Below are 72,089 nucleotides of genomic sequence, written 5' to 3' on the forward strand. Positions count from 1 at the left end.
TATTTTCTATTTTAGTAGCATTTCACATAAATTAGTGTGATGTAGTGCCATTGATTCTAAATGACACCCCAATGCTCCTTGCTGACAGATATGCGTTACAAAGCAGTGCAGCATATGGCAATAATGTGAGCTGAGGTGTGGCATGCTACCAATAAGTGGTGCACGCATCATCTTCTGCCAGTGCACCACAACGTTCATCAGTGCGTTGCCGCACACGGCGCAGAAACACATGTCCATCACATGGCTCATTCTGAATGGCACCACATTGCTCCATATTTAATATTTGTTGCTGCACATTTCGGTAAAGCTAATATGAACGCATGTGTTATTAGTATAACAGTGTGAATGGGGATAAAATTCTGCTTAAAAGGTAAATAAAGTGTTTTTTTTTTTTAAGGGCTCATTTGGACCCCACTTGCGGTAAAACAATGAATGGCATTGCCCATTACATGTCTTCTTGCGTTGTGGTGCCATTCATTTTGAATAGCACCCCAACACGCTAAGGTGACGCACATGTAAATAGGCACTCAAAAAATTTAATACCAGATTCAGAAGGCTTTTCATGCTGCTTCTTACCGTAAAGGAACTTTGTAACCTTCCTCTGAAAGACAAGCATTGCTGCGTTGCGATGCCAATCATTTTGAATGTTACCCCAACTCACAAAGGAAATGCACATGTGTTGCAGCATGCCACAACGCAGGGCAATGCACTAAAGTATGTTATGGTTTGTTGCATTACAAATTTGTGGCACATCCAATTTTCTGGAAGATTTGGTGCATTAGCAGCCCATTAATTTCAATAGGCTGCCTTAATGCAATGCATGTTAACAAGCTGCATAACACTTTAATGCACAAATGTAAACAGGCCCTTAATGGCATTGTAATGTTTGCTGGAGATAATCGCCACTTGATGGTTTGATTTAACTGGTTGCCTGCACTTACAGTACTCTCTCTGCCACCTTGCCTCTTTTCCCAGTTGCTCGTGTATTTAAACTTGCAGGTGACATAATGAACAGACTGTCTGAGCTTTTTCAGCAGTCTCTGATACAGTTACCTTGTTCCTTTGTGCCCCTCGTCCAGCCTGTTCCCACACTGATGGCTATTCATTCATGAGAGGCTCTCCGTACTCTTCACAATGAGGTTGTGTGTGAGAGTGCTCCAACTATACACATTTAATGGGAAGTACGGGGCAGCTGTGGAAGAGACACAATATACTTGTAGCCAGTCACCTTACATAGCTGCATTTTGAACTCCAAAGACTAAAGCCGAATTGAACTTGAGGGCTTATTCACACCAGCAGTGTTGCCCAATGCAGTTCTAATTCAAGAACAAGGCCTTGCATCCTATGGCTTCAGTTCACACCAATGTGCTAAAAAAAATAGGAAATGCTGCAGCTCATAGAATTATATAAAAGTAAAAAATGGTAAAAGAGCAAGGACTGCAATGCTTTTCTTTAACAACCTATTGCAGCGCACGGCAGCCTATGTTTACATTAGGGTGACAAGGCGGGCAGTCCCCGGACTGAGGATACTGTCCCAAGAGCCAGTCTGTCCCCGGTTTTGTCCCCAGTTGCAGGGGTGGCGCTAGGTGCAGGGCCGATCCTGGGCGGGTGCTGAGGCAGAGCAGGGGCACCGAAGCCAGTGGCATACCAATGGGGGGGGGCAGACCGCCCTGGTGCCACACACTGGGGGGTGTCAGGTCGGCCACTGTGACAGCTTTAATTTGAATCGCTGGTCGCCCACTGTCACGCAAGTTCTGCCTCCTGGTTTGGCTCCTTTGATAGACAGCACACTTGTCCAATGCTGGGACATGTGCTGTCTATCATAGGTAGGAGCTGACCCAGGAGGCGGGACTTGTGTGACGGCGGGCACCCGGTGATTCAAATTTAAGCTGTCACAGTGGGCGACGCCGAACTGTGTGATGATCAGGCCGGCTCTCCTCTTCCTCTCTTCTCTCTGATTCCCCACAATGGTGAGGCTGTATTGGATGGTCCCTGCTGAGGCTGCATAGATGGGCACTGGTCAGGCTGTATAGATAGCCACTGGTCAGGCTGCATAGATGGGCACTGGTCAGGATTCATTGTTGGGCACTGGTCAGGCTGCATGGATGGGCACTGGTCAGGCTGCATTGCTGGGCACTGTTAAGGCTGCATATAGATGGGTACTGGTCAACTGGTCAGGCTACATTGCTGGGCACTGGTCAGGCTGCATAGATGGGCACTGGTGAGGTTGCATTGCTGTGAACTGGTGAGGTTGCATTGCTGGACACTGGTGAGGCTGCATAGATGGATACTGGTGAGGCTGCATAGATGAGCACTGGTGATGCTGCATTGCTGGGCACTGATCAAGCTGCATTGCTGGGCACTGGCCAGGCTGCATAGATGGGCACTGGTCAGGCTGCATTGCTGGGTACTGGTGAGGCTGCATAGATGGGCACTGGTCAGGCTGCATTGCTGGGCACTGGTCAGACTGCATAGATGGGCACTGGTCAGACTGCATAGATGGGCACTGGTCAGACTGCATAGATGGGCACTGGTCAGACTGCATAGATGGGCACTGGTCAGGCTGCATTGCTGGGCATGGTTGAGGCTGTATTGCTGGGCACTGGTGAGGCTTCATTGCTGGACACTGGTGAGTCTGCATAGATGGGCACGGGTGAGTCTGCATTGCTGGGCACTGGTGAGTAAACCTCACTGGCTGACTTGTGGTTAAGAACTGACGCTGAGTTAATCAAATAATGTGTCCTTAAGTTGTGGATCATTACACTTTTGGATGATTGCCGTCACATTTTGGCCATAGACGTAATGTGGTCCCAGCTGGTATATAGTTGATCATGGTCAGGCTGCATAGATGGGCACTGGTCAGGATTCATTGTTGGGCACTGGTCAGGCTGCATAGATGGGCACTGGTCAGGCTGCATAGATGGGCACTGGTCAGGCTGCATGGATGGGCACTGGTCAGGCTGCATGGATGGGCACTGGTCAGGCTGCATTGCTGGGCACTGGTCAGGCTGCATATAGATGGGTACTGGTCAACTGGTCAGGCTACATTGCTGGGCACTGGTCAGGCTGCATACATGGGCACTGGTGAGGTTGCATTGCTGTGAACTGGTGAGGTTGCATTGCTGGACACTGGTGAGGCTGCATAGATGGATACTGGTGAGGCTGCATAGATGAGCACTGGTGATGCTGCATTGCTGGGCACTGATCAAGCTGCATTGCTGGGCACTGGTCAGGCTGCATAGATGGGCACTGGTCAGGCTGCATAGATGGGCACTGGTCAGGCTGCATTGCTGGGTACTGGTGAGGCTGCATAGATGGGCACTGGTCAGGCTGCATTGCTGGGCACTGGTCAGACTGCATAGATGGGCACTGGTCAGGCTGCATTGCTGGGCATGGTTGAGGCTGTATTGCTGGGCACTGGTGAGGCTTCATTGCTGGACACTGGTGAGTCTGCATAGATGGGCACGGGTGAGTCTGCATAGATGGGCACGGGTGAGTAAACCTCACTGGCTGACTTGTGGTTAAGAACTGACGCTGAGTTAATCAAATAATGTGTCCTTAAGTTGTGGATCATTACACTTTTGGATGATTGCCGTCACATTTTGGCCATAGACGTAATGTGGTCCCAGCTGGTATATAGTTGATCATGGTCAGGCTGCATAGATGGGCACTGGTCAGGATTCATTGTTGGGCACTGGTCAGGCTGCATAGATGGGCACTGGTCAGGCTGCATGGATGGGCACTGGTCAGGCTGCATTGCTGGGCACTGTTAAGGCTGCATATAGATGGGTACTGGTCAACTGGTCAGGCTACATTGCTGGGCACTGGTCAGGCTGCATAGATGGGCACTGGTGAGGTTGCATTGCTGTGAACTGGTGAGGTTGCATTGCTGGACACTGGTGAGGCTGCATAGATGGATACTGGTGAGGCTGCATAGATGAGCACTGGTGATGCTGCATTGCTGGGCACTGATCAAGCTGCATTGCTGGGCACTGATCAGGCTGCATAGATGGGCACTGGTCAGGCTGCATTGCTGGGTACTGGTCAGGCTGCATTGCTGGGTACTGGTCAGGCTGCATAGATGGGCACTGGTCAGGCTGCATTGCTGGGCACTGGTCAGACTGCATAGATGGGCACTGGTCAGGCTGCATAGATGGGCACTGGTCAGGCTGCATAGATGGGCACTGGTCAGGCTGCATTGCTGGGCATGGTTGAGGCTGTATTGCTGGGCACTGGTGAGGCTTCATTGCTGGACACTGGTGAGTCTGCATAGATGGGCACGGGTGAGTCTGCATTGCTGGGCACTGGTGAGTAAACCTCACTGGCTGACTTGTGGTTAAGAACTGACGCTGAGTTAATCAAATAATGTGTCCTTAAGTTGTGGATCATTACACTTTTGGATGATTGCCGTCACATTTTGGCCATAGACATAATGTGGTCCCAGCTGGTATATAGTTGATCATTAGTAAATACCCTTCAATGTGTTAGTCAAAATGACATTTTTAGTAGGGGTACCTCGTCCGGTTGACAAGACGTCTTATGAAGGGTGTATGGGGCAGTGTTCCGTGTCCAAAAATGTAAGCCGTAACACAGCAGATGTACAGCGGTCAGCTGATTGTAGCTTCAGTATACTGATTGGTCATAGATGAGCACTGGTCAGGCTGCATTGCTGGGCACTGGTCAGGCTGCATTGCTGGGCACTGGTCAGGCTGCATTGCTGGGCACTGGTCAGGCTGCATTGCTGGGCACTGGTCAGGCTGCATAGATGGGCACTGGTCAGGCTTCATTGCTGGGCACTGGTGAGGCTACATAGATGAGCACTGGTGAGGCTGCATTTATGGGCACTGTTAAGGTTGCATATAGATGGGCACTGGTCAAGCTGCATTGCTGGGCACTGGTCAAGCTGCATTGCTGGGCACTGGTCAGGCTGCGTAGATGGGCACTGGTGAGGTTGAAATGCTGGGAACTGGTGAGGCTGCATTTCTGGACACTGGTGAGGCTGCATTGCTGGGCACTGGTGAGGCTGCATTGCTGGGCACTGGTGATGCTGCATAGATGGGCACTGGTCAGGCTGCATTGCTGGGCACTGGTCAGGCTTCACCGCTGGGCACTGATCAGGCTACATAGATGAGCACTGGTGAGGCTGCATAGATGGGCACTGGTGAGGCTGCATAGATGGGCACTGGTGAGGCTGCATAGATGGGTACTGTTCAGGCTGTATTGCTGGGCACTGGTCAGGCTGCATTGGTGGGCACTGGTCAGGCTGCATTGGTGGGCACTGGTCAGGCTGCATTGGTAGGCACTGGTCAGGCTGCATTGGTAGGCACTGGTCAGGCTGCATAGATGGGCACTGGTCAGGCTGCATTGCTGGGTACTGGTCAGGCTGCATAGACGGGCACAGGTCAGGCTGCATAGACGGGCACAGGTCAGGCTGCATAGACGGGCACAGGTCAGGCTGCATTGCTGGGCACTGGTGAGGCTGTATAGATGGGCACGGTTGAGGCTGTATTGCTGGGCACTGGTGAGGCTGCATAGATGGGCACTGGTGAGGCTGCATAGATGGGCACTGGTGAGGCTGCATTGCTGGGCACTGGTGAGGCTGCATTGCTGGGCACTGGTGAGGCTGCATTGCTGGGCACTGGTGAGGCTGCATTGCTGGGCACCGGTGAGGTGAGATAGGCACTAGTCAGGCTGCATTGCTGGGCACTGGTCAGACTGCATAGATGGGCACTGGTCAGGCTGCATTGCTGTGCACTGGTCAGGCTGCATAGATGGGCAATGGTAAGGCTGCATAGATAGTCACTGGTCAGGCTGCATAGATGGGCACTGGTCAGGCTGCATTGCTGGGCACTGGTCAGGCTGCATAGATGGACACTGGTGAGGCTGCATAGAGGGGCACTGCTCAGGCTGCACAGATGGGCACTGGTGAGGCTGCATTGCTGGGCACTGGTGAGGCTGAATTGCTGGGCACTGGTGAGGCTACAGTGCTGGGCACTAGTGAGGCTGCATAGATGGGCACTGGTCAAGCTGCATTGCTGGGCACTGCTCAGGCTGCACAGATGGGCACTGGTGAGGCTGCACAGATGGGCACTGGTGAGGCTACATTGCTGGGCACTGGTCAGGCTGCATTGCTGGGCACTGGTCAAGCTGCATTGCTGGGCACTGGTCAGGCTGCATAGATGGGCACTGGTCAGGCTGCATAGATGGGCACTGGTCAGGCTGCATTGCTGGGCACTGGTCAGGCTGCATTGCTGGGCACTGGTCAGGCTGCATAGATGGACACTGGTGAGGCTGGATAGAGCACTAGTGAAGCTGCATAGAGGGGCACTGGTGAGGCTGCATAGAGGGGCACTGCTCAGGCTGCACAGATGGGCACTGGTGAGGCTGCATTGCTGGGCACTGGTGAGGCTACAGTGCTGGGCACTAGTGAGGCTGCATAGATGGGCACTGGTCAAGCTGCATTGCTGGGCACTGCTCAGGCTGCACAGATGGGCACTGGTGAGGCTGCACAGATGGGCACTGGTGAGGCTACATTGCTGGGCACTAGTGAGGCTGCATAGATGGGCACTAGTGAGGCTGCATAGATGGGCACTGGTCAGGCTGCATTGCTGGGCACTGGTCAGGCTGCATAGATGGGCACTGGTCAGGATGCATAGATGGGCACTGGTCAGGATGCATAGATGGGCACTGGTCAGGCTGCATAGATGGGCACTGGTCAGGCTGCATAGATGGCTACTGGTGAGGCTGCATTGATGGGCACTGGTCAAGCTGCATTGATGGGCACCGGTCAAGCTGCATTGATGGGCACCGGTCAAGCTGCATTGATGGGCACCGGTCAAGCTGCATTGATGGGCACCGGTGAGGCTGCATTGATGGGCACCGGTGAGGCTGCATTGATGGGCACCGGTGAGGCTGCATTGATGGGCACTGGTGAGGCTGCATTGCTGGATAATGGTGAGGCTGCATAGATGGCCACTGGTCAGGCCGCATAGATGGGCACTGGCGAGGCTGCATTGATGGGCACTGGTCAAGCTGCATTGCTGGGCACTGGTGAGGCTGCATAGATTGGTAATGCTGAGGCTTCATTGCTGGGCACTAGTCAGGCTTCATTGCTGGGCACTAGTCAGGCTGCATAGATGGGCAATGGTAAGGCTGCATAGATGGGCAATGGTAAGGCTGCATAGATAGTCACTGGTAAGGCTGCATAGATAGTCACTGGTAAGGCTGCATAGATGGGCACTGGTCAGGCTGCATAGATGGGCACTGGTCAGGCTGCATAGATGGGCACTGGTCAGGCTGCATAGATGGACACTGGTGAGGCTGGATAGAGCACTAGTGAAGCTGCATAGAGGGGCACTGCTCAGGCTGCACAGATGGGCACTGGTGAGGCTGCATTGCTGGGCACTGGTGAGGCTGCATTGCTGGGCACTGGTGAGGCTACATTGCTGGGCACTGGTGAGGCTACATTGCTGGGCACTGGTGAGGCTACATTGCTGGGCACTGGTGAGGCTGCATAGATGGGCACTGGTCAAGCTGCATTGCTGGGCACTGGTCAGGCTGCATAGATGGGCACTGGTGAGGCTACATTGCTGGGCACTGGTGAGGCTACATTGCTGGGCACTGGTCAGGCTGCATAGATGGGCACTGGTGAGGCTGCATTGCAGGGCACTGGTCAGGCTTCACTGATGGCTACTGGTGAGGCTGCATAAATGGGCACTGGTCAGGCTGCATAAATGGGCACTGGTCAGGCTGCATTGATGGGCACTGGTGAGGTTGCATTGCTGGACAATGGTGAGGCTGCATAGATGGCCACTGGTCAGGCTACATTGCTGGGCACTGGCCAGGCTGCATAGATGGGTATTGGTAAGGCTGCATTGATGGGCATTGGTCAGGCTGCATTGGTGAGGCTACATTGCTGGGCACTGGTGAGGCTGCATAGATGGGCACTGGTGAGGCTGCATAGATGGGCACTGGTCAGGCTGCACTGCTGGGCACTGGTCAGGCTTCACTGATGGCTACTGGGGAGGTTGCATATATGGGCACTGGTCAGGCTGCATTAATGGGCATTGGTGAGGCCGCATTGCTGAACAATGGTGAGGCAGCATAGATGGCCACTGGTCAGGCTACATTGCTGGGCACTGGTGAGGCTGCATAGATGGGCACTGGTGAGGCTGCACTGATGGGCACTGGTGAGGCTGCACTGATGGGCACTAGTGAGGCTGCATAGATAGGCACTAGTGAGGCTGCATAGATGGGCACTGGTCAGGCTGCATTACTAGGCACTGGTCAGGCTGCATTGCTGGGCACTGGTCAGGCTGCATTGCTGGGCACTGGTCAGGCTGCATTGCTGGGCACTGGTCAGGCTGCATTGCTGGGCACTGGTCAGCCTGCATTGATGGGCACTGGTAAGGCTGTATAGATGGGCACAGCTGAGCCCTGCATTCTTTATGTAACGCACTGCTGAGCCCTGCATTCTTTATGTAGCGCACTCTTGAGCCCTGCATTCTTTATGTAGAGCTCTCCCGAGCCCTGCATTCTTTATGTAGCGCTCTCCTGAGCCCTGCATTCTTTATGTAGCGCACTCTTGAGCCCTGCATTTTTTATGTGGCATAGATGAGTGCTACTGAGCCCTGCATTCTTTATGTATCGCACTCCTGAACTCTGCACTCTGTAAGTAGCGCACTCCTGAACTCTGCACACTTTTTCTATAGCTTATCTTCATAACATTTGGTAATCATATCTCAAAAAATTCTAAGAAGTATTTTTTTTAACCACTTCAATACAGGGCACTTAGACACCTTCCTGCCTAGACCAATTTTCAGCTTTCTGCACTGTCGCAGTTTGAATGACAATTGCGCGGTCATACAACACTGTACCCAAACTAAATTTTTATCATTTTGTTCCCACAAATAAAGCTTTCTTTTGGTGGTATTTGATCACCTCTGCGGTTTTTATTTTTTGGAAAACAGATAAAAAAAGACCGAAAATTTTGAAAAAAAATAAAAATTTTGCTTTTGTTTTTGTTTAAAAATTTTGTAAATAAGTAAGTTTTCTCTTTCACTGATGGGCACTGATAAGGCGGCACTGACGGGCACTGATAAGGTGGCAGCGATGAGGTGACACCAATGAGCGGGCACTGACGATGGGCACTGATATGCGGCACTGATGGGCACTGGTAGGCAGCACTGATGGGTGGCACTGATATGCGGCACTGATGGGCATTGATAGGCGGCACTGATGGGCACTCGTGGGTGGCTCTAGGTGGCACTGGTGGGCACTGATAGGTGACACTGATGGGCACTGAAAGGCTGCAAAGATGGGTTCTTATGGGTGGCACTGATGGGTACTGATAGGCGGCACTGATACATGGCACTGATAGGCATCCCTGGTGGCACTGGCAGTGGTAGGCATTGGAGTGGGCACTGATTGGCAGCTGCCTTTGCACTGATTAGTATTTCCCTGGGGGTCTAGGGGGCATACCTGGTGGTCCAGTGTGGCTGGTTTCCCTGGTAGTCCTGGGCGGCTTCCCTGGTGATCCTGGGTGGCTTACCTAGTGGTCCTGGGTAGGATCCGAGGGGGGGCTGTGCTGATAAACAATCAGCACAGACCCCCCCTGTCAGGAGAGCAGCCGATCGTCTCTCCTCTACTCGCGTCTGTCAGACGCGAGTGAGGAAAAGCCGATCACCGGCTCTTCCTATTTACATCGTGATCAGCCATGACTGGACACGGCTGATCACGTGGTAAAGAGTCTCCGTCAGAGACTCTTTACCTAGATCAGTGTTGCGGGGTGTCAGACTGACACCCCGCAACAACGATCGCCGCGATGCGCGCCCCCAGGGGCGCGCAGCGGCTCAATATGCTGCGGATGTCATATGACGCCCAGTCAGGATATTGAAACCACTTTGCCGCCGTCATTCTGCTATATGGTGGGCGGTAAGTGGTTAATCTCATGGACAAAATGTGAGAAATAACGTACAGTATCTCACAAAAGTGAGTACACCCCTCACATTTTTGTAAATATTTTATTATATCTTTTCATGTAACAACACTGAAGAAATGACACTTTTCTACAATGTAAAGTAGTGAGTGTACAGCTTGTATAACAGTGTAAATTTGCTGTCCCCTCAAAATAACTCAACACACAGCCATTAATGTCTAAACCGCTGGCAACAAAAGTTAGTACACCCCTAAGTGAAAATGTTCAAATTGGGCCCGATTAGCCATTTTCCCTCCCCGGTGTCATGTGACTCATTAGTGTTACAAGGTCTCAGGTGTGAATGTGGATTAGGTGTGTTAAATTTGGTGTTATCGCTCTCACTCTCTCATACCGATCACTGGAAAGTCTACATGGCACCTCACTGCAAAGAACTCTCTAAGGATCTGAAAAAAAGAATTGTTGCTCTACATAAAGATGGCCTAGGCTATAAGAAGATTGGCAAGACCATGAAACTGCAGCAGCTGCAGCACGGTGGCCAAGACCATACAGCGGTTTAACAGGACAGGACACTCTGAACATACCTCGCCATGGTCGACCAAAGAAGTTGAGTGCACGTGCTCAGCGTCATAACTAGAGATTGTCTTTGGGAAATAGACGTATAAGTGCTTCCAGCATTGCTGCAGAGGTTGAAGGGGTGGGGGGTCAGCCTGTCAGTGTTTAGACCATATGCCACACACTGCATCAAATTGGTCTGCATGGCTGTCATCTCAGAAGGAAGCCTCTTCTAAAGATGATGCACAAGAGTGGGTACACCCCTCACATTTTTGTAAATATTTTATTATATATTTTCATGTGACAACACTGAAGAGATTACACTTTGCTACAATGTAAAGTAGTAAGAGGAGTGTTTTTATATCGGTGTGTATTGTACAGTGTATTTAGAGGAGTGTTATATCGGTGTGTGATGTACAGTGTAGACAGAGGAGTGTTACATCGGTGCACGTTGTATGGTGTAGACAGAGGAGTGGTATTGGGGTCGATTTACTAAAACTGGAGAGTGCAAAATCAGATGCAGCACTGCATGGTAGCCAATCAGCTTCCAGGTTTTATTTTGCCAAAGCTGAACAAGCTGAATTTCGAAGCTGATCGGCTACCATGCAGAGCTGCACCTGATTTTGCACTCTCCAGTTTTAGTAAATCAACCCATTTGTGTCTCATTGTGTGTTGTATGGTGTATACAGAGCAGTGTTATTGTGTATCAGGGTGGACTATCATGGTCTCCCCCAGAGGGGGCTCTCATTCGGTTGTCAGAGTTGGGTGAATGCAGTGGGTTGGATGACAGTTGTGGGTTGGATGACAGTTGTGGGGTGGAGACAGTGGGTTGAGCTTTCTGCTGGCTGTCAGTTGTGGGGTGGAGATAGCAGTGGGTTGGCTCTGCTCTGGCTGCAGTGTTCAGGAAGTGAATTGCTAGGATTTTCTCTGCACAGATGAATCGGGAATAAGGAGGCCTTTGTGTATACAGTGTACAGAGAGGGTATGTACTGTCATCTTCATTTCTGTCTTTTCAGCTGCAGAGGAACTGCAAGTTCCAGCAGACCTTGTACATGCTCTAAAATTATCTCATGGTGCAATTGATAGATGTTACCAAAACAGGAATGATCATTCTCACATTGCAAGGCTCCACAAGATCCAACAACCATATTGGGGTTGGTTCTGAGTCTTTACATACAGAACCATAGAAGTGTGATGTCAGAAACAGACCCAATGGTTCATGGAGTCTTCCCCTTTATAAAACCATTACATTTAAATAAGTGAACCTTTGGGGATTTTAAAGGCATTTAAATTGAATACTGTGAACTGTCACAACAAAGCCAAAAATAGCAACAAACCCAATATAAAAGAAAGTTATATAATAATAAAACCACATTATTATTATTAAATAGGCAGGTATTATTAATATTATACAGGACATGTATGTGCACTGATGCCTAGGTTCACACACATGAACAATATGTTATTATAAGATTATAAATTAGAATTCTTGTTTGAGATTTTCTGGTCTTTCAAGCTTCAGCTGCACCGGGTGTAACTCACTGATTACAATGCTGCCTTCAATCTGTGAACACTCACAAAGCAGTAAACAATAGAACATGAGATGGACCAACAAGCATCTGCTCAATGCATCTATTACTATTAGCAATGAATTGTGGGAAAGGCTTGCAGTTTAATCAACGTACAGGATTGCTAGGTGGCTACCAGCTCCTTCTGTGCAAAAACAGAGTATTATGGGAAGAATTTAAAAAAGTAAGTGCGCTTATGACGGAGCAGCTTGTTACACAAATTTCCAGGATGGGAAAGGAGAACACACTGGAGATTTACTAAAACTGGAGCACTCAGAATCTGGTGCAGCTGTACATGGTAGTCAATCAGTTTCTAACTTTGACAATAAAAACTGGAAGCTGATTGGCTACCATGCACAGCTGCACCAGATTTTGCTCTCTCCAGTTTTAGTAAATCTCCCCCATTGCAGTACTAAGTATTTAGGCAAAGGACACACCCCTGCCATGCCCCAAGTTTTGTTGAACATAAAGAATTTAATATGCAAATAATTGACTGCCTTATCCCACAAGTTGACTATTTCACCACCACTTGTCCTTCTTTTTACTGACTGTTCAAAATAATAAATTAAATAATTTAGAGGCTGTTTTATTGAAAAATAACTCTTTTGGCATTGTGTATAGTGGTCAGACCAAAAAAAGAGGGACAACTGAGAATGAAGGAGGGACAAAGGGATATGGTTCCAAAAAAGGGGGAAGTGGGTAGCTATGGGAGTAGCTTCATCATCTTGCTGGACGATGATGTCACAGTAAAATCTTTATGAAATGGGAAAGAATGTAGCCATGATGGATCTGTAACTTAAGCCGACCATGCATGGATCAAAATTCAGCTGGATCAGCAGGGACCGGCCAAATTTCATTCCATGCATGGGCAGGGAGGTTGTACAGAAGTCGATTTGGTAGAACTGCCCCGTCGGATTTTCCCTGCTTGATCAGCACCATTAGCGTTGATGTCAGAATACAGTGCTGCAGTGGGGAGGATTCTTCCCATCCACCTTGAGTGTGTGGATGGAAGAGTTGAGTAATTGTTTTTACTTTCAACCTGCTGGTTGAAAGAAAAAACGAAAAAAAACAAACAAACTTATGTTTGGGCTTCCTTAATCTTTTGATGGCTATTAGCTGAAAATAGGTAACAGTTAAGGGGCATCTGCCTGCAAGTGATATTTTAGTTATAGGTGGAGCCTGGTGGGCTGAATTAGTCCCTGCTGTCTTAGATACACACAGGGTGGGCTCCATTGGAGTCTCCACTGAGCAGGTGGATGGCTGGTCCATGTCTGCTCCGCTTATGCAGATCAGACACAGGCACAGCCCGCTCTCCTGTATGGGTGGTCAGATGTAAATGGACCGCCTGTTCGTTTACACCCGACTTCCATCCGATCCCTATCCATCTGTTTTTAGCAGATCGGTTCGGAAGTAGGCAGGTGTCAACAGACACATGTCCACTGACACCCGCCACTCCATAAAGGAAATTCGAGAGTCCATTTGCGTCCGCCTGAAAAACTGACAGGCGGACCCGATCGGTCTGCCCATGTTAAAGGGGCCTAATAGTGAGATTTCCCTGCTATAATTCCCAGCTCTGTTCCTGTCGACCTTTGTCTTACCCAGCTCCCTCTGTTACATTCTCCAAAATAATAAATAAAAAAATCCAGCGGAGTGATGGTAAAGCTCTGCATAATGGCCACAGCAGGTGTGCAGAGCTGGACATTCAGCACAGTGATGGTGAGAACCCCTCATAATGGGCACAGCAGATGTGCAGACTTGGGAATTCAGCACGGTGATGGTGGGAGCTTCTCAATAGGAAGAGCAGGTGTGAAGATTAGTGAGCTAGGCACAGAGATCTCACCAGTAGAGTCCCCAAGAAATAACATGTGATTTTGGATAGACTGAGCCTTCAAACTTGAGCTGACATGTTTTATTTTGGAGCAGGTGTGTGATGTCCTCCACAAGAAGAGGTGGGTGGAATGTCCTCGGTGGAAACGGTGCAGATCCTCCTGGGATCCAGATGTTACCTTGTTCCCCGCGACCAGCTGGTGGCTCAAAGTGGCTTCTTCCAAGCTCTCTTCCGCTCAGGGATGAGGGAGAGTACCGGTGAGGTGGTGACTTTGCATGGACTTACCCATGAAGGCCTTGAGGGCGTTCTGCGTCACATCACAGGGGGACCAGTGCAGACATGCAGCCCTGCAGAAGAAGTGAAGTGTGGACTCAAGGTATTCACCAGTGAGCATCTATCAGGCCAAGATGAGCCAAGTTTTGTCCAGGAGGCCCTGTCACAAGGTCCGCTGCAGGCATTGGTGGAAGCCGCCTGTTACTTGCAGGTCCAGGGACTTTTGTCTCTTTTGCAGTCCTCGTTGTCAGCGGACAATTGCCTGGACCTACTTGACGTGTCACAGCTCCATGGCCAGTGGGATCTGGCTGCAGCCTGCCTCAGTTACATGGCTGCTCACTACCACTGTATGCTGCAGAGAGCAGACTTTCAGGAGAGCCCCGAACCCCTGAAAGAGCGAGTCCTCCAGGAGCGTCTTAGAGGTGTGCCATCACTGCTGCTGTTGTCACAGCAGAGAGGTGATTCTTGGGTGCTCCTGCGATACCTGGAGCTCGGGAGAGCGTGGCAGATCATGCCCAGTGACGTTCCACAGAGCATGCTGCAGGTGAAGGGCTATGGGGCAACCTCGCTCAACAACTATCTCTTCGTGGCCGGAGGAACCCGTGAGAATGGACAGGAGGTGAGCGCTGTCCACTCCTATAACCCCAGCACTGGATTCTGGAGGGAAGAACCTGCCATGAACCAGAAAAGGTACCCCTCTCTAAATTCTCAAAAGATTGCATTATTACATTTACCCAAAACTGGCATTTTAATTTTCGGTGGGTGTTGCAGGGTCTAATCTCCCACTAATTTCTTATATCTCTCAAAAAATTTGGTTTAATAAATGTGCATTTAAAGCTGGCCATGGATGATAGAAAATCCGCCAGTTCAGCAGGGACCGGTCGAATTCCGATCCATCTGTGGCTGTTCCCACTCGAGAGAAGTCGATCTAATGTTGAAAATTTTTAACACCTGCAGGCAGTCGGCTGCAGTGCTGATCATTAGAGGAGTCCCCACTTTCAGAATACAGTAGCACAGTGGGAAGGATTCCTTCATTCACCTCAAATCCACTGAATCTTCAGCTGATTGAAAAAACGATCCATGTATAGCCAGCCTAAGTTCTTATGGCCTGCTGTAAACAAGGTCATGCCACTTGCTGCTGGACCTTCCATTTACTTTCCGTTAGAGACTGTATCAGAAACGGTGAATCATTCTCATTTAGCTTTGTACTGGCCATGGAGTCAGAGCTGGGAACACCAGTGGGGAGATTTTGCTGCTGGAATCCCTCTGAGGGATCTAAGAGGCCAGTAGATCATTCACACAAGTGGCACATATCTACAGGTGAGAAATGTAGAAGGACCTAAGCTGGGCCATACATAGATCGAAATTTAGTCGGTTCAGCAGGGACTGCCTGAGTTTCAATTCATCTATGGGTAGGCTAGTTGTACCCAAGTCAATCCATCGATCGACTTGAGTACAACCATCCTCTCAGCGATAAGTAAGCGATTACTGCAGGCGACTATGGCCACTGGCAGTAATTGTGTTCTGCCGTCAGGAGAGGTTCCCCATGACACCCCCCCCCCCCCCCCCCCCCCCGCTGGCAGAAAACAATATCACTGCAGGAGGCTTTCCCCCCACATCAACACTGGCGGTGTTAATGGGGGAGTCAATCAATTTAAACACAAAAAAAAAAAAAAAAAAAAAGGATTCATTACTGTTCTGTGAATGAAGTCTCGATTAAAAATAAAGATAAAAAATAACAAACATGTTATACTTGCCTCCTTTTGTTGCAGTGGATTTGCACAAAGCAGTCCGATCCTCCTCTTCTCAGGTTCATCTTCTGTGATCCTGGCCCCTCCCTCTTGTTCAGTGCCCCCACAGCAAGCAGCTAGTTATGGGGGCACCCGAGCTGAGTCACAGCTCCGTGTGTCCATTCAGACACGGAGCCCCAACCCAGCCCCCCCCTCTCCCCTGATTGGCTAGCTGACTTTGATTGACAGCCGCTGGAGCCAATGGCACCGCTGCTGTGTCTCAGCCAATCAGGAGGAGAGTCCAGGATGGCTAAGACACTTGTGGACATCGCTGGAGAGAGATGGGGCTCAGGTAAGTAATTAGGGGGTGCTGGGGAGGCTGCTACACACGGAAGTTTTTTTTTTTTTTTTTATCTTTATGCATAAAATGCATTAAAATAAAAAACCTACTGCTTTTACAACTCCTTTAAGAGTAATTTAGGAATAATTGGCTTCCAGAGTAATCTTATATGCCCCAAACGGCCTTGGCTGAACGCCATTTTAGAGGCTGTTTGTAGGGTATAATGGGGAACCACCCACTTGGGGAACCATTTTTCCATAATTCTCCTGTCAGACCGGTGATTCTGATGATGGTGGCAATTGACTAATAGGATTGCTAACAGCCAGAATACTCACCTGCTCCTACAGCATTGATCTCTCATTGGCCAAATCAGAATGGTGTCACACTGTAGCTGCTCCTTTGCTGTAGAGCAACTTTTTTTTCTACATTTCAAGTAGTGAAGGGTGACTCTGTTGGGAGTGGATAAGTAGTATGTTCAGCATTTGGCAGTTTGCCACCTGACATGTCATGGGTCTTAACCGCTTGGCGACCAGCGCACGACGATGTACGTCGGCACAATGGCACTGCTGTGCAAATGGGCGTACCTGTATGCCTTTTAAGACGCGGCATTGCGGGCGCGCGCGCCCGCCGCATACTACATGAGCGTGCCTGCGGGTCCTGCGGACTCTATGTCCGCCGGGGGCCCGCGATCGTGACACGGAGTGGCAGAACGGGGAGATGCCTATGTAAACAAGGCATTTCCCTGTTCTGCCTAGCAACATGACAGAGATCTACTGCTCCCTGTCATCGGGAGCAGTGATCTCTGTCATATTGTAGTGAGCCCATCCCCCCTACAGTTAGAATTGCTCCCTAGGACACGCCTAACCCCTTGATTGCCCACTAGTGTTAACCCCTTCCCTGCCAGTGTCATTTACACAGTAATCAGTGCATTTTTATAGCACTGATCGCTGTATAAGTGTCACTGGTCCCAAAATAGTGTCAAAAGTGTCCAATCTGTCCGCCGCAATGTTGCAGTCACGATAAAAATTGCAGATCGCTGCAATTACTAATATTAAAAAAAAAATAATAAAAATGTCATAAATCTATCCCCTATTTTGTAGACACTAACTTTTGCGCAAACCGCTTATTTTTACCTTTGCGCAAACCGCTTATTGCGTTTTTTTTTTTTTTTTTTTTTTTTTTTTCCAAAAATATGTAGAATACATACCAGCCTAAACTGAGAAATAAATTTTTTTTTTTTTGTTATATATTTTTTGGGGGATATTTATTAAAGCAAAAAGTAAAATATATGGCTTTTTTTTTTTTTTTTCTTTTTTCCTTGTTTATAGTGCAAAAAAATAAAAACCGCAGGTGATCAAATACCACCAAAAGAAAGCTCTATTTGCGGGGAAAAAAAAGATGTCAATTTTGTTTGGGTGCAACGTCGCAGGACTGCGCAATTGTCAGTTAAAGCGACGCAGTGCCGTACCGCAAAAAGTGCTCTGGTCAGGAAGGGGGTAAATTCTTCCAGGACTGAAGTGGTTAATCTTTATCATAAAAGGTCATGTGATAGGTCATGAGCAATCAGATCTAAAGAGAGAGGAGGAACATGGCCTGACCTTATGGCTTTCAGAACATGTTTGCGTGGGGCTATAGTATCATTGTCGAGGGGGTCAGTCCATGTAAGATGTTCTCTAATGTCTCCAGCTCACACTGAGATCTTAAACAGGCCATAGATGATTTGATCTTCTTTCCACTCACCAAGGGTGGAAGAAAAGAAAATCATTTGGTTCCCCCATTAACACAGTCAGTATTGATGGGGGAACCCCTCCGACAGGTGTTATTGTGTTCTGCCGGCGTGGGGGGGGGGGGCACTGGGAGCCTTCCCGGCCAGCAGAACACAATGATTGCTGCTAGCGGCTATAGTCATTGGCAGTAGTTGTATGAAAAAAAAAAAAATTAGATGGGCTGGTTGTGCCTAAGTTGATCAATTAATCAGCTTGGGTACAAGCAGCCTGCCCATTGATGGATCGAACCTCGGTCGGTCCCTGCTGAACCAGCCACGATTTGATCCATCTATGACTTGCTTTATTCACACTGACATGAAATTTAGGAACCTGCCAAAGGCCACTACAACCTCTCGAGCATCCAGTTACATAGAAGCTTTTAAAATACGTTAGTGACCTGATTAACACATAATCTGTGACTGCAATATTCTGCTGGATCCCGCCCACAGCTCTTCTTTCTGCACAGGCTTTGCACAACACACTGATGTCACTGCTACATTTACAAGGTTATATCTTGCTTTGAAAAGACATTTGCTACAGACAATGTGGATTGATATCCAGTTGTACTCCTTTTGTTGTCACCCGGTCACAGACGACTCTGGTGAAAACTACAATTTGCTATGCCAACATATAATTGTCAGGTATAGTCCATGGTTGTCACTATCAGGAAGCCAGTCTAGAGCAATGATGACCAGCCAACACTGAAGAGAGTGCATGTAGACAGGAAGTGGCTGGAAGAAACGGGAGGAGATCAGCAGCACTGAGATAGAACAGCAGCAGTGAAAACAGCATTTTCTGGGAAAATATGGCAGTAATTTATAACACACGGTGCTTTCAGGGCCATTGGAGGTCCAGCATAAGATTACATAGGGACCTGAGACCTTCTGAACCAGGTGGTAATGTGCCTGTGGAATATCTACACTCTGTTCATAACCCACCAGCTTGATCATTGTTTGATGAAAAGATTTTACAAGATATATGCTACTGTACCCCCAAAATAAGGGGATGCTCAGTATAAAATCTTGAATGAAACGTTTGATCATACCTTTGTGTCCACCATATTATATCTGAAATAGGGTTTGGGGTTTAGCGTTCTGTTGACCATGACAGTCTGCTATAGTTATATAGGCGTGCACACAGGGTGTGTCAGGTGTGCCTGGGCACACCCTAATCACCCCATGTGGTGCAGATTCCCCCTGTTTAGACACCTGATGTTTCATCAAAGCCCCCTAATGAAAAAAAAAATTAATGAAAATAAATACTACTGACATCACTTTCTGCCCTACTGACACTGTCCATTGATCTACTGACACGATCAGTATATATACACATGCATATGTGTTTGAGCTTTGGGGTGCACACCCAAATAGGCTGCGTACACTTATGGATATAGCTGTGATAGTTGTGGAAGTTGTTAGTTTCTTCTATACTGAGGGCCCATTTAAGCTGTTATGTTGCTGCGTTGCGGTGCCATTTTGAATAGCGAGCCACAGCACTGAGACAACGTACATGCATTGTGTACAAATTTTGTGGATTTTGGAATATTTTGGTACGTATGCAGCCAATGGATTCAATGACACACAGCAAAATTGTAAATAGGCCTTACTATCTGAAAACCAGGCAAACTGCTAAATACACAGATGAACTGCACATATTATAGCTGTTAAATTCTGCAAATAAAATGAGAATTTCTGTTCATACAGCCATGAGATTTTACACAGCTCCGACTCTTTTCATAGCCCTTTTGGATAAAGTTCCTTCTTTATCTCACCAGATCCTACACTCCCTCGGCAAACATTGCTCCCCTGTGTTTTTGGCAGTAGACTATCGGGGTCCTTGCATCCAATGCAAGGCAATGGTCCCTGCATTGGTTTTGATGATGTCATGGGCATCTGACCACAAGATTGCAGGGGAGAAAAGGCTGCAGGGCACAGCCTGGCAGCATGAAGGAGCCTGCGGAAGCAGAGAATCGGATCGGTAAAACTGTCTATGGCTACTTTTACACTGGGGCCGGGCCACGTTAGCGGTAAAGCGCCACTCGTTTTAGCAACGCTTTACCGTCATTTTGGTGGCAATTTTTGGCTGCTAGCAGGGTGCCTTTAAACCCTGCTAGCGGCCTAAGAAGGGGTTAAAACCGCCCGTGTTGTGGCGCTTCCGAATCACTTTTTTTTAGGCGTTTTGGAAGCGCTGCCAATGCAGTCCAATGGGCAGGGGCGGTTTGGGAGCGATGTATACAGCGCTGCCAAACCACACCAAAGATGTTGCTTGCACGACTTTTTTTCCCATAACGCAAGTGCACCACCCCAGTGTGAAAGCGCTCTGGCTTTCACACTGGGGAGGCGGTTTTCAGGCGCTTTACAGTCGCTATTTTTAGCGCTAAAATGCCTGAATAATGCCTTCAGTGTGAAAGTAGCCTTGGTGCCGGTTCACACTTGTGTGATCTGCAATATCGCACGCGATTTGCATTGCAGTGTAAATCACATGCAATGTCGGTGCGATTTCAGCCATACAGATAGTATGGCTGATATTGCATTGCATTCAGACCAAACGCACCAGAATTGGATCTCATGGGTGTGAACAGCCATGCGATCAGATTTATGTCCGAACTGTCAGTTCGCAGTGCGATTTGCGAGCTGAAATGGGGGTGTCATTAACAGTGTATTGACACTCCCCACAGTTCACATATGGCAGTGTGAATTGCCGTGCATGTCGGGTGCGATGTGGGAACCCACAGTGTATTCCCAGGGTTCCCACATCGCACAAGTGTGAACTGAGCCATACCCTGGGCATAAACATGTGATTAACCTTTGCACTGCAGAAGCAGCCCCACTGCAGGGGAGGACTTTTATTTTCCCCAGAGTTCAGTTTTAGGCTCCGTTCACATCTCCACGTTCTGAATCGCGGACGGAATTGGTGCGATTCGCAATAGCGGCAAGCCCGTGCGTTTCCCCATGTGTTGCACCCCAAATGGGAGTATATGAGCTTCTTTTGGGTGATGGGCATCCAGCGATTCTATTTGCGTATTTTTACTGCGATTTTCGCCCCTATACACCAAGATGTGAATGGAGCCTTAATGATTACAGAGCTGCATTAATTTGTGTCTTTTATATCTGCCTGGAATTATTCTGTAACATTACTTTGCTAACATTTTCCATTTAGCTGTAGCCACCTTTAAATTGTATCCATTCAGGGCTTTTTTTTTCTAGCTGTGGGAGTGAAGGGGTTAAACAGTGGCCCCCAGCTCCTGTATGGATAGGAAGCGTTTCTGGATCTGTCCTGCTCACCTTATTTGGTGCTCTTTAGGGAAGATGGCAATTTAAAGGATCCCTCCCTTCTCCCCCCCACTTAAAGAGGCGGGGTCTGGAGGATGGGAGTGTTCCAAACATTTCTATCCCGGGGCTTCCTTGGGATAATTCCTCATGCCCATACAAGGTTGTCCAGGGATTCCTGTAAAGAAAACAATCTAGTAGTTGACAATGACTCGTTCGTTCCTTCTTGCCAAATCCTATCAGGGTTTTAAATCTCATTTTGTGGGAAATAATGCAGCTTTGTACTTTTTTTTTTTTTTTTGCAACACTTGAGTTCATTCATTCTGCCTCCATTCCCATGTATTTTACAATTTTTTTTTTTTTTTCCCCTAATATCAGAAAAAAGCACAGGGAACGAAAACTATTTTATTTTCATTTTGCTGGGTGTCACATATGTGATGCTTATGGACTGTGAGACTGCGCAGTGCTGCCTTTTAGAAGCTGCTTCACTCTCCATAGAGATACATCAAAACACATTTAATGAATTTCAAATGTGTTTTGATGTATCTCTATGGAGAAGTACAGCCAAAGCTCATTTGGCTGTACTTCTCCCGTGAATCACAGGAGTGCACTTTTGTGATCCGTTTTCAGCAGACAGCGGGCTGAAGCCTGCTGTCGGCTGACGTTAGAGAGCCAGTCCAGGCTCGGCAAAGATCACATGGTCGGGATCCGCCCACATGCCTAAATCGGGAACCCAGCTCAGCCTCACAGTGAGTTGCTGAGACCCTGAGCCGGTCGCTCCCTCTCCCTCCACAGACCAGCACTCAAGTGAGCGTGGGGGGAGCAGAGAGACAGTGACAGTCACCAGCTCTCTGCTTACGGAGCTCTGAGACCCGAGCCATTGGCGGTGTTTGATCACTCGGTTCTCATTGTTAGAGCCGGCGGGGGGACCAATGCTGCATCCACCTAGGTATGATTTAAAAAAAAAAAAAAAAAAAAGCCATTCCCATACTTCTATTTTATCTGTTATATTATCTATTTATCTATTTTCATTACATACCTTTATTTTAGACCCAGTGACCTCATGTGTGCTTTTCTATGCAATGTAGGCAGATCATGGCTAGTGGGTAGAGCTAGCAGAATGCTATACATTACAGCTTCCTGAAAACATTATAACACCCTGCCTCAGTTTGCCTCTTAAAGTGATTTTTATTTTTTTTTAATTTTAAATCAAGAAACATGTTATACCCACCTGCTCTGTGTAATGGTTTTGCACAGAACAGCCTGGATCTTCCTCCTTCTCTGGTCCACCACCAGCACCTCTGGGTCTTGGGGGGCCCCCCCCCCATGCTGAGCACCCATCATAGCGAGCCACTTGCTATGGAGACACTCGTGTGGGCTCCCTCCCGAGCCGGATCTGTGTGTCCATAGGCAGCAGGACCTGTGTGTTCTTTAGAGAGCAGCTTGGCCCTGCCCCCACTCTCTCCTTTCTGGCTGTGATTGACAGCAGCCTATGAGGAGGAAGAGAGCCTCTGCTCTCATGCACATCACTGGCTCAAGATCTGGATACTAGCTCATGATGAAATTCTTACCTTAGAACGATGCCCTGCAGTGCCGCCTGCACTCTGCTCCCACGGCCAACATCTTTCACCGGAGGTACTTCAAGGTTCGCAGACTCTGGCGCTGTGATTGGCTGGAGACGCGATGACGTCACTCCCGTGCACTGAAAAAAAAAATGGTACGAGTGGGCAGTTTCTGCAGTGCGCATGCGCCAATGATGTCGGCAGCAGTGCATATAGTGAATATCTCCTAAATTGTGCAAGTTTAGGAGATATTTACAGTACTTTACAGGTAAGCCTTATTATAGGCTTACCTGGACATACAAGTGGTGTAACAGGCTTTACAACCACTTTAATGCAGATAAAGTAAAAAACCTTCAGCCTCAAGTACCACTTTTATGCCACGTACACATGAGCGGATTTTCCGGCAGAAAAATTTTGGATGGTTTTTCCGACGGGATTCCACTCCAGTTTGCTTTGCATACACACCGTCACACAAAAGTTTGCTGAACTTTCAACCGTCAAGAACGCGGTGACGTACAACACTACGACAAGCCGAGAAAATGAAGTTCAATGCTTCCGAGCACGCGTAGGAATTTTGCGCGTCGGAATTGCTACAGACGATCGGAATTTCCGATGGGAACTTTTCCCAACCAAAAAATTGAGAACATGCTCTCAATCTTTTACTGGCTGGAATTCGGCCAGCAAAAGTCCAACGGAGCATACACATGGTCGCATTTTCCGACCAAAAGCTCTCATCGGTCTTTTGCTGGCTGAATTTCCAATCGTGTGTTTACGCAGCATAAGAGTCATCAGCTCTAATGCAAGCAGTGGGGTGGCTCTTGGAAGGAGTTGTGCATCTAGTAAAATGTCTTGATGGGTGGATGTCAGTCTGGAGGAGTGGGCATTTATAGGCAGCCTGTATTTGCATACAGATCACCCTTGGGCTGGCCATACGCAGAGCGCATTTCTTTCCTGCAATCACGGGTTGCAGGAAAGAAATTTGCTTGATTCCCCCATCAACACACAGTGTTGACAGTGGAATCTCTCCAGCCGAGCCATTGTGTACCAGCCTCTCTAGCGATAATCACATGTAAAATCTGATCAACTTGGATACATTCAGCCTGCCCATATATGGTTCGAATCTCGGCTGTTTCCTGCTGAAGATTCGAACAGTCTATGGCCGGCTTAGGTATGTGTTAGTAGGTAGTATGTGATGCTGAGCCTCCATGATTAAAAGGAACCGAAATCCAATGATTAAAAGAGGTAGGCCAGGGACAGTCAGGCTGGGGAGGAAAGCGCTAGATGCTGGATGTCTTCTCCTACAGCCAGGACATAAGGTGGGCTTTGTTGTCACTTCTAATGCACATTGTAAGAAGCTTACAGTGTGTATCAGAGTAAGCACTTTCACTACAGGAGAGAAGCCTGTACAACAGTATTAGACTAAAGCGGTGATCAGCAACCAGTAGATCGCAGACAGGTGACTGGTAGATCGCGGTTTGAGTTTGCTGACCCGCCATGCCAGAACATCAAATGGAGTGCAATCTAGAGGGACTACTTGTAAAGTTGGAGATGTAGTAGGGCGCAAGAGCCGCATAAGCCGATGCCTCCTCTGTAGTGATGGCTCCTGTCCCATGTGGGGTGATGCCAACTGCACCCCACCTCTTATGCCAGCTAGCGGTCTCCAGAGTGGTTCCAGCAGCAGACAAGAAGAGATCTGCAGGTCAGTGTGAAGCAATACACTGAGCATAATAGTATAAGGCTGCTTTCAAACTGATGTGCTTCGGCTTAACCACACTGCGGGTGCAGTGCAGTGTACCAGCAGCTTTCATGCGGGTTTGGTGCACTTAGCCAAAAACTTCTATTATATCCTGCGGGTTTGGTGAACTTTCTGAATGCAGGAGTTTTGTTGCATTTTCTGAAAGCATTTAGGAGTTTTGGTGCACTTTCAGAAAAGTGCATCACACCTGAAGGATATTATAGAAGTCTATGGCAAAGCGCAGCTAACCCAAGAAGGTTGCAAATGCACTGCACCCACGGTGCAGGTAAACCGCAGAACATCAGTGTGAAAACAGCCTTATAGAGCACTCGAAACAGTGAGGGTTCATTTACATTTGCACTTTGGGGGGGGGGGGGGGGGGGAGAGACTCCTTTAGTTAAGATGGTTTTTACCACCCCCCCTGCCCCAACTGCACTCCCTTTGGCTGTAGTGGCCAGGGGTGTACACATGCTGCAGCAAGAGTTATACGTCCTGCCATGGTTGGTGGGTATACAAAATTAGGATTGGAGGGCTTGGTGTGTATATATATATGGCAGTAATGGTCTGTCAAATCCAAATGAAATCGTGAACACTTAGTGCGTAAAGCACGGTAAAACCCCTCATGGATTTTTTGACAGGCAGACCAAAATTTTGGTAAAAAAATATATATTTTATTATAACATTATAAAATAGTACAAAACACTGAACATCATATAGTATTCAATTATGAATAGAAGATCATAATAAATACCCAAAATAACACATTCTGTATGTCTGCCACATACTGCCCATGGATACTGGTGGGCTAACTGTCGTACATACTGGCATAGACACCTTACACGTTTCAGACTAATTCTAGTTCTTCTTCAGAGGTTTTATGTCAAACGGGTAGTAGTAGTTCTACAATATAAATATATCACATTAGTACTGTAGTAACACAAAAATGCATACAGAGCAAAGAAAAGTGCATTCATGTATCTATATATGGCATAAACACATATGTCATACTTCCAAAATTATAAAAAACATATTGCATATAACCAATAAATAAGTGATCAGTTGTTTCCCAGAGAGCAGCGCACCAGATGGAACCACGAGAAACACAAGGAAATGAGCCCAAGACTGTACATACAGGGACCCCAGGTAACAGAGCAAAAGTTCCCACCATGTAATGCCAAACAGCCAGTTGGTAATCGGTCATTGGAGACTTTATTATGATGCTCATCTGTATAGATAAGCAGATTTAAAGAATTGTTAATATGATGTATAGGTATGCAGAGACTCGGAGATATTTAGATTGTAATATAGTCATAAGCAAGGTACTTAGAGATTAAATCTGGCTAATATCCAGTTACATATCCCGTCATTGAAATAAAAAAAGTCTATTACCTAAAAGAATGTAACCTTTAAATTTACCCTTCAGGCTGAAATATTGTGACCATTCACTTAAGCAATTCGTCGGTGTAGAGCAATCTCTCTGATATTCATTACTTTTTGGTTATTCGTTATTTTTAATTTCCCTTCCCAACATTATTTCCATACTCCTAGTTTATACTGTAAGAAGCATAGTCAAGTGATGACCTTCCAGTCCTACAGCTTGAACCCAACCGGGGTAAGCTGGACTAGGCCACCAAGGTTTATATCAGTGCTATACTTTATGCCTTCTCAGTTTTTGTATTACAAATGTTGTATAATATATGTAGCAACTTCAATTGATTTGTATTTGTTTGATAAAATAAATAAAAATTATTGTTAAAAAAGAAATAAAAAAAGTCTGCCTCATAGTTCAGCATACCTTAGTCTCTACAGTCAGCTCCAGTGCAACCTACTCCCAGTTGTGTGCTGCAGGAATGACCACACAGGAAGGAGCAGATATACCCAGCTGGAGGGCTTGATGATTCAATTCCTAATTGAATAATAAGTGACAACTGATAAGGCTAGCTGGAAAAGCTGGTGTCCAAATCTGGGCATCTAGCATCCATCATGGATCCTTCAACGTCAGGGCGTGCGGTGCGGCCACGCCCCCCAAAATATAGAGGGGCAGGGAAGAGCCTCATCCTGCGTCATCACACCACTCAAGCAGGAAGGGAAATTGCATTGGACCCCGCAAATTCCTAAGGCCATAAAGGAAGTCCATCCACGCCCCAAATAGGGGGGGAAGTGTCAGTGCATGCACAGTCCAGGGACATGGAATCATCCATTACTTGTAGACATTGCACAGCATATGCAATGGGTTGACCCCTAGTGGTGGTAATAGATATGACATCTGCACACTGCCAAATTGGCATTGAACATAGGACAGCAAACTATATATCCCATAGAAGGGCCAATCTCACCAGTACAAACAGCTTATAACACCAAAAAGAAAGTGATAAATGAAAAAATATTCCATAAATTGGCAATAGCCACAGTTCCCACAGGGGAAAGTACCCATAATCTTATATTTTTTTTTATCTCTCTCTGCTTGGTACTCACTATGCACAAATTTATCCCGTAAAGATGAGGCCCCTTTTATAAGTGATAAATGGATGGTCAGAAATGAAAGGGGCTAACGTAGAGTCCATACATAAAAGATTCCAGTATTTCCTAAAAATGCTACTAACTTGCTTATGTTGCCTTCAATATTTCGTTGTGATCCTAGTAGTATTAGTTTCCTGCACCTTTTTTTGAGAAAAAAGTAACTCATGCCGTGATCTATTTTTTTGCTTTTTTTTTTTTTTTTTTTTTTAAGGATCTTATTAGAATACCCTCTTTTACGTAGTCTAGCTCTTAGGCCCCTTTCACACTGGGGCGGTGGGTGCATTGACGGTAAAGCGCCGCTTTTTCTAGCGGCGCTATTCGGCCAATAGCGGGGCACTTTTACCCCCCGCTAGTGGCCGAGAAAGGGTTAAAACAGCGCTATGCTGGCGGTATAGCTGCACTGCCCCATTGATTTCAATGGGCAGGAGCAGTTTAGAAGCGGTGTATACATTGCTCCTTCACCGCTTCAAAGATGTTGCTTGCAGGAATTTTTTTTTTTTTTTTAACGTCCTGCAAGCGCACCGCTCCAGTGTGAAAGCACTCAGGCTTTCACACTGGAGAGACAGAAGCGTCTCTTTACAAGCGCTATGCAGGTGCTATTTTTAGCACTGTAGCGCCTGTAAAGCACCTCAGTGTGAAAGGGGTCTTAGTGTTTGAGCCTCAAATAGGGCATCGCTCGAGCAGTTGCGTCTAGCCCGAACATATTGTCCATAGGGGATAGAGGCTATCATGGTTCCGGATGAAAACTAGAGGCCTCAAGTATGGTGTTTCCTGCGGTAGGTAATGTATACTATATATAGTGTGTGTGTGTGTGTGTGTGTGTGTGTGTGTATGTTATATATAATATACACATACACAGAGGCAGAACGGGGATCTGCCTTTGTAAACAAGGCGGATTCCCGTTCTGACAGGCGACATGTCAGATCTTCTGTTCCCAGTGATCGGGAACCACAATCTCTATCATGTCCCAGGCAGCCCATACCCCCTACAGTTAGAACACGATGAGGGAACACATTAAACCCCTTGATTGCCCCCTAGTGTTAACCCCTTCCCTTCCAGTGTTATTTATTCATTGATCAAAACAGGAATTCGGAAGGGAACCAATATTGGAGCTTGCCCGGGGATCACTGCCACATCCCAGATAAGGAAAGAAACCAGAAAGGGAGATGTGCCCCAAGGGGGATAATACGGGCAGTGTGTCACCGGGAAATGAATGAATGGTGCAAACGTCAAATACACAAATGTTATTAAATTATTAACAAAAGTTTATTGAATACAAAATATACACAAACATATATGATATAAAATCACGTGAGTGGAGGAGACAATGAATAAATAGTAATCAGTAATCAAACTGCTAAGGTGCATTGGTATGTCCTCCCAGCAAATTCAAAGATGACCTGCTGGTGTGAGAGTACCACCGCACAAGATGCTCTACATCAGGGGTCTCAAACTGGCGGCCCTCCAGCTGTTGCGAAACTACAAGTCCCATATTGCATTGCAAGGATGACAGTTACAAGCATGACTCACGCAGGCAGAGGCATGATGGGACTTGTAGTTTCGCAACAGCTGGAGGGCCGCCAGTTTGAGACCCCTGCTCTACATGTTTCGGAATATAGAGAAATTGTGTTCCCTCTATACAGTGTATTTCCTTCTTCAGGAGTTTCGGGGGAGCAGTTTTTGATATTTTTCTAGAAAAAAGACAAAGGAATGTATAATCATACTCAATCATAAATATATAATAAACTGTAGATCAGTCAATGTATTTAGCACCAACATGGAGTATACATTGATCAGTGCATTTTATAGCATTTTATAGCACTGATCAATGTAATAATGTCACTGGTCCCCAAAAAGTGTCATTTAGAGTCAGATTTGTCTGCCGAAATGTCGCAGTCCTGCTAAAAATCGTGGATCGCCGCAATTATCAGTAAAAACAATTTAAAAAAAATACAAAGTCCCTAAATCTATCCCATAGTTTGTAGATATGATAACTTTTGCGCAAACCAATCCATATACGCCTATTGCGATATATTATTTATTTATTTTTTTGTTTTACCAGAAATATGTAGAAGAATACATATTGTCCTAAACTGATGAATTTTTTTTGGGATATGTATTATAGCAGAAAGTAAAAATTATTATTTTTTTTTTTTTTTTGCAAATTTGTCACTTTTTTTTTGTTTTATAGCGCAAAAAATAAAAACCGCAGAGGTGATCAAATACCACCAAAATTGAAGCTCTATTTGTGGGAAAAAAAGGACATCAATTTTGTTTGGGTACAATGGCGCACGCAATTGTCAGTTAAAGCGACGCAGTGCCGTATCGCAAAAAATGGCCTGGTCATTAAGGGGGCTGAAGTAGTTAATAAAATATATATATTTTTTTACCAACATTTTGCTCTGCCTGTCAAATTCATGAGGGGTTTTACTGTGCTTTACGCACCAGGTGTTTTTTGTTTGTTTTTGTTTGGATTTGACAGACCAATTCCTGCCATACACATATCAATCCCTTCAATCCCAATTTCGCTTACCTTGGGGTTTTATGCCCCCCCCAAACCTTTTTTTACCCTCACCTGCTGGTATTGATTGTGTATCTATGTTTAAAGACATTCATCTAATTCTGCATATAGAGCTTTTTTATGTTTTCTAGGTGTATCTGTTGTGTATATTATTGTCATTTAGACTTTTTAATTTTTTTGACAGTCATTCACATTCTGTTTTTGTTATATTGGGGGCCTCCAGGTGCCTTTCTTTCTCGCCACTGATGTAGCAGGATTTTTGAAAAGATCGAACCAGACTTTAAAATGGCATGGGCATAATTTCTGACCTTGATATCAAGATCAATATTCTTAATAATCAACTAATTAAATTAAAATCACACACCCTATATGGAGATCTAGAAAGGAAGCTCAGTAGTCGTTTTGAGAAATTTAATAAAGATGTGCTTATTAAAAAAGATAAAAAATTTCTGCGTGACAAAAAAGCCTTTCAAGAGGAAAGCGCATATAAATGGCAGGATGGCCAAAAACCAACCAGAATAAGAAATAGTTGTCTTGGAGCACCAAATTATACCGTAAACAACTCCGGTATGTCCAAATATCCATCCATGTCCTCTATCTCCTACCAATCAGTGGTCACACAACCCAATAGACGTAGATTCCACAAAGTTCACTGCCATGGGAATGTATCCAATGATAACACCTCTTACATGGAAGATTTGTCTTCCCCCACACACTATTGGGCATAAAAATACTGCACATAGTATGCACCATCACACTCAGGCCCCTGGTAGCAGTACAAGAGCATTACAGCATACCAGCACTATTCTATCCACTTCACGGCAGGGTGATATTTTTAGATAGAATGCGAGCATAGACATTAAAACACCAGGACAGTATGAAAAAACACACCCACAAGACACACAAAACACACCCACCCAAACCTCACTAAATATTATTAATTTGTCATCTCATCATCTTGCACAGGATGAAATGTGGGTCCTTGGGAAAGAGCTTACCTTTTTGTCCTGTGGCACCAATTAACAAATTTAAAGTTATCAAAGATACACTTCTTTTTATACGAAACTTGTTGCTAAAAAGTTTATTTTCCAAGAAACATAACGGTCTAGTATCCACATATACTCAGAGATCTAGAAGCCATTGATAACTTAACAGCACTACTTGAAGGAAATGATCCAGAGAACCAAATTGATTCTCTGGATCTGACCGATTGTAGATGGCATCATTTCTGCTCCACCACCACCTAAATCCCTTGTAGGTGGCCTGAAAAAGAAATCAACACTTTACCCTGCGCCAAGTTCTAACTTCAATGCAGGCACCTTTCTGAAATTGGTAACTAAAGATATGCAAGAGCTTAAAACATCCAATAGGTTCAAGGGCAATTTAACACACAATAAAACTAAGGCCTTACAATCCCTTACACGGAATCAATCTATAACAATAAAGCCCTCGGACAAAGGGGGTAATATCATTATTCAGGACAATGCAAAATATATGCGCATGTGTAAAAACATCCTAGATAATGTCGAATGGTATCGCGTAATACCAAAGACACTTATTGACAGAATTCTAGGTATTGGTTGACCAAGCCTATTATCGCAATATTATTGCCAAAAACACATTGGAATATATTAGGACCAGCTACCCAAGGGAAGCCACCTTCTATGCTCTCCCAAAGGTGCATAAAAACCCCTCAGCCCCCCCCCACCCCCCCGGTAGACCTATCATCTGTGGCAGAGGTAGTCTGACCGAAAACCTTAGTTGTTGACAACCTACTCAGACCCAATCAGACTCAATCAGACCCTTTGTGGATGTACTTCCGTCCAACATCAAGCACACTCTTCATCATTTGCAGATTTTGGAGGGCCTCCACGTCGATGACTGCACTATTCTTGTGGCCATTGACGTTGAGACCCTATATAGTTCTATACCTCACGACAGAAGCCTAGCCACCATCCAAAACCTACTGTTCCGGAGAAGCCATTACGAACGCCAACACAGTGGAATTCATCTTTAAGACATAACCATTTCACCTTTTCTGGCTCCCACTACCCCCCAGGTACAGGGAGTGGCCATGGGAACATGTTGTACCCCCTCTTATGCTAACGTATACCTGGGGGAGTGTGAGCGGGATTTGTTTTTTGATGATACAGCATGTATGTACACGGACCATGCGATTGCATGGTACCGATACTAAGATGATATTAAAATCTTATGGGAGGGCCCCATTACACTTCTGAACCAATTTCTTGATTACATTAATCAGAATAATGCCTTCAATCTCAAATTTACTATGACTTGTAGTCTGTCCACCATTACGTTTTTGGATGTAACTATACATAAACACTCCAACGGCCATTTGTCTAGCGAACTATTTGGAAAATCTATGGCAGGAAACGCCATACTTGAGGCCTCTAGCTTCCATCTGGAACCTTTGATAGCCTCTGTCCCCTATGGACAATACGTTCGGGCTAGACACAACTGCTCGAGCAATGCCCTATTTGAGAAAGAGTCTCAAACACTAAGAGCTAGACTACGCAAAAGAGGGTATTCTAATAAGATCCTTAAAAAAACAAAAAATGGATCACGGCATAAGTTACTTTTTTTCTCAAAAAAAGGTGCAGGAAACTAATACTACTAGAATCACAATGAAACATTGTAGACAACATATGCAAATTGGTGGTATTTTTAGGAAATCCTGGCATCTTTTAAGTATGGGCTCTAGGTTAGCCCCTTTTATTTCTGACCGTCCATTGGTTACTTATAAAAGGGCCTCATCTTTACAGGATAAACTTGTGCATAGTGAGTACCAAGCAGAGAGAGAGAAAAAAATACAAGATTATGGGTACTTTCCCCTGTGGTCACTGTGGCTATTGCCAATTTATGGACACCCGAAAATGAATCACCTTACCAAATAGGGAGAGATTTAAACCTAAACATTATGTTAACTGTAGTTTATCTATTATCATGTGTTACTATGTTGGCAAGACTAAGTTGGAATTCTGGCGCAGGATCTATCGTCATATAACGAGCATTAATAAAAAAGATTCAGAATTACCACTTGGTAGTTTTAGCTCTCTGGTTCACAGGGAAACTATTCCAAAAATTACATTTTTGGCATTAGATCATATGTACGTGAATCCCAGAGGGGGGGGGGGGGATTTTAATAAATTGCTGTGTTACAGAGTGAACTAAGATGGATTTACCATCTTAAAGCCACAATGCCACCAGGCCTCAATGAGGCGTCTAATTTCAAACCTTATTTATCAGGCTTCCAATCGGTTGTATGTGAACTAGATCTATAGCTTATTCTGCACAATCTATTCATATATTCTATCTCATATTGTTATTTATTTTTTATGTTTCTCATTCAATATTTTTTCATTTATCACTTTCTTTTTGGTGTTATAAGCTGTTGGTACTGGTGAGATTGGCCATTCTATGGGATATATAGTTTGCTGTCCTATGTTCATTGCCAATTTGGCAGTGTGCGTAAAAAGAAATTTAGTGAGTACAAATGTCTTATCTATTATCACCACTAGGGGTCAACCCGTTGCTGCATATGATGTGCAATGTCTATGTGTAATGGATGATTCTATGTCCCTGCATGCGTGGACACTTTTTTTTTTTTTTTTTTCCCCCTAGAGGACTGGGGGATTGGGCCCTCTCTGCACTGCCAGGCGCGCGTGGGTTCATCTCACGCCCCCTATTTGGGGCATGGATGGACTTCTTTTTTGGCCTTTGAAATTGTGGGGTCCACCACCATTTCCCTTCCTGCTTGCGTTCCACCCTAGAGCGCTGTAGGGCGGCCGCACGTGCATCGGTGGCGTGATGATGTGGCTCCGCCCCGCCCCTCTCTTTTTGGGGGGGACGTGGCTGCACCACACGTCCTGACGCCAAGGGATTCATGATAGATGCTGGAATCCCAGATTTAGGCACCAGCTTTTCCATCTTGCCTTATCAGCTGTCCCCTATTATTCAGTTGGGAACTGAATCATCAAGCCCTCCAGCTGGGTATATCTGCTCCTTCCTGTGTGGTCCTGGGAGTAGGTTGCACTGGAGCTGACTGTGGAGACTATGGCCCCTATCACACGGGTGGACCGTTCAGGTCCGCCTGTCAATTCTTTTAGGCTGCCCTGAACGGATGCTCCATGCATCTCTATGGAGCGACGGATGTCAGCGGAGAAATGTCTGCTGACATCCGATCTGCTCCGGTCCACTGAATACAGACAGATCGAAACCCTATTTCCATCTGTCTGGCAGATCAGATTGAAGTCCATCCCTGCACAGTGAGCGGAGATGGACCTGGCATCCGCCGGCTCAGCGGGGATCAACGGATCGATCCCCGCTGAGCAAGCAGAGTCCATCAAAACGAACAGCCCCGTGTGAAAGGAGCCTCAGGTATGCTGAACTATGAGGCAGACTTTTTGATTGCAATCACAGGATATTGAACTGGATATTAGCCAGATTTAATCTCTTAAGTACCTTGCTTATGAATATATTACAATCTATATGTCTCTGAGTCCCTGCATACCTGTACATCATATTAACAATTCCTTATATCTGCTTATCTATACAAATGAGCATCATAATAAACTCTCCAATGACCGATTACTAACTGTCTGTTTGGCATTACATGGTGGGAACCTTTGCTCTGTTACCTGGGTTCCCTGTATGTGCAGTCTTGGGCTCATTTCCTCGCGGTCCTCGTGGTTCCATCTGGTGCATGTGTGCGCTGCCCTCACTGGGGAAACAAATGATCACTTACTCATTAGTTATATGCAATATCTGTTTTTTTTACAATTTTGTAAGTATGACATATGATGTGTTTATGCCATATATAAATACATGAATGCACTTTTCTTTGCTCTATATGCATTTTTATGTTACTACATTACTAATATGATATACAGTATCTCACAAAAGTGAGTACATCCCTCACTTTTTTTGTAATTATTTTATTATAGCTTTTCATGTGACAACACTGAAGAAATGACACTTTACATTGTAGCAAAGTAGTGAGTGTACAGCAGGGGCGTTGCTAAGTCTGCAAAAGATCTGGGGCTAGAGCCCATAGCAGCGTTCACCAACCTTTTTGCAGGCCCGGGGTGGGGGGGGGGCAATGGCTGGTGTTGGCACTTCAATCATCATGGCACCATGGTTGATTGTTTCTATTGTTACATTCTATTATATAATGAAGCGGTTCAACTTGCCATAATGCAGAATCAGTGGGAGCCCTGGGCATGTCACTTGTCACTGTCGCCTGTCACCAGATGCAGCGTGTGACTTGTCACTGTCGCCTGTCACCAGATGCAGCTTGTTACTTGCCGCCGTCGCTTGCCACCAGATGTGGATTGTCACCTGCCACCAGATGTGGATTGTCACCTGCCACCAGATGTGGATTGTCACCTGCCACCAGATGTGGATTGTCACCTGCCATGTCACCTGCCACCATTTGCAGATTGTCACTTGCCACGTCACCTGCCACCTGATGCGGATGGTCAATTGCCACGTCACCTGCCACCAGATGTGGGTTGTCACTTGCCACGTCGTCTGGCACCAAAAGTGGGTTGTCACTTGCCAACTGATGTGTATTGTCACTTGCCATGTCAGTCAGTGCCACCAAATGTGCATTGTCACTGTATTGGTGACAGGCTGGCAGCACTGGTCCATTTAGTGTGGGCATGATAGGGGCGGGCAGTGAGAGATGATGTGATCTCGCTGCTCCCCGCCGCACCTCCGACATTAAAGAGGCCCGCGCTGTGAGGGTGGAAGAGCACTGATGTGTGGTGGGCAGTGAGAAATTATGTAATCTCTCTGCTCCCTGACGCACCTCGCTCCCACACTGAAGAGGCCCAGCTGTGAGGGCAGAGGTGATGTGGAGCCGGTGGAGAGAGATGATGTCATCTCTGCTCGTCCACCCGCTCACTTCTCTCCTCTTATCCACCTCTCTCATGCAGCCTGTCTGTCGCAGCCATGGCCTGCTGGCCAGGCAGGGATCCTGCAACAAGAGACTCGGGGCTATGGGCCCCATATTCAGGGCTATAGTCCCAATAGCCACCCCCTAGCGACGCCACTGGTGTACAGCATGTATAACAGTATAAATTTGCTGTCCCCTCCAAAATAACTCAATGCACAGCCAATAATGTCTAAACCGCTGGCAACAAAAGTGAGTACACCGCTAAGTGAAAATGTCCAAATTGGGCCCAATTAGCCATTTTCCCTCCCCGGTGTCATTCGACTCATTAGTGTTAATGTTGATGATCAGGCCGCACAGCGAGCGGTAAGCTGCAGGCCTGGACAGGGTTAACACAGGCTGCGGCCGCTGCTCGCCTACCGCTATGCGGGCATGCCTGTGTCTTTTTCCGGCGGAACTAGCGGCTGCATGGGCTGAGCTGTGTCTCTCTCATACACAGCTCTGCCTCGGAGCCGACGCTGACAGTTCTGCTCTCAGCTCCTACGGACTACTCCTCCTCCTCCAGCCATGGGTGTCCGCACGGTGGGGCAATGGGGGGGAGAGCTGCGGACCACTGTCAGGATGTTTCTCCCACTCGCCCCCCCCTTCTCATGTCGGCAGCACGGGAGAAGAGAACGCTTCCTGTCTGTTGTTCTTCCTTCCCCATTGGCCACAGTGGAGGGCCAATCAGAAAAAACTGGAGGGTCATCATGGGAAATGTAGTCCCTGAGATGGATGGCCCAATTGTTCTCAGCAGGGAGCCGGCTACAGTCCCCAGCACGCACTCTGCTGGGGTTAAAAAGAGAAAACCCGGAAACAAGCTGAGGAGTGCAACACTGTAGCAGCTACTACAGGAGACATGGAAAAAGAGTGCACTGTGCTGAGGGAACTAATAGCCCCAGCACCATCAGAGGGAGCCACGCTGTACCCACACTAGGGCTGGGAGATTTTCTTTAAAAAAAACTCGATTCACGATTCGAATCGAGTTTTTTTTTTTTTTTTTTTTTTTTTTGGAAACCGCGCCGGTCCGGAGGCGCTGCGGGCATGAGTTTTTAGGCGAGTCCTCGGCTTCGGCCTAGTCAGCGGTGTCCGGCCGTAGCCGCGGACTAGGCCGAAGCCGCGGCCTCGCCTAGAAACTCATGCCCGCAGCGCCTCGGGACCGGCGCGGTGAAAAAAAACAAAAAATCTAAATAAATCGATTTGCTTAAATTTTGAATCGATTTGACCTCTCAACTCGATTCAAGATTTAAATCGATTTTTTTTTTCCCAGCCCTAACCCACACCACCATAGAGAGCCACGCTGTACCCGCACCACCAGAGAGAGCCCTATGGCCAGTCCGGGCCTGTTCCCTTGTAATAGAAAAAAAGCATAACAGGACCTCATTAATGTGAGATCTGGGGTCAAAAGACCTTGGATCTCACATTTAAACTTAAATGCAATTAAAAAAAAAAATGTCCCTGTAAGGCCATTGGGGAGAAGTGATGTTTGACGTCGCTTCCATCATCCAACAGCATTGAGTCAAGTGTGGGCAATCATTCCCTCACTCGACTTAGTGCCTCTGAGGGGAAAGGATGGGATCATCTTTGCTGTTGCCGATGGCTCCAGTACGCGGCGGAGACGACCGGAACGTGGCAGAAGGGGGGCCTCTCCTGCTGCCGATAAAAGTGATCTTGTGGCGAATCCGCTGCAGGGACCACTTTTATCCTAAAGTAGACTGCCCGCCGTTTCAGACAATACCGGGGTTATGGCAGCTATCTGCTGCCATAACAACAGTATTCAATGTCAATGTACCGACGTATAACGAGGACGGGCGGTCCAGAAGTGGTTAAATTTGGTGTTATCGCTCTCACTCTCTCATACTGGTCAATGAAAGTTCAAAATGGCACCTCATTGCAAAGAACTCTCTGAGGACCTGAAAAAAAGAATTGTTACTCTACATAAAGATGGCCTAGGCTATAAGAAGATTGCCAAGACCCTTAAACTGAGCTGCAGCACAGTGGCCACGACCATACAGCGGTTTAACAAGACAGGCTCCACTCAGAACAGGCCTCGCCATGGTCAGCCAAAGAAGTTGAGTGCATGTGCTCAGCGTCATATCCAGAGGTTGTCTTTGGGAAATAGACGTATGAGTGCTGCCAACATTGCTGCAGAGGTTGAAGGGGTGGGGGGGGTCAGCCTGTCAGTGCTCAAATTATACGCTGCACACTGCATCAAATTGGTCTGCATGGCTGTTATCCCAGAAGGAAGCCTCTTCTAAAGATGATGCACAAGAAAGCCCGCAAACAGCTTGCTGAAGATAAGCAGACTAAGGACATGGATTACTGGAACCATGTCCTGTGGTCTGATGAGACCAAGCTAAACTTATTTGGTTCAGATAGTGTCAAGCGCGTGTGACGGCAACCAGGTGAGGAGTACAAAGACAAGTGTGTCTTGCCTGCAGTCTGGTGGTGGGAGTGTCATGGTCTGGGGCTGCATGAGTGTTGCCGGCACTGGGGAGCTACAGTTCATTGAGGGAACCATGAATGCCAGCATGTACTGTGACATACTGAAGCCGAGCATGATCCCCTCCCTTCGGAGACTGGGCTGCAGGGCAGTATTCCAACATAACGACCCCAAACACACCTCCAAGACGACCACTGCCTTATTAAAGAAGCTGAAGGTAAAGGTGATGGACTGGCCAAGCATGTCTCCAGAACTAAACCCTATTGACCCCATCTGTGGGGCATCCTCAAATGAAAGGTGGAGGAGCGCAAGGTCTCTAACATCCACCAGCTCCGTGATGTCATCAAGGAGGATTGGAAGAGGAATCCAGTGGCAAGCTGTGAAGCTCTGGTGAACTCCATACTCAAGAGGGTTAAGGCAGTGTTGGAAAATAATGGTGGCCATGCAAAATATTGACACTTTGGGCCCAATTTGGAAATTTTCACTTAGGGGTGTACTCACTTTTGTTGCCAGCGGTTTAGACATTTAAAGGACAACTAAAGGCAGGCTATGTATTTTTAGTGAACCCTTGGCAAAGCTCATGAAAATGACACATATTAAACCTAATAAATGAAATTATGATCAACTCATCATTCATCTGTTTTGCTTGCTGTAACCCACACTCCGAACCTGTGCCGCTGGATTCCGTTTGTGATGCTGGGCGCAGTAGAGATGTAAAATTTCCAGAAATTTTGAAGCTTGGAAAAAAAGTTTGGTTTTTTTTTCCCGTTTTTTTTGGGGAAAAAACCTGAAATTTTCAGAAAAATTTTAAAAAATGGTACATTAGCACTTTTTTGTCTTTTTTTTTAAGATTGAAAGTCATTCTGTTACTTTAGGAACATAAAATATGACTATGGACAATTTGACTTGACATAAAATTATCACAACTGGCATATTAAAAATAAAGTGTAGCCTAACAATTATCACAAACAGAATTTACTTTTTTATAATATTTATTTGTAACAAAGGGAGCAACAATCTCCTGAACTGCTTACTAGTTGGGCTGTTCCACATAAAAAGCCTCCACAAAACAATTTTCAAAACCCAAAGTAACAATTTTTCATATTTCCTCTCCACAGTATTAAATAAAAACCCCATTCTCATAAAAAGGATTGAAGCTGGGGGAAGTGTTTAAGAAGAGAGTGGGACTAAGTTTCAATGGACATTTTAATCAGAATCATTTTCTGAGCTAAAATTGTCAGTATCTGTCTCTGCTTCTGCAGCTACACTTTTTTGTCCGTCATCACAATTAGGAACTTCTAAAAACTTAAGGTGAACACCCTGTCTTTAAAATATTTTATTCATCACGTTAAAATAAAATATTCCACAATTTTTTTTTAATTTTTTTTCCAATTTTTTGGAAAAAAACAAAAAAGCCTTCAGGAAAAAAAACTTTTTTTTCCGGGCGTTCACATCACTGCCTTTGCCCTCTGCGTCACCCACGGGGCACTACAGTTCCCATAATTCAATTGGCAGTGGGTGGTGGCATAGGCAGACTTAATGTGAGAAGAGTGGGCAGAGCCATGGCATGTCTTCTAGGTTGATTGGCACGCTGGTGCATTCTAAGGAAAGGAAGCAGCGCCCCCTAATGACGTCACGCCGCCGCGCTGTAGTCTCTTAACAGTGGCATAACGCAAAAGGGGACAACGGAATGATTTTAACAACCAGGAAGCTTTGTTGTCTAAACAATAAAGGTAGCTGACAAGCTGGAGGGGGATCAGGTACATTTCTCCATCTACTTGCATTCAGATTACAAACAAGGGCAGATATATTGTACGTCATATTTACTTTTATCACCTATTGATTTTAAATTTTTGACCTTAGTTCTACTTTAAGAGCTGTGTGATGAGTTATTTTGAGGGGACAGCAAATTGACACTGTTATACAAGATGTACACTCACTACTTTATGTCCAAAGTCACATGACAAGTCGTACAAGTGTGAATGGAGCCTTCAGTGAATACGTAATTGGATAAAATGGTGTTTTGATTTGTTGTCTACAGTTCTGATTTCACAATTCACTATCAGACTATTTTCCACCCATTTTTCACTTTAGGTATAATTTCCGGCTCCTCGCAGTTGGCGGGTCTCTCTACGCTGTTGGAGGCCAGTCCTTACAAACCATGGAGTCCTTCAATCCAGCTCAGAACACATGGAACTTAGTAGCTCCCCTTCCAGATACCCTGGTGGAGTTCTCAGCCTGTGAAAGCCTGGGGAAGATCTATGTAGTTGGTGGTTACACTCCACGAGGTTGGTCGGTTGTTTGTTTTTTTTTTTTTTTTTTCTTAAAGTAGACCTTTTAAGCATGAATAAAGTCCTGACATGTCACATTATACAGCAACAGAAGATTTTTTCAGAAAAGCGCAATCTTGCATCCTGAAAAAACGTCTTTGATCTCTGGTTGGGTGAGTTTGCCTAGATGATGTCTTATGTCGTTTGCAGCCAGTCTTTTCTCCTATGTACATTGTAATTTGTCACACACCGCATGGTGAGAGGCTGCAGCAGGGGCTGATCTGTGTCAGACATTTGTGAACACAGCCAAGAAGGCCACATGCATTAGCATTTATATGATTGTGTCATGCCTGAGCCAGCACCTTAGTCCAGGAAGTAGTTGGTGACCCTGGGTGATGCCTAAACAAAGATGGCACTGTCCTTCTGGAGAGAGAAAAGCAGGTGGAAGCATTATAAGGGGGAGTACTGTGATCTCTGTGAGAGGTAATAAATACCTGGAAGTGTTACGCTTTCTTATTACTGAGCATGCTTCACCTAACTTAAAAGAATGTACGTTACTGTGCAAAAGTTTTGGGCAGGTGTGAAAATTTAAGAATGCTTTCAGAAATTGAAGTGTTAATTTTTTTTTTTTTTATCAATTAACAAAATGGAAAGTTAATGAACAGAAAAAACTCCAAATCAATATTTGGTGTGACCACCCTTTGCCTTCAAAACAGCATCAATTCGTATCTGTACACTTGCACATAGTTTTTGAAGAAACTCAGCAGGTAGGTTGTTCCAAACATCTTGGAGAACAAACCACAGATCTGTGGATGTAGGCTGCCTCAAATCCTTCTGTCTCTTCATGTAATCCCAGACAGACTCAGTGATGTTGCGATCAGGGCTCGGTGGGGGCCAAACCATCACTTCCAGAACTTCTTGTTCTTTACACTGAAGATATGGCATTGGCTGTATGCTTGGGGTCATTTTCCTGCTGCGGAATAAATTTGGGGCCAATCGCACACCTCCCTGATGGTATGGCATGATGGATAATTATCTGTCTCTATTTCTCAGCATTGAGGACACCATTGATCCTGACCAAATCTCCAACTCCATTGCAGAAATGCAGCCCCAAACTTGGACCTCCACCATGCTTCACTGTTGCCTGCAGACACATTTTATTGTACGGCTCTCCAGCTCTTCGGCGAACAAACTGCCACCTGCTACAGCCAAATATTTTTCAGATTTTGTCTCATCAGTCCAGAGCATAGCTCCCAACTGTCCCTGATTTTGGGGGACTGTCCCTGATTTTTGACACAAAGTCCCTCTTTCCTCCTCATTTGTTCCTCATTTTGATCTGAACTATATATTTGTATATGTAATGTACTTTTTATCTTCCAAAAAGTGTTTCCCAGTACTAAACCTTTCATCCAATATCTAAAGCGCTGCATTTGTAAACATTTTAACGCCAGTATAAAGGAATAGTAGTGGTAAAAAAGCACTTGTGGGTTTAACTAATCATTTTTTTTTTTTTGTATAATTCTCCTTTTAAGGGGGCGTGGCAGTGGGTGTGTCCTATGCCTACATACTTTTGCTAATAAGTGCCCCTCTCTCTCATCTTAAAAAGTTGGGAGGTATGCAGAGCACCTGCTGCCACTTTCTGCACCCCAGTTCCTAATGTTTTGGTGCATAGTTGAGTTGCTTAACCTCGTTTCCACATTGGAGGTATGGATTTTTGGCCGCAATTCTTCCATGAAGACCAATTCTGGCCAGGTTTCTTTGGACAGTAGATGAGTATACCTGGATCCCACTGGTTTCCACCAGTTCAGTGCTGATGGCACTGCTGGACATCTACTGATGTTGAAGGGAAGTAAACATGATTCATCTGCTGTATTAAATTTCCTTGGCTGACCACTGCATCTATGGTCCTCAACATTGCCCATTTATTTGTGCTTCTTCAAAAGAGCTTGAACAGCACATATTGAAAACCCAGTCTGCTCTGAAATCATTGCCTGGGAGAATCCTTGCTAATGCAGTATAACTACCTTGTGTCTTGTTGCTGTGCTCAGTCTTGCCATGCCATGCCACCTGTGACATGAATCTGTCTTCCACAACCTCACCTTGGTAGCAGAGTTTGGCTGTTCCCCACCCAGTTTTAAGCCTCCTACACAGCTTATTCTGTTTCTGACTGTATTTCAGCCTACATATGACATTGATGATCATTAGTACCTGCTTGGTGTAATTGGTTAATCATACACCTGACTTTAATCCTACAAAATCCCTGACTTTGCAAGTGTACAAAGTGTGCAAGTGTAGAAATTGGTGCTGGTTTGAAGCCAAAGGGTAGTCTCTCCAAACATTGATTTGATTTATATTTTTCTTCTGTTTGCTCACTTTGCATTTTGTAAATGAATAAAAATAAACAATTAAAATAAGTGGTGCACTGAAATTTTGGCCAACGATACACATCGGCTGAAAATTGTGTTTTCAGTGTGATGTCTATCATAGGAGGTGGGACTTTGTTACTGTGGCCTGAGAACTTCTAATCCAGGTACGTAACACAGCGGGAGATCGCCACTCTGTGTGATCCGGGCACTGGCGAGGCTGCATCTGGTGGGCACTGGCGAGGCTGCATCTGATAGGCACTGGTAGGCTCTGCAGTCTTTGACCATCTTCTGTATGCAGTCACTGTAGATCTGAGGGGAAGATCTGAAATGAGGGGAAGCTCCTCTGATTTTCTATCATCTAATCACGTATAAACAAAAATGCTGTTTTTAATTTTCCTTGCATGTCCCCCCTCAGATCTACAGCGACTGAACTTTCAAGTATACTTGTATTGCAAAGTGGATTTGCCTTTAGTAAATAACCCCCCCCCCCCAATCTGCAGTCTCTGACCATCTCTTGTATCATGTCTTCTTGATGTGCACCTATAGAAATGTTTCTAATACTAGTAGCAGTGTTTTTAAAGAGGAAGTAAACCCTCCTGCCAAAATAAAACTAAAAACACACCCTGCAAGATAAAGGCATAATGAGCTAGTATGCACTGCATACTAGCTCATTATGAAGTACTTACCCAAAAACTAAGCCCCCGCAGCCGTTCTCATCTCCCCCACAGGCCACCGACATGTCGCCCGGGGCTTGCTTCCTGGTATCACGGCTCTGGCGCTGTGATTGGCCAGAGCCGCGATAACGTCACTCCCGCATGTGCCGCATGACGTCGGCACATGCAAATACAGGGATATCTCCTAAACCATGCAGGTTTAGAAGATATCCAGTGCAGCTACAGGCAAGCCTAATTATAGGCTTGCCTGTAGTTTAAAGTGGTTGTAAAGGGTTTACAAGCACTTTAAGTAAGAGATTGCAGACATGATACAAGAGCTGGTCAGAGATGGCAGACTGCATTTTTCTTGAGCATTTCTTGCACTAAAGGTGCCAATAATGGGCAACAATTCATATTAATTAAAATGTATGATATTAATTAAAAAGTTGAATGTAATACAGTTATATATAAAAATATACCGTAAATCTTTTTAAAAAACTGTAATTTTCAGTTTCGGCTAAGTGCATCCTGCAGTTTCGGTTTTGGCATCAAAATTTCCATTCGGTGCACCACCTTTATTTTTGAAAGCAGTTTTACTTTACAGCATTTCTTCACACCTGCCTGAAACTTTTGCACAGTACTGTATTTAAAGGAGAAATGGGGCCAAATCTCTTTTGGCCCTAACTCTCCTTTAGGCCACAGTAATGCACTCCTGTGAACCTTATTCAGCTGACGATGGGATAAAGCCTACTGTTCGCTGACGTCACTCAGACGGTCCAGACTCTGAAGAGATCCAGACTTTAATGTTGTCTAAGAGGAATGGACACTGTAATGTTGGGATCCACCCAGATCCCAGCCTGACAACTGACTCGGCCTCTCAGCGTGCCGCTGAGAGCCTGAGCCATCTGCTCCTGCCTCCTCCACAGCCCAACACTCCAGTGAGCACTGAAGGGACAGAGCAGAGAGCCAGTGACTAACAGTCCCCACTCTCTGCTCACTGAAGACCAAGACCTGAGCGATCGGTAGTGTTTGATCGCTCGGTTCTCAGTGTTAGAGGTGGTGGGGGACAGATGAAGTATCGGATTGATGCTGCATCCACCTAGGTGAGTATGTAGGTTTTGTTTTTTTCAAACCCAATACTTCTCTTTTAATGCTGGGTCTGCTTTAAAGCCCAACACAATATTCTTTGCTCCCTTTCCCCCATTGAAACTGAGTACCAGTCCATTATGTTTTTTCATAACCTTTTCAGATGTCTTCTAGCCAGTCATGTGATGTGCTAGGTCCTCTTTGGTCATTTGCCAGGGGTCAGCAGTCCTGGATGACACGGAGAGATGTGGTGCTGTGATAACATCAGCACTACTGTCTACATCAATACACTGTGAGTGCAGGGCACCAATCAAGGTTGCAATGCTTTGCAGCCCCCCGTAAAAAAAAATATAATAAATGCAAACTTTTTTTCCTGCAAAACCATATGCATTTGGTGAACCTAGCCTTTATGATGATTGGTATCATTCAACTTGGAAGACTGAGGGCATCTTGTGGCGAAGCAGAGGTACTGCAGGGGTCACCTTCAAATTAAAGTGGTTGTAAACCTTTATCTATACTCAGTGAAGTGACTGGCCTCAGGTGATACACAGAGATGAAACAAATATTCCCACATAAGTTGTACCTGTTTATTTGAAGTCTTCTCTACAGCCATTCAAAATCCAGAATTTATAATGCTTGCCTATGCTTTTAGAAAACAGATGGCCAAGAGGTGAAGTTACACACTGCAGAGCTCAGTGAGGAGAGCTATGAGAGCTGATTGGAGGGAAGGGTCGGTCCCCCCCCCCCCCCCCATACACACAGCACACAGGAACCGAGCTGAGGCTGTCAATCAAAAGCTGTGTGCTGGAGCTCCCTCCTCCCTTCCCTTTTATCTCTTAGTGTTTAGGAAAACGTGTCAGAAGTGACTCACACAGAGTAGCAGAGGAACAAAGCAGCAGACAGAAATGACACTTGGTGTTCTGGGTTGAGACAAATACACACAATAGAAGGCTACGCTATTTTCATATTTCATGTCTTTACAACTACTTTAAAGCTGAGTGTTGCAGCCAGAGCTTATTTATAAAAATCCAGCAAAACATTTCTGTGTTGTATAATTCTGACTTCTTTGTTATTACTGACCCTTACACTCCTGACCCCTGAACTCTGTGGTACTTACAATTTATCTCTAAAATCTGTGTTACTAACTACTTATCCATGTACTGTACGATACTACTGACCCCTGAACACTGGGTTATTTACTACAGAATCCTGCATTCCTTACTACTGACCTCTGCATTACTTACTACTGAGCTCTGACCCTTGCACTCTGCATTTGTAACGAGCCCCTTGCTCGCTCGGTTCCACTCTCCCGACACTCCTCTGCAGCTATAGAATCAGATTGCAGATCGCAACATCTGATGCTCCGGGATTAGAACTACAGCTATGTGCCGTTCTAACCCAGTTGTGATAGCTCAGAACAAACACCAGGCTGTATGTAAGTTCAACCAGGAATCTCTTTTATTGGAAAATACAGGCCCTTTTATACGCTAAAAGTGGAGGTGCATACCTCCGGCTCATATTACTCTGAACATACACCTGTGACCAGAAACCTAATTAACATGGGCTAATTAACTAATCCCTTTAGACAGCCTAGATGACTCAGACATGACCTTTAGGCCAGACTGGCCGTCTTGTAGCTTAGAAAACACAATCAACATTATCACAATAGCAGAGTTAATTAACGCAAACAACAATGGGGATCTAATGACTCTTAGATCCCATACTAGAGACTTATTTTAGCAGACAACAGACAGGTAGCTGGACTTGATGACATTAGCATTTAACAGTAGGAAACCCAACGGTATCAATCAGTCACTATTCCAATATTGCAAATCCAGGGTCCCCAGAGTCTGTGTGTCCTGGGGGACCAGGACCCGAACCAACAGTAATACCACCTCAAGGGTCCCCAGGCATACAGCTCACAAAGAGCACCGTTCCCCCAAATGCCAGGGCCCACGATCAAGAGGCTAGCATTCAGTCCCCTCAAAGTCTCTCTCCCGGCTAGGTCTGTCACATTTCTCCCCTTTCGGCAGGAGACTAACTCAGGAGGAGACCCCAGATGGGTTGACTCCGAAGTTAGTCAGTAGTTCCAGTCCTCTAATGCCTGTACCCACACAGTACCCCAAACAAATTGTTCCAAACAAAGCATTACTCACCCAGCCAACCTCTGCCTCTCTGAGAACATATCTGCCGCTGGGGAGAGGCCTGGACTAGCCCTTCTTCCTGGAGTCCTTTCTGCCACTGGAGAGAAGACAGGGTGTCTAGGCTCACTCCGTCATGCTGTTGGGGATCTGGGCGGACTGCTCAGCATCCCTGGGGTATATAGGTGGAGACTGAAGTTCCATCCACCTTCACAGGAAATCCATCCTCTGTTAGTTGAGGGCAGAGGCCAGCAGTACTCGGCCCTGTTACCAGCCCTTCTGCTGGAAAGCCCACACCATCTGCTCCGGCTAACTGTTGGGGAGGGAGGCTGACTGCCCCGCCTCCCTGGAACTCGGTAGTTGTTGCCGGTGCTGGGCAGAGGTTGGTAGCACTCTGCCCTGTTGCCAGCACTTCTGCTGGGGAAGTTCCTTGTAACTTCACAGAAACTTCTGTTGGTGCTGGGCAGAGCCCAGTGAAGTTTAGCCCTAATAACAGCTCTTCTTCTGCTGGAGGCTCACCAGGTTGTTCTTCCTCAGCAGAAAAGTCTATCAAATCCCCTGTCTCTGCAACTGGTGTCTGGGGATAAAGGTTCACCATCTCCTCTCCGTGGAACCCAGAAGATGCTATCAGTGCTGGGCAGAGGTTAGCAGAGCTCTGCCCTGTTGTCAGCACTTCAGGTTTGGGGACGGCAATCTTCAGATTTTCCACTGCCGATTCTCTGGCATGCTGCTGGACAAGCACATTCCTCCATCCAAGATCATCCCATGCAGAAACAGGTTCATCAAGGTCAGTCAGCACTTGCTGCATCCTCCATAGGACCTCCGCCTCCATAGCTGCGGGGGCAGGTTGGCAAAGCACACTGTTACTCTGCCACATTGTCAACTCTTCAGCCAGGATTTCAGAGTTGTCAACTGGTATTTCCTGATAGTCCCAGGCAAAGGGAGCCCCACCCTGCTGCTGAGCAGAGTCTAGCAGCTGTCTGTAGGCCATCTCAAGCTCCCATTCCTGAATGGCCAGAAACTCCAAATCTTCCTGTGCCCAGTGCACTTCCGAGACATTCAGTCTCCGCTCTCTGTGCTCCATTATTTCCTCCAAACCCCACTCCCGATCTCTCCTAAAGTCAGGGTCCCTGGACAGCCTCCAGTACAACAATCCCAGGCCTTCGTAGTCAAAGCCTTCCGTGGAGCTGTCATCTGCTGTCCACGGGCACACTTGGGCTACATACCACTGGAGGGCTCTGTAGCTCTCGTCCAACCGCATTTCTGCCCGGATCAGCCTGCTTAACTCAGCTGTCCACTCCTGGTTCGGCTGTTCCCCCAATAACAGCAATCGTACTTCATACTGCGACTAATACCTTACATGGATGGAGGGGAGAACTTTTCCCTGGTGTCGCTGCTCAAGGGCTAGCGCTTCCTTCCAGAGTTCACAGCGGATAAAATCAAACCATTTCAGCAGGACCTGCTCTGATACTGATCCTCTGTGCTGTATCTGCATCTCTCGCAACCTCCTTTTGAATTCCTCTTCCATGGTGGCTGGTATCTGTACCTCTCCTGCTATCTGGACCTTGGATCCAGGTGATGGTTTGGATGTGTTCACGGCAAGGAAGCACGATCCCACCATTCCCTCCACGGCTCTCAAGTAAGTCTTTCAGCGTGGCTCTCCTGCAGGCTGGTTTGGAGTGTCCCAGTAACTGGAGAGCAAATCCCACTGCTGAAACCAATGTAACGAGCCCCTTGCTCGCTCGGTTCCACTCTCCCGACACTCCTCTGCAGCTATAGAATCAGATTGCAGATCGCAACGTCTGATGGTTCGGTCATCTGATGCTCCGGGATTAGAACTACAGCTATGTGCCGTTCTAACCCAGTTGTGATAGTTCAGAACAAACACCAGGCAGGCTGCATGCAAGTTTAACCAGGAATCTCTTTTATTGGAAAATACAGGCCCTTTTATACACTAAAAGTGGAGGTGCATACCTCCGGCTCATATTACTCTGAACATACACCTGTGACCAGAAACCTAATTAACATGGGCTAATTAACTAATCCCTTTAGACAGCCTAGATGACTCAGACATGACCTTTAGGGCAGACTGGCCATCTTGTAGCTTAGAAAACACAATCAACATTATCACAATAGCAGAGTTAATTAACACAAACAACAATGGGGATCTAATGACTCTTAGATCCCATACTAGAGACTTATTTACAATACACATTTTAGCAGACAACAGACAGGTAGCTGGAATTGATGACATTAGCAATTAACAGTAGGAGTCCCAAAGGTATGAATCGGTCACTATTCCAATATGGCAAATCCAGGGTCCCCAGAGTCTGTGTGTCCTGGGGGACCAGGACCCGAACCAACAGTAATACCACCTCAAGGGTCCCCAGGCATACAGCTCACAAAGGGCACCGTTCCCCCAAATGCCAGGGCCCACGATCGATCGGCAAGAGGCTAGCATTCAGTCCCCTCCAAAAGTCTCTCTCCCGGCTAGGTCTGTCACAGCATTGCATACTCCTGCACTTTGAACTCTGTTACTAATGATCTCTGCACTCTGCAGTATTTGCTACTGACCCCTTAACTCTAAATTACACACCAGCTACCCCTGTTCTGTACGCTGCCCCCCCAAGCTAGTCATGGAAAAAAAAGTGGTCTTTTAGTGTGTCAAGGTGCCGGACACACGGCTGTCTATGGGAAGCTTTTACATGTCGCAATCAGCTGATTGCGGCTGAGAAGCTTCATTGGTCTGTGCTTAGGGAGTGCTCGGGGCGCAAGTGATGCGCTCCCATTCTACAATCATTTGTCCCTTGGGCTTCTCTTCTTTTTTTCATTGGCATGGTCTGGAGGAGGGTGGGCGGTGCTTTTTGTGGCACCGCGGCGTCACTTCCGGTTTCCCACCACTCACTGTGCTGTGGAGTCAGACTGTGGTGGAATGAGCCAGGCCTGAGCGGCACCTTTGCCCCCTCCTGAGATTCCTCCTCCTCGGCTCCTCCAGTAAGCTAGCTAGCTAAGCAGAAACGCAGCGGCCCATGGATCTCAGAGAAATTTTATTCACTGACAGCCCCGCCGCCCCGCGCTTCCCCACACTTCTCTCTCCAGTGACAGACTCCACTCCACCTGAGTCAGTGGTAGACTGGCAGTGCAGACTGGGCCCAGGGCAGATCTGACTGATCGCATGGCTGGAGCATAATGGTGTGTCAGTGAGTGTGCCGCATGTGTTTTTATATAAATGAATTTGCAAAAAATTTTGTGCTTAAATCTGCCCTGTGTATGTAGTGTTTACAGTTATATACACCCACCTTCTTATTTCCTGTATATAGAGACCTTCCTCCATTATCACTGACTGCAGATCTACATCATCTGTCCTGTTACTGTGTGTATGTATATATGTGTGTGTGTGTGTGTATGTATGTATGTATGTGTGTGTGTGTGTGTGTGTATATATGTGTGTATATATATATATATATATATATATATATATATATATATATATATATATATATATATATAATCTATCTATATATATATAATCTATCTCTGTATACAGGACAGATGATGTATATCGAAAATTAGTGATAATGGAGGAAGGTCTCCATATACAGGAAGGTGGGTGTATATATAGCTGTATACACCCACCTTCCTTCCTGTATATACTAATACCATCCACCTCCTCTATATACACGTACTGTACAGGCCGCATTTGATGGGCACAGTGAGGTTGCATATGATGGGCACAGTGAGGCTGCATTTGATTGGCACAGTGAGGTTGCATATGACTGGCACAGTGAAGCTGCATTTTATGGGCACAGTGAGGCTGTGTGAGGTTTAATTTCAGTTTGTTTGTGCCCCCCCCCCCCCCCCCCAAAATTTTGAGCACCAGCCGCCACTGGTTACTACTGATCTATGCACTCTGTGTTGCATACTACTGATCGGCTGTGTCCAATCACAGCCACATGTAAAGGAAGAGCCATTTATCTGCACCTCCTCGGCTCACACTGACAGAGTGTGAGGCAAGGAGAGCCGATCAGCAGCATCTCCTCGCACGGGAGACCAGGGCAGGAAATTAGGGCACTGATCATCAGTGCCCTAAAATACAGTGCAGTGCCCATCAGTGACACCAATCAGTGCCCATGAGTGATGCCAGTCAGTGCTGCTTTTCAGTGCCTGCTCACAATGCACATCAGTAGTGCCCATCAGGGCCACCTATCCCTGCCCTTCAGTGTGGCTTATGGTGCCTCCTCTTCAGTGCCCATAAGTGCAGCCTCCTCAGCGCACATCAGGAGAAAAATTTACTTATTTACAAAATTTACTGACAGAAACTAAGAAAACTTTTTTTAATTTTTTTTCAAAATTTTTGGTCTTTTTTCCTTTTTTTTTTTTTTTTTCTTTTTAGCATAAAAAACAGCAGTGATTAAATACCACCAAAAGAAAGCTCTATTTGTGTGAAAAAAAATGAGAAAATTTAAATTTGGGTACAGTGCTGCATGACCACGCAATTTTCATGCAAAGAGTGAGAGAGCGCTGAAAGCTGAAGATTGGCCTGGGCAGGAAGGGGGTGAAAGTGCCCAGTATACAAGTGGCTAAATTGCCAGTAAATGGCAGCTTTGGCAATTTACTTTTGTTTGGGACTGTGTATTGTAGGTACATTGGGGAACCTTGCCAAGGGGCAGCCACTCGGCAGAGCACTTTGTCCCCATGTTGATGAGAACAAGGGACTCTTCCAAAACTCTGGCCTGGTGGTTGTGGCGGTCTATAGGTTTATTGGAATCTAGAAGCCCCATTTTAAGATAAGAGACTCCCCAGATACCCCCCACTTGAGTAAGGGGTACATTGAAAAAAAACCCCTCCCAAATAAAGTCCTACAATGTGCATCCACCTTCAATCATGTCAGGCAGGGACCAAAACTGGGCAGTTGTGGCGCTACAAGCCAAACCTCAGTGAACAAATGATGTGCATTTCCGAGTATCCTTTCCGTCCGGTAGTTCACTGGCAATTACTCAGCTGCAGAAGTTTGCTGTGGCTGGTTGGCTATCATCAGGGAAGATGATAATAAAAAACTTTTGGTTGCCTGCCTGTGGGCACCTAAAGTAAATCTAAGTCTGAGAAAAAAAGATATATTGCAGCTTACCAGTCCTTGGATGTGGTGACTGCATTCGTTTTCTTTTTTTTTTCCTAAGGCATTTTTTCCCTGTTTAAGCTTCTGGTGATCCTGCCAAAAACACACTTCTTTTCCTAGAATGACAATGCTCACTCATTGTACTTATGGAGGAGCAGTGATGTCACCCTAGAACAAGCAGTGTATTAGGACTACAGAGGTCCTAAGACAGGCATGTCCAAAGTCCGGCCCGCAGATAGTAAGGCTGCAGATGGGCACTGATTAGGCTGCATTGATGGGCACTGACCCTTATTTTGCTTCACAGTTCTTTAGTTAAAATGTAAGTTTTTCTCTAAATAACACACCCGAGCTCATATCTCTTCACCACACACACACAGCCACAAAGGCAGGATAATTCTTGTTGGGCAGTGTATTAGTGCTCGGATGAATACCCTTAGAACAAATTTTAATGGTTTAAAGAATGTCAGCCCTTACAATGTTCACTTTATCAAATCTGGCCCTCTTTGAAAAAAGTTTGGACACCCCTGTCCTAAGAGATAGCTGGGAACAATGTAACTGATAAGAGTGGTACACTCTCTTTTGCATTAGACAGATATAACAAAACACTTTTTAATGGTATATTTGGCAGACCAAAATGGAGCAAATAAAAAATTGTTCTTTGTTAGGGTTTACGTGTGTGAATGTCAAGGCAAACAAAACATTATTATAGTTAATACAACGCTGCAGTACATAATACACATTTTCCCATGTATTTTGCCTTTAAAAGTGCTGCAAGTACAGCAAAGTTACTGTTGATGTTCCAGAAATATAGCGCTTCTACCTTCCTCTTTGACAAGACAGTAGAATTCTTAAAGTGTAAGTTCACCTTTACAGAAAAATCCGTAAGGTGAACTTACACTGGACCCCCTCCTCAACCCCCCCTCCCACTTACCCTTTAAGCACTTGGTGTCAGCCTTGCCTACTTAATTTCTCATGATTACAAAGAACACTGACTTCTTGTCATCTCCTCCCCCTTTGCATCTACATAACTCCTCTTCATCTACAAAATTCCTCTTCAATTTCATTAGCTCTGTACCTAGATCTGTGATCCACTTTGTCCAGACTTAAAGGAAAGAGAAGTTCGTGGTTAAGGATTTACATGCCCTTTAATTGTTACATCAGACTGCTGTTGATGCCAAGCCATAATTTTTTTCTGTCTTTCCTCATTCAGGACGAAACCTGAAGGTGTTGCGGTACTGCCCCTTGGCTGATCAATGGTCGGAGTTTGACATCTGGCGACATCATGTCCGGAAGCAGCAGATGGTGTCCATCGAGGAGACTTTGTACTTGGTGGGTGGATTCATACGGGATGGTCAGTCCGGACAGAGCGAGGACTCGCTGAATGTACACTCATTTGACACTCGGACCAAGAAGTTCACCTGCCTCAAAGTAATCACATCCAAATCAGGGCTGAGCATCTGCTGCACCCTGCACAATGACGGCATCTACATTCTGAGCCGCGATGTCAACCACGACACGCTATGCAAACACCGCGTGTTTCTCAAGTACTGTGTATTCTCTGAGGTCTGTGAGTACGTCCGCGGAGCCCCATCTGAGGGCCACAACATGCACTTGTTTTCTATCTACCTTTCCTAGAGATTACAATGTAGCAGGACTGTGCAAATAAACAGCACCACCGCCCCGCCTTCACTACAAGCACCATCGTCAATGTGGTGCGATTGGTTACATTTTTCACAAATCTCCTTTGTAAAATCCCTCTAATGCCGCATACACACGAGCGGAATTTCCATCAGAAAAAGTCAGATGGGAGCTGATCATTGTATATTTCGACCATGTGTATGCCCCATCAGACTTTCCATCGAAAATTCAGATGGACTTAGAGAACATGTTCTATATTTTTCCGACAGAACTAATTACTATTGGAAAAAACGCTTGTCTGTATGCTGTTCCGACGCATCAAAAACGACGCATGCTCTGAAGCAAGTACGAGACCAAAGCTATTGGCTACTGGCTATTGAACTTCCTTTTTCCAGTCCCGTCGTTATGTGTTGTACGTCACCGCGTTCTTGACGGTCGGACTTTGGTGTGACCGTGTGTATGCAAGACAGCTTGAGCGGAATTCCGTCGAAGAAACCATCAGAGTTTATTCCGACGGTTTATTCCGACGGCAAAACCGCTCGTGTGTATGCGGCATTAGACTTCAAAGACCATCATACTCTTAAAGAAGACTTATGAAACACTATTTGCATCTAAATTGCTAGTTTTGTGTGTTGTGGAGAAGTGTTAGAAAGCCTGTCTGTCCACACCGGGGACAGTTCTTTTCCTGTCTGTTTCGGAGTTCGAACAGGAAGTAGGAGGAATTTTCCTGGAACTGAGGGGGACAGGAGGGCTGAACAGAAGGTTTTGCTGCTTTAGAGATGACCATCTGTCTGGGAAGCAGGTCCCATACACCATGCTTTAAGGTCACTCCTAGATACATGGAGTGATATTTTAAGTTCTAACTGAACCCTATTGGGCAGTTAGCACCTGGCTGCTTATATGTTTTGGATACTCCCACAGTGAGATGTCCCTGCTATAATTCCTAAGCACGACTTAATGGGGACATCAGATGTGCAGTCCTGGGAACTTAGTGCAGGGATGATGAGCACCCCTTATCAGGGGCACAGCAGGTGTGCAGACCCGGGAACTCAGTGCAGGGATGGTGGCAATCCCTTTATAATGGGCACAGCAGGTGTGCAGACCCAGGAACTCAGTACAAAGCTGATGGGAACCCCTCATAATGTTCACAGAAGGTGTGCAGGCCATGGAACTCAGCACCTTTGATCTCATCAATACAGTCCCTAAGAGAGAGAAAAGATTGTCAGAGTTTTAACTCTTCAACATCCACCAAACTCTGAGATATTGAATCTTGGTATCTTCATTCTCTTGAAGGAGAAGTCTAGCCTGATCTTGTTTGGCTGGGCTTTTCCTATTGGTCACAGGAGTGCAATTCGTTTTGCACACCTGTGAATCGTTTTCTGCTGACGTCACCAAGATCAGTCCAGGCACCGCATCATCCCGACTCTGGAAGTCTGGATCCACCTAGACTGATAACCTTCTCAGCGAGCCACTGAGATTGCCGCACCCCGCCTCTCCACAGCTCAGCGCTCCAGTGAGCGTGAAGGAGCAGAGAGGAGAGCTGCTGATTGACAGGAAGCAGCTCCCTGCTCAGGGAGCCGAGAGAACCGAGTCATCGGTGGTGTTTGATGACTCGGTTCTCAGTGCAGAGACACCGGGGGACAGCTGCAGCATCGGACCAATGCTGCATCCACCTAGTTAAGTATAAAACTGTAATAACCCTGATTCCAATACTTCTTCTCCTTTTAAAGGGTTCTGTGTCTAAGGAAAGCACTTCTGCAGGACCTTATATGGAAGCTGTCAGTCTCCCAGACAGAATGGTAGATCCAGAACAGTGATTTTTTTTGTCTGCTGAATAAGTTGAGCTTCAGTGTCCTGGAATAAGTAGGTAACCTGAAGTCAGCCACCATGCTTTGCACAAAACTATTGTCCTTAATGAGAGATCCCCATTTCAGAAGCTCACGTTGGCTTTTGTGTGCATCGAGTCACATCATGTCACTGAATGCTGGCAGAGAATGAAATTTCTTTATCAGCTCTGTGCCTAATGCCGCGTACACACGTTCGAAAATTCGGCCAGCAAAAGACCGATGAGAGCTTTTGGTCAGAAAATGCGACCGTGTGTATGCTCCATTGGACTTTTGCTGGCCAAATTCCAGCCAGCAAAAGATTGAGAGCATGTTCTCAATTTTTCGGTCGGAAAAAGTTCCTATCCGAAAATGCGATCGCCTGTAGCAATTCCGAGGCGCAAAATTCTAACGCATGCTTGCAAACAATTCGACGCATGCTCGGAAGCATTGAACTTCATTTTCTCGGTTCGTCGTAGTGGTGTACGTCACCGCGTCTTGACGGTCAAAAGTTCAGCAAACTTTTGTGTGACCGTGTGTATGAAAGGCAAGCTTGAGCGGAATCCCATCGGAAAAGCCATCATATCTTTTTACGACCAAAATCCCGATCATGTGTACGCGGCATTACAGAGAAACCCACCTTTTTGGCACCTGAGAATTGCAAATTAAAAAAAAAAAACAACCAATAATCGAATAATACTATTTATTGTTCCTATTGCTTGCACAGGCTCTAAAAGCATCCCAGATATCCAAGAAACATGTAAAGTTCACTGATTGATTGCCCAGAAGATTGATCATCGGTTGTCCATCACTGAAGATGCACTCCTACAGATACGACATTGCATGTGTCAACATTTCCCCAAAGACATATGTTCCAAAGAATCAGTAATTTTTTTCCCCTCAAGTTTTAGAATTGTCTTTGTGTGATCTGTAACAGAGTTGGGTAAAAAATATTTGACTTGGTTATTTTTAGGTGATCTCTAAAAATGTTGGACAAGTGTTGACCATATCACACTAACATAAGGGCTAAGGGGGAGTGATATTTGCTGTAAAATTTCTGATTATTGCCATGCTATCATTTTATCAACACTAGCCTCCAACTTCTGTAGGCTTCATAAGAAGAATTAACTAGGCTTTAACCCTTTGGGGCTCACCTAGCACAGAGGTATCATTTCTGGCTGAAGTTGCCCTTAAGGCTGAACTCTGACCTTAAAGCTGAGCTAGTTCCCTCACCCCTCATTCCTGCATGCTTTCTCTTCTCCATATGACCAGTCCTCTGAAGCTGCTTCTTGTTGGCACTCTGTCTGTTGGTCACACTCTGACATCATCACGTACAATGCAGGACCTCAATACTCCTGCATTGTCAGTAAGAACACAGAGGTCCTACCCAAAACCCCCAGGGAGGAAGAAAGTGCTGGTTGCCAGGGAAACGAGGGTTAAGGTCAGTAAAAGTGCTTTTTTATGGCACACTAGGCAAAAACAAGCCTTTCCCTGGAGTTCAGCTTTAAATTATTTAGCAGCACTCCCTAAAGTGAATTGAAAATAAGACACTGAAAAATGTGCTTCCAGATATAAGATGACATGCCTAAAAGGACGGACTGATGTCTTTTTGTGAAATGGGAAATAAGAATCCAAGAGGTACACTGCAGTGAAGCATTTTTTTTTTTTTTTTTACACCACCGAACTTCTGCTTTTGATACTCACCTACCACTGTTATTATCCTCAATTTCTGGCTGGCCACAAGCCCGAGCCTGAGAAAATGCAAATGTTCACTCATTCCAGCCCTTTAAGCCCACTGGAGCCCCACCAACAATCTCTGGAGAATGAGAAGAAAACATACAATGCAGAACCATGTGACAAAAAAATGCAGAATTGCCTTCATGACTTTTGTATATTTTGCTAGTTTGTATTAGCAATCACTGATTGTCTTCTCTTGCTGCATGGAGTGTCTCTCTATTAAATACACTGATATGAAGCTCACACAATCTACTGCAGTGGTCTCCAAACTGCTGGCCCGGAGGCTGGATGAGATCCTTTGCTTGCCTTTATCTGGCCCTTGGGACACTATTCCTCCCACAAATATGAGACACTATTCTGACATCAACAATGGGGAACTATTTCCTCTCAATGCTACCAATGCTTGGGTACTGTTCCTCTACCTAATACCAAATGAGATGTTTAACCCCTTCAGATCCGCGCTATAGCCGAATGACGGCTACAGCGTGGACCTGCTTTGCTGGGAGGCCGTCAATAGACGCCCTCCCCTTTGCAGGCTGCCCACTCCCCCCCCGAAGGGCGTGCGCTGTGAACACCTGAGTCAGAGAGACTTGGGTGATCAGAGTAATGGGTCGATCCCTACCCCTAACCACGTGATCAGCTGTCAGCCAATGAAGATCGGTAAACGTTTTTTTTTTTTTTCTTCTCACACTGATAGCGTGAGGAGAAAAAAAAGCTGATCACCGGCTTCTGTTGAAGGGACATTGGTCCCGAAGAGGAAGAGGCAAAGCCGCCTCATATGTGCCCACCAGTACCGCCTGCCAGTGCCACGAATCAGTGCCCACCAGTGCATAAGTGCCAGCAATCAGTCCCACCTATCAATGCCCACAAGTGCCACCTATCAACGCACACCAGTGGTGCCAATCAATGCCTCATCAGTGCCACCTCGCAGTGCTGCCTATCAGTGTCACCAGTGCCCATCATTGCCACCCATCAGTGCCCATCACTGCCACCCATCAGTGCCACCTATTAGCGCCCTTCATTGCCACCTATCAATGCCCTTCAGTGCCACCTATCAGTGCCCATCAGTGCCGCCTATTAGTGCCAATCAGTGTCACCTTATCAGTGCCCATCAATGCAGCCTCATCAGCGTAAATCAATGAAGGAGAAAAATTACCTGTTTGCAAAATTTATCAACGAAATATAAAACGGTTTTGTATTTTTTTTTTTAAATTTGGTCTTTTTTAATTTTTTTAACACAAAATAAAAAACCCAGAGGTGATCAAATACCACCAAAAGAAAGCTCTATTTGTGGGAAAAAAAATGATAAAAATTTAATTTGGGTACAGTGTTGTATGACCGCGCAATTTGTCATTTAAAGAGTGACAGCGCTAAAAGCTGAAAATTGGTCTGGGGGGGGGGGGGGGGGGTTTAGATGCCCAGTAAGCAAGTGGTTAATGCCACTGCTGCCAGGAAAATTTCCACTCCCGCTGGCCACATTCCGGCTCCCCTAAAGTCTGAAGGACAATCAACTGCCCCTTTGTTTAGAAAGTTTGAAGACCCCTGATGTAGTTAGCTACCGTAGTAAATGTATCCACAGACATAACACTGGCCGTGCCGTCAGAGTACACTGATCAGCTGCTGATTGAGGAATGTTTTTCAGCCTGTCTGACAAAAGTCAATCAAATGTTTGGGACTGCTACACATTGATAGAAATTCAGCCTGTCCCTGCTGAGTTCTGCTATAACTGACGTTTAGATGGGGGAGTATCTCCACTCCATTGGACACCAGCCAAACATCTACACTCACTGGCCACTTTATTAGGTACACCTGTTTCATTTGTTGGTAACACAAATTGCTAATCAGCCAATCACATGGCAACAACTCAATGCATTTAGGCATCTAGATGTAGTGAACACGACTTGCTGAAGTTCAAACTGAGCATCAGAATGGGGAAGAAAGGGGATTTAAGTGACTTTGAACATGGCATGGTTGTTGGTGCCAGACGGGCTGGTCTGAGTATTTCAAAAACTGCTGATCTATTGGGATTTTCACACACAACCATCTCTAATGCCGCGTACACACGGTCGGACTTTTCGTCTACAAAAGTCCGACAGCCTGTCCGACAGACTTCCGGCGGACTTTCGGCGGACTTGCAGCAGACTTTCTAACGAACGGACTTGCCTACACACGACCACACAAAAGTCCGACGGATTCGTACGTGATGACGTACACCGGACTAAAATAAGGAAGTTCATAGCCAGTAGCCAATAGCTGCCCTAGCATGGGTTTTTGTCCGTCGGACTAGCACACAGACGAGCGGATTTCGGGGTCCGTCGTAGTTACGACGTAAAGATTTGAAGCATGTTTCAAATCTAAAGTCCGTCGGATTTGAGGCTGAAAAAGTCTGCTGAAAGTCCGGAGAAGCCCACACACGATCGGATTACCAGCCAGCTTTAGTCCGTCGGCGTCCGTTGGACTTTTGTAGACGAAAAGTCCGACCGTGTGTACGCGGCATAAGATTTACAGAGAATGGTTCTAAAAAGAGAAAATATCCAGTGAGCGGCAGTTGTGTGGAGGAAAATGTCTTTTTTATGTCAGAGGAGACTTGGCAGACAGGTTTGAGATGATAGAAAGGCAACAAGTAACTCAAATAACCACACATTACAACCAATGTATGCAGAATACCATCTCTCGGGGGAGGAGCCGGATGTGGGCTTCTAGCTGACTCCAGCGCTGTTCCTGGGATGCCGGGCCTCTCTCCCAAGCGTAGCGGCGATGCAGCGGCGGTAGCAGCCCTGACGAGCGCCGCCGGCCTCTAGGTCGCCCCGCGGGATCCGGTCCTCTACCCCTTCGGTCCGGCGCTGCCGCCCCCCCCCCCCCTCCCGCGCCCCCCGAGCCCTCGTGGAAGAAGTGCGAAGCCCAGGGAAGAGAACGAGGAGAGCGTTCCTCGGAAGACAGCAAGGTGAGCTGAGCACTGGAGTGTATGACGCCTCCCTCCACCCCACTGAAGCAGCTGGGAAGAGCGGCGAAAATCAGTCAGAGAAGGAGAGGCGGAGGTAGTGATCCATCCATCCCGCTGCCAGCCTTCTCAATGCATGGAGACACCTAGAAAAGGATCAGACCACTGATGTACAGATAAGTGAAAAATCACTAGAACGAGTGTGGCTGGAGGGGTAAGTGCTCTATACTGGTTGTTACTGATGCTACTGATGTTACTGATGTTACTGAAGGGACCCTATACATTCAACATATAAAGCTCAGGCAACCCCTGTACAGGGGCAGCTTACCTCCCTGCCCACTCAAACCAACCTATTAAAGTTCCTGGAGCAGAAACTTGGAAATGTAAGATAAAGGGTAGTCATAAGAACCAAGACTTCCGTGGAAAGTGTGGGGGATGGTCATGAGTAGGCCAACCATATGATGAGATTTAAAGACTATGGTATATAAGATTACATTCCAAATGTTCTAATGTTCTCATCGGTCCATAACTGCCTATAAATCACTGGAGACTATATCAATAGCGGCTCCATCCCTTCCCCTCTCGCTGGATGCCTCCATCGACTTAACTTAAGAAAGTAAGAAAGTAAAAAGCTCCACGGTACCACATGTATAAGTTAAACAGGAACTGTATATAGTGTAATGGGCTTAAAGCCTGTCTAAAACTCCAGGTCAAACGGAAACTGGACACAAACGCTAAGATATATCAAGATGCAGGAGTGGATGGGTTGAGTCTCCTGCGGTTCCTGGTTGGTCTGGGGCGGGGGTGGGCAGGGTTGGCAGTCGGGAGCCGGCCGGGGTGGTGGCTGGAAGTTGGAGGCGTGAGAGGCGTGAGAGACGAATTGGTGTGGACCTGGCGGGGGATCTCTTCCGTGAGATCTCCTCCGTGGGATCACCCCATACAACGTCTTAAGGAGTCCCCAAGGATTCACCAAATAAGTAACAACGGGCCCAGCCAAACCCAACAGTGCAATAGGTAAAGAATTAAATATCCTGGATATTGATACTCCGGTGGGAGAACCCCCCCCTGGCGTAGAGGAATCACGTTATATGTCCATTATATATAGAACGTGCATCATCTCTGGGAGATAGATCAGAACAGGACTAGTTAAAGAGGTGGAGGACAAAAGATAAGAGAGAATGAAGGGAAAGACGGGGACGGGGGCCTCAGCAAATCCTACAGCAAACCCTACCAGAACAAGTGTCAGTCCAGGTACTATAAGGAAATATATGGTTCATGAAAACGCTAATGTAAGCCCAGGAAAGGCATCGGGCTCCAAAAGTAAAACCCCTGAATGCCCACCCAAAATTAGCACAAGAAGACAGCTGGCGGAAGCAGAATCTCATAGTATAAACCCTGTGATAATAGAAGAAGTCTCAATGGAACGTCAACAGGAAAGAATACTACCAACAAAGAATGAGATAGCGGAAATGTTCGCCAGACTGGAAACATCTATTAAAGGCGAACTAGAAACAATGCGGGGCGATATGGGTCACATTTTAAGAAGAGTAGAAGAGGCTGAAACAACGGTAGAAAGGCAAGGGATAGAGATAAGGAATCTTAAAGGACAAATGGAGGAGATGCAACGTGAACAAAGGAACCTGAGGTACAGATTGGAAGATCAGGAAAATAGAAGTAGGAGAAAAAACCTAAGGATTAGAGGCCTCCCAGAGGCACAGGGTGAAAGAGAGAACCTACAGGAAAAGGTCGATCAAATTTTTGGAGGCCTCATCGATCCAACTGAAAACAACAAGAAATTTAAATTGAACAGAGTGCACAGAATTAGGAAACCAGCTGAGATAGGCAAGGAAGCTCCACGGGATGTGATTGTGAGATTTCACAACTACCAAGATAAGGAGATGATTAAGGCGAGCTTGAAGAACAATCAATCAGCAAAATATGGAGAGACCAGTCTACAGATATATCCAGATCTTGCCACCTAGACACGGACTAGGAGAAGAGTCCTGAAACCACTATTGGCCCAACTCAAAGCTCAAGATATTCAATACTCCTGGGGTTTCCCAGCATGTCTAATCGGGCATAAAGATGGTCGTTCGGCAACACTGAGGTTTCCAGAGGAGACTCATAAATTCTATAGGCGTCTGGACGTCCCACTCCTGGAAATCCCAGGATAGTGGGAGAAAATAGAAAGCCAGGACACTGTTGGGGATCCACAAAATTGGAAACCAGTCTTTAATAGGAGGGGAATGTAAACAAAAGTCAAAATAGTCAGAAAGGACTTATAGTAAAATTAGTTTCTAGGTTTGAAACTCATACGGCCTGGGAGGGGTGCGGGGTGTGGGGTTGGGGGGGGACCCCGTGGGGTGGCCGGGGGGGGAGGTTGGCCGGTTAACCCCTGGGATGGTTATGGGATCTAAGGATCGCGTCACTGAGCTCAACCCTCAGGGGGATAACCGTAGGGCCGGGTGGAGTGTGTGGGGCTACGGTTAATCGGGCAATGAGTGGTCCGAAACCCCCAAACGGGGAGGGGGGAGGAGGGGGGGGTGAGACCGATACAAACCTCATTGTCTCTTACTGTCTGGTTCAGGAAGTTAGAATAAATGGCAGGATTAAGGCTAGTTACGTATAACGTGAGGGGCCTAAATTCGCCCATAAAATGTGCGAACATAATGGGCGAATTGAGATCCCTAAAAGCAGAGGTGGTCTTCCTTCAGGAGACGCACCTATACCTGGGAAGGAACCAGAGAATAATCTCAAAGGATTACCCATTCTGGATCTACGGTGACTCCCCGATAAGGGGTGCAAAAGGGGTAGCGATTGGTTTCGCAAAAGAAGTTCGTTTTCAAATAGAGGAAAGATTAATCGACCCTGAGGGTCGTTTTTTGTTCTTGAGAGGCAAACTGAATGGGATGGAATGTTCATTAGCTAATTTATATTGCCCAAATACCAACCCAGGAAAATACTTATTGGGAGTCCTATCAAAGTTCGAAAGCTTCAAGAGGGGGAGGGCTATTGTAGCAGGAGATATTAATCTGCGCCTTGAGCCGGGGAAGGATAGTACGTCGCGTGCACGGGGGACTGGAGGTATATGGATGAACAAACTCAAGAAAAAATTACGTCAATGTCAACTGGTGGACGTATGGAGGATGCAGCATCAGAATGAAAGAGACTACACCTACTACTCCCCCGTGCACGCGACGTACTCTAGGCTTGACCTTTTCCTTGTAGACCACGGGTATTTAGAAGAGGTAGAAAGCACGAATATAGGACCCATGACATTTTCTGACCACGCCCCCGTGACACTACGAATAAAACAAAGCACACATAACACCCTACGTAAAAATTGGAGACTAAACGAAGACCTCCTTCATGATAGGAAAATTGATAAGCTTATAAAAGAAGAATTAGAATTTTACTTCAAAACAAATACCTCAAAGGAGACATCAGAAGCAATGGTATGGGAGGCCCACAAAGCGTATATCAGAGGGATTATAATCAAGGTGGGCGTAGAGAAAAAGAGAAGGCAGGCAGAGAATTTTCATGCGCTACAAGAGGAAATCATAAAACTAGAGCAACAGCACAAGAAATCAGGGGAGGCAGAGATCATGGGAAAACTATACAGAGCTAGGGAGGACATGAGACAACTAATTGAACTAGAAAATCGAAAGAAGTATAATTTAGTTAAAAAAGAAAGATACATAGGTAGCAATAGACCCAGTAGACTCTTGGCAAGGGCATTAGGTAAAAAGAAAAGCAACAATTACATCGATAAGATAAGGACCAGAACAGATGAAATTAGCTATAAAGATTCGGACATAGCAAAGACATTCCAAGAATTCTATGGGGAATTATATGCTATAAATAAAAACGATACGAGTAAAGAGAAGGAACAAAAACAAGAGAAAATCAAAAATTACCTAAAAGAACTTGGAATGACAAAAATAACCGAAGGGGAGCGAATCTCCCTAGAGGCCCCCATTACGGAGGCTGAAGTGAGGAAAGCTATCAGGGAGACACAAGCAGGTAAGAGCCCGGGGCCAGATGGCCTGACAGCATTGTACTACAAAAAATATCAAGGTTGCTTGGCACCAAAACTTTGCTCCTATATGAACGAGATAGGAGAGAAAGGGGAAATGAGTAGAGATGCATTGGCAGCCAACATAGCGATCATCTTTAAAGAAGGTAAAGATGCCACGTTATTTTCTAGCTTTAGGCCCATATCACTACTAAATGACGACACAAAGTTATTTGCAAGAGTGATTGCGGAAAGGGTGAAGCAAACAATAAAAAGGATCATCCATCCGGATCAAGTTGGGTTTATACCAGGCAGGCAGGGACGGGACAACAGTATCAAAACCCTCTTGATAACCCAGGAAATCAAAAAGAGTGGAGTCCCAGGACTACTTCTGGCAATAGACGCTGAAAAAGCGTTTGACAGAGTAGACTGGGACTTCATGATGGGGACACTCGAAGAAGTTGGTTATGGGGTGAAGATATGTAAATGGATAAGGGCTCTGTACTCAAGGCCCTCAGCTAGAGTAAAGATAAATGGGATCCTATCTGAACCCTTCAATATGTATAATGGAACTAGACAGGGGTGCCCAGTCTCCCCTATGCTCTTTCTGTTGTCATTGGAACCCCTACTCGTAAGGATTAGACAGAATATTGATATCAGAGGAGTAACGATAGGGGACATTGAATATAAACTCGCCGCCTTTGCAGACGACATCCTGCTGTATATAACACGCCCAAGAATCTCCCTCCCGAACATCATGACCACTCTAATAGAGTATGGGAAATTATTTAACTTTAAAGTAAACCCAACTAAATCAGAAGTACTAGACATAAACCCCAATAAGGCGAGGGATCATACATATCAAAAACACTTCCCCTTCATGTGGGGTAAAAAAGCTCTGAACTATCTAGGAGTTAAAATTACAACAACTATGGAAATGATATACCAAGAGAATTTTATGCCGCTCCTGAATGAAGTAAGGTCAGAATTAAATAGATTACAACAGGGACAACTGTCCTGGCCGGGAAGAATAAACATCTTTAAAATGGTTATATTACCAAAAATAACGTATAAAATGCAAATGCTCCCAATCACGTTGCCACCTACATACCTTAAAAATTACACTCAATGCTATTAAGATTTATATGGAAAGAGAAAACGCCTCGTTTAAAATACACTCAATTAATAATCACTAAAAATAAAGGGGGATGGGGTGCACCGGACATACGGAAATATTATGAAGCCATTGCACTAGCGAGAGTAGTGGACTGGGTTAAAAATAAAGAAAAACACTGGGTAGCAATTGAAAACAAAACTAGCGACACAAAATTGTATAAAATTATATGGAGCCCACCTAAATTGAGAAATTATAGCACTGAAATTCACGAAATCACAAAACATGCACTAAAGATATGGGACACGTTACATAAAAGGGAACGTTGGGAGTATAATTCACTATTAATGTCACTTAAAGACGTGGACTACTTTCCACCAGGAAAAGAGGAATGGTTTGGTAAATGGCTATTGGAAGAAAATATACAACTGAAAGATGTCATATGCCAGGGTAGAATATGCTCATTTCATGAACTTAAGAATAGGAGGGATAAGATAATCATAAACCCATGGCGCTACAATCAATTAAAACATTTCATAGAATCCCTACCCCAACCAATCAGATCAATGAGAAACCTACTCCCCCTAGAGAAAATATGTATAGACACGGACAAGAAAGGTGGTTTCTCCCGGATCTATAAAATATTATTTGAACTGGGAAGGCCGGATATCCCGGCCTTTATAGGGAAATGGGAAAAGGAGTTAGGAAAAACACTACTAGAGTCAGAAGTTTCTTTGATGTTGAAGAGAGTCTCTGCTACCTCGGTCAATAGTAATATGTTAGAACTAAACTTCAAGTACATGACAAGAATGTATCTGACCCCGGATCGGGTACACAAACTCCAAAGGGAAAAATCGCAGTTCTGTTGGAGGGGATGTGCTGAAATAGGGACGATGGCCCATATTTGGTGGCTGTGCCCAGAAATAGGAATCTTCTGGGAAGAGGTGGGAAGATATATTAAGGAGATCACAAAGTTTGACTTGTCAAAAGATGCTGGGATATTTCTATTCCATCTAAGCGATATGCCTACTAAAACGTACCTTAGAACACTTCTGCCGCACCTTTATAGATGCGGCTAAAAGCCTTATACCTAAGAATTGGAAAAGAAAAGAAAGACCGACTATGAGGGAATGGTTTAATAAAATAAACGAGATACAGGATCTAGAGTACTTGAGGTTCAATGGCGACCCTAGGGGGGGGCCAGAGGGGGCCCTGACCCCCCAACATTATGCTGTGCCCCACCATGTGCCCCCCCCCCCCCCCCCCCAAAAAAAAAAAATTTTTTTTTTTACAAAAAATCAATGTCTAAGAGGGAGAGAGTCCTCAGTCAGCTCCTGCGGGTGATTCCTCCCCCCTCCCCTGCTCGCTGACACTGCATAATGCGAGCGTTCACACAACCACGGCCGCCCGATCTGCTCCTTCCCCTGCATCCTCATTGGCAGGGAGAAGAGCGAGTTGCAGGAAGGACTCCACCAGGACTCTCAGTTACTGAAAAAACAGACTGAATTCTCCCGTCCTTAGGACAGGAGGACCAGCCTGTAAATTCCAAGAGATGCCAGACCAGCGCTGTCAATAGCAGGGGCAGGACAGCAAGAGGAGGCTGGGGAACCCCACAGTGGCAGAACACCAGGGCCCGGAGGCAAGACAACCTTTGCAACCCTGATAGTTCTCCCACTGCTTTGGATCCTTATATTTTCTTGATATGCTGGTGACATATATCTCTTGTTTTCTGCCACCCTGGGGGGCCCCAATACAGTAGGAAGGGAGCTCACTGCAGAACATGTGAAAGGACCCGTTGTGGGGTCGTAGTAAAGGGCCCCAGGATAGATATAGATATATATATATATATATATATATATATATATATGCATTTTATAGTTGCCCCCCTACTTTTGTCCCTGTCCCCCCATGTGCCCCCCCTAAATTTGAAAGCTGGAGACGCCACTGTTGAGGTTTAGTGAAGGGACAAAAATGGAGGCCTATGAGATAAAGTGGGGAGAATGGGAAAAATTTTAAAAATCACCAAGAGCAGTTGAGATGTGGACAACTTAGAGTAAAGGAGAGTGGGGATCTTGCCACAGGTTAAGATATCAATGCAAACCGAGGTCGGGGAAGTTAGGATGAGAAAATAGGAGGGCAGAGGGGAAGACAGGGGAGGGATGAGGTTTGGTCTCGGGGAGGGGGGGAAGGGGGGAGGAGGGGAGTCGGCGAGGAAGGAAGTAATAGCAAGTAGATAGACTAATACTGTTGTGGTATTCCCTTGTTTTTTTTTTTTTTTCTTTCTTTATTTCTTGTTGTTCCTCTTTGGAATAAGATGATTCAAGCAATGAAACAGAAGTAAAGCCACTATGATGTGATGACAAGAGGGAAAACTTTTGAATACCAATTATTTGAAAAATGTATTCCCGTGGTAAACTTTCTCGCTGACGTGGCAAAAAAAAAAAAAAAAAAGAAAAAAAAGAGAAAAGAGAAGGAGAACAAAAGGAAAAACAAAAAAAAAAAAAAAAAAGAAAGAAAAGAGAAAAAAGAGGGAAAAAAAAGGAAAGAAAGGAGGGGAAAAGAAGGAAAAAAAAAAAGAATACCATCTCTCAATGCACAACACAGCGAACCTTGAAGCAGATGGGCTACAGCAGCAGAAGACCACACCAGGTACCACTCCTGTCAGCTAAGAACAGGAAACTGAGGCTACAATTCGCACAGACTCACCAAAATTGGACAATAGAAGATTGGAAAAACATTGCCTGGTCTGAGGAGTCTCAATTTCAGCTGCAACAGTCAGATGGTATGATCAGAATTCGGTGTAAACAACATGAAAGCATGGATCCATCCTGCCTTATATCAATGGTTCAGGCTAGTGGTGTAATGGTGTGGGGGATATTTTCTTGGCACACTTTGGGTCCCTTTGTACCAATTGAGCATTGTAAGCCCCGGACCATTTGGCTGGCCAAAGACCAGAGCACTTTTTACGATTCAGCACTGCGTCGCTTTAAATGACAATTGAGCGGCCGTGCGACGTGGCTCCCAAACAAAATTGATGTCCTTTTTTCCCCACAAATAGAGCTTTCTTTTGGCGGTATTTGATCACCTCTGCGGTTTCTATTTTTTGCGATATAAACAAAAAAATTGCGACAATTTTGAAAAAGACGCATTATTTTTTACTAAAATAAATATCCCCAAAAAATATATTAAAAAAACATTTTTTTTCCTCAGTTTAGGCCGATACGTATTCTTCTACATATTTTTGGTAAAAAAATCGCAATAAGCGTTTATTGATTGGTTTGCGCAAAAGTTATAGCGTCTACAAATAGGGGATAGTTTTATGACATTTTTATTAATATTTTTTTTTTTTATTAGTAATGGCAGCGATCAGAGATTTTTATTGTGACTGTGACATTATGGCGGACAGATCGGACACTTTTGGCGCTATTTTGGGTACCATTCACATTTATACAGCTATCAGTGCGATTAAAAATGCATTGATTACTGTGTAAATGTGACTGGCAGTGAAGGGGTTAACCACTAGGTGACGCTGTAGGGGTTAAGTGTGTCCTAGGGAGTGATTCTAACGGTGGGGGAGGGGCTATGTGTGACACGACACTGATCACCACTCCCGATTACAGGAAGCGGTGATCAGTGTCCTGTCATTAGGCAGAACGGGGAGATGCTTGTTTACATCAGCATTTCCCCGTTCTTCCTCTCCGTGAGACGATCGCGGGTATCCCCGCGGACATCGAGTCGGCAGGACCTGCAATCACACTCGCAGAGCTCCCGGCGGGCGTGCGCGCGCCCGCAAGCCGCCTCTTAAAGGGCAACGTACAAGTACGTTAATTTGCCTGTACGTGCCCTTCTGCCGCAGTATATCTGCGTGAGGTGGTTGGGAAGCTGTTAAACTCCACGGCCCACCTGAGTATTGTTGCTGACCATGTCCATCCCTTTATGACTACAGTGTACCATCTTCTGATGGCTCCTTCCAGCAGGATAATACACCATGTCACAAAGATCCAATCATCTCACCACTGGTTTCTTGAACATGACAATGAGGTCACTGTACTCCAATGGTCTCCACAGTCACCAGATCTCAGTCCAATAGAACAGGGATATGTAATTAGCTGACCTCCAGCTGTTGCAGAACTACAAGTCCCATGAGGCATAGCAAGACTGAGAGCCACAAGCATGACACCAAGAGGCAGAGGTATGATGGGACTTTTAGTTTTGCAACAGCTAGAGGTCCGCTAATTGCATATCCCTGCAATAGAGCATCTTTGGGATGTGGTGGAACGGGAGATTTGCATCAGGCATGTCCAGCCGACGAATCTGCAGGAACTGCGTGATACTATCATGTCACTATGGACCAAAACATCTGAGGAATGTTTTCAACACCTTGTTGAATATATGCCACGAAGGGGGTCCAACCCGATATTAGCAAGGTGTGCCTAAAAAAGTGGCCGGTGAGTGTATATTCTGTGGGCCCGGGCCTCCCGTGCACCTAGCCAAGCTGCCCACCCTGGCTTCATGGAACAGCCATGAAGCAACAATTGAATCTTTCCACAGACATATATATCGGTGTGACTGCAATCAACCAGCAGGAGGTGCCCATACTCTAAATACATCTTCCCAGAGACGTGTGATCAGGCTGGTACTGTCTTCTGTGTAGTTCCTCCTGGGGGCAGCAGGTGGGGCTGTGGTATAGTATATGCTGTAGCATCATCTCCATGGCAGGGTCAATGAGTCCTTTTGGCAACAAAATGTGAACCAAAATGTTATTGTTGGAAATTAACTTGACCGTATTCTGAGAATGGGAGAACTTCCATCATGGGACAGCTTAAAGGGTCAGTCCACCCAGAAGTCATACATTGCGTGTAGATTTAAACAAGCAGGGTTATGCTCTGGTCTCCTTTGGCTTTAGGGGAAATGGGCAGTAAAGTATTACGCCTTTGGCTACATTCATTTTTTTTTTTGCATCTTCTGTTACATTCCTTATAATAGAAAACAAATTAAAAATTCAGCAGGGATGGTGGGAGTCCGTCATAATGGGCACAGCAGATTTGTTGAGTGATGTTATTCTGCACCAGCCAATGAAGACGGCCACAGCTCAGCACCTGGAAGAAGCCGGGTAGAAGATGCTGACGCAGGTGAGGGACCTTGGACCTTTGGAAGAGAAGAAAGTTTTGCAGACTTCAGTTCCACTTTAAGCCAGATCCACCGTCATCCAACATTTCAGTTCTAGCTGGTTTAGATGTTTTTTGGGAAGTTAAGGTTGTTCAAGGCTGAACGCCTGGCTAGCCCTCTGCACCTGAGATTCCAGCTCACCTCTCATGCAACTGCCATTACAGTTCCACCAGGTAAACTTACCCTTGCTATTGTTACAGAGAGAGCAGCCAGGTACATCAGAGGTGGGATCACACTACTGGGGTTCCTAAAATGACATAACAAGCCGAACAGGGATATAACCCACTGCTTTCATTTGGAAATCATTTAACCCTAACTCAATGACATTTAGTGACTCTGTGCACCGTGTATCATGGACAATTACATTTTCAATAAAAATAAACCTTGTTTTCTCCTTTTTATTTCACCTTTTGGTACATCTCAGTGCTGCTGATCACCTAAAGCCCTTTAGCAGCCATATCCTGCAGGCTGACAACACAGGCGCTCAGGGACAGTGTGCAGTTACCCTATAGATTGTAAGCTCCTTGAGGGTAGGAACTGATGTGAATGTACAATGTATATGTAAAGCGCTGCGTAAATTGACGGCGCTATATAAGCACCTGAAATAAATAAATAAATAAAATAAGAGGATGAGCCCGAACAAGGACCTTCATGGCACAATCACAAAGGTTATGAAAAGGGCAAATCTTTTTAATGTCATTATTATATTAAAATGTATTTGAGATCTTAGTGACCAAGTTTGTATCTACATACTTACACTGCACACATTTCAGTATAACTGTCTTAACCTTTTTAACCTGGAGGAATGTTTGAAATAACTGTATTATCTCCGGGAACTCCTTCTAAAAAAATTATTTTACATAGCTTACAAGTCATTTTAGTATGAACAGTAGGTGGTAGATAAAGAAAAAATTGTAAGGAATGTGGCATACTCAGTGTATTTAACACTCAGGGCTGTCCCTATACAAAATAATATTTTCAATAATGAAATTAAATGAAACAAATCATAATACTGGCCAGAAAAGAAACAAAGAAAGTAAAAATTGTAGAGCTCCCTCACATAAGTGGTCATTGGAAAAGTGACTCCTTACATTGTGGCCCTAGGGACGGGCCCTAACACAGTCAGGTCAGAGGGAAGAATGCTCCTTACATAGGTAATCATTGGGAAAAGGGCCCTCTGAAACTCATGATCAGTGAGGAGAGAACCCCACCCTGTTATACTTGTGATCAGTGAGAGAAGGGCCCCATTGTACTGGTGGTCAGTGGGAAGACTGCTCCTTATGTTTTTGGTCAGTTGGAAGAATGCTCCTAACATTGGTGATCAGTGGGAAGAATGCTCCTTACATTGATGATCAGTGAGAAGAATGCTCCTTACGTTGGTGATCAGTGGAAAGACTGCTCCTTACATTGGTGATCAGTGGGAAAAATGCTCCTTACATTGGTGGCCAGTGGGAACAATTCTACTTACATTGGGGTCAGTGGCCAGAATGCTCCATTCTTGGGTGGTCATAGAGAGGAATGTTCCTTATATTGCGGTCAGTGGGAAGAATACGCCTTACTTTGGGAATCAATGGCAAGAACACTCCTTACATTTGGGTGAGTGGGAAGAATGCTCCTTATATAGGTGGTCATTGGGTAAACAGTCCTCCTACACTGATGATCAGTGAAAAAAGAGCCACATTACAATGGTGGTCCATGGACAGAATGCGGCTTACATTGGTGGTCATTGGGAATAATGCACCTTGGTTGTCAGTGGGAGGAATAATCCTTACATTGGGGGTCAGAGGAAATAATGATGCTTATATTGGGGGTCAGTGGGAAAATGCTCCTTAGATTGGTGGCCAGTGAAAAAGAATACTGCTTACTTTGGTGGTCAGTAAAAAATGCTTCCTAAGTTGGGGATCAGTGGGAAAAATGCTCCTTAAGTTGGGGGTCAGGCAAAAGTATGCTTCCTAAGTTGGGGGGCAGTGGAAAGAATACTCCTTACGTTGGAAGTCAGTGGAAAGAATACTCCTTACGT

General features: G+C 45.8%; 1 protein-coding gene across 1 annotated transcript; it reads left to right on the plus strand.

The window, feature by feature from the left end:
• Nucleotides 1-11,317: 11,317 nt before the first annotated feature.
• KLHL42 (kelch like family member 42) lies at nucleotides 11,318-56,814 on the plus strand. The gene is made up of 4 exons (XM_073621687.1): nucleotides 11,318-11,471; nucleotides 13,981-14,848; nucleotides 40,095-40,288; nucleotides 52,843-56,814. The coding sequence occupies exons 2-4, from the start codon at nucleotides 14,016-14,018 to the stop codon at nucleotides 53,265-53,267; spliced, it is 1,452 nt and encodes a 483-aa protein (XP_073477788.1). The 5' UTR covers nucleotides 11,318-11,471; nucleotides 13,981-14,015; the 3' UTR covers nucleotides 53,268-56,814.
• The last annotated feature ends 15,275 nt before the right edge of the window (nucleotides 56,815-72,089 follow it).

The sequence above is a fragment of the Aquarana catesbeiana genome, linkage group LG03 (assembly GCF_042186555.1).
Source record: "Aquarana catesbeiana isolate 2022-GZ linkage group LG03, ASM4218655v1, whole genome shotgun sequence".
Taxonomy (NCBI): Eukaryota; Metazoa; Chordata; class Amphibia; order Anura; family Ranidae; genus Aquarana; species Aquarana catesbeiana.

Excerpts from the sequence above, each read along its gene's own strand:
- KLHL42 (XM_073621687.1), top strand. The coding sequence starts at position 14,016 with ATGTCCTCGGTGGAAACGGTGCAGATCCTCCTGGGATCCAGATGTTAC. Across the intron at positions 14,849-40,094 it reads CCTGCCATGAACCAGAAAAG|GTATAATTTCCGGCTCCTCG; the intron begins GTACCCCTCTCT and ends TTTTCACTTTAG. Across the intron at positions 40,289-52,842 it reads TGGTGGTTACACTCCACGAG|GACGAAACCTGAAGGTGTTG; the intron begins GTTGGTCGGTTG and ends TTCCTCATTCAG.